The 60,948-nt window shown below is 33.8% G+C and overlaps 7 protein-coding genes across 9 annotated transcripts in view; 5 read left to right on the top strand and 2 right to left on the bottom strand.

Annotated features, from left to right (window-relative positions):
- Window positions 1-541: 541 nt before the first annotated feature.
- LOC130647360 (zinc finger protein 836-like) lies at window positions 542-9,505 on the top strand. Of its 3 annotated transcripts, none has more exons than XM_057453194.1 (11): window positions 542-634; window positions 974-1,008; window positions 1,617-1,703; window positions 3,373-3,438; window positions 3,980-4,093; window positions 5,974-6,039; window positions 6,343-6,480; window positions 6,845-7,057; window positions 7,464-7,637; window positions 8,453-8,664; window positions 8,746-9,505. In XM_057453194.1, the coding sequence occupies exons 1-11, from the start codon at window positions 579-581 to the stop codon at window positions 9,073-9,075; spliced, it is 1,491 nt and encodes a 496-aa protein (XP_057309177.1). In that variant the 5' UTR covers window positions 542-578; the 3' UTR covers window positions 9,076-9,505. The 3 variants fall into 3 exon arrangements, with proteins under 3 accessions (XP_057309177.1, XP_057309185.1, XP_057309194.1); XM_057453202.1 differs by lacking the exon at window positions 542-634 and adding an exon at window positions 641-786 and having other exon boundaries at window positions 8,746-9,502; XM_057453211.1 differs by lacking the exon at window positions 542-634 and adding an exon at window positions 641-786 and having other exon boundaries at window positions 1,614-1,703; window positions 8,746-9,502.
- A 1,156-nt stretch (window positions 9,506-10,661) lies between these two features.
- Window positions 10,662-24,141, bottom strand: LOC130647353 (sodium/calcium exchanger 3-like). The gene is made up of 18 exons (XM_057453180.1): window positions 22,991-24,141; window positions 22,493-22,593; window positions 22,073-22,117; window positions 21,471-21,590; window positions 20,512-20,642; window positions 20,240-20,351; window positions 19,706-19,760; window positions 18,566-19,081; window positions 18,039-18,207; window positions 16,491-16,623; window positions 16,096-16,237; window positions 15,750-15,840; window positions 15,102-15,195; window positions 14,754-14,849; window positions 14,100-14,175; window positions 12,512-12,665; window positions 11,511-11,686; window positions 10,662-11,370 (listed from the first exon to the last, which is right to left on the bottom strand). Exons 1-18 carry the CDS (start codon window positions 23,738-23,740, stop codon window positions 11,242-11,244), a joined length of 3,090 nt encoding a protein of 1,029 aa, XP_057309163.1. The 5' UTR covers window positions 23,741-24,141; the 3' UTR covers window positions 10,662-11,241.
- A 9,474-nt stretch (window positions 24,142-33,615) lies between these two features.
- Window positions 33,616-34,257, top strand: LOC130636657 (uncharacterized). The gene is made up of 2 exons (XM_057446490.1): window positions 33,616-33,855; window positions 33,927-34,257. The coding sequence occupies exons 1-2, from the start codon at window positions 33,649-33,651 to the stop codon at window positions 34,197-34,199; spliced, it is 480 nt and encodes a 159-aa protein (XP_057302473.1). The 5' UTR covers window positions 33,616-33,648; the 3' UTR covers window positions 34,200-34,257.
- Window positions 34,258-35,632: 1,375 nt separating this feature from the next.
- On the top strand, window positions 35,633-41,538 carry LOC130647344 (zinc metalloproteinase nas-4-like). The gene is made up of 6 exons (XM_057453170.1): window positions 35,633-36,253; window positions 37,699-37,770; window positions 38,934-39,071; window positions 39,623-39,740; window positions 40,850-41,025; window positions 41,447-41,538. The coding sequence occupies exons 1-6, from the start codon at window positions 36,220-36,222 to the stop codon at window positions 41,536-41,538; spliced, it is 630 nt and encodes a 209-aa protein (XP_057309153.1). The 5' UTR covers window positions 35,633-36,219.
- On the top strand, window positions 41,088-43,929 carry LOC130647339 (mucin-2-like). Its single transcript, XM_057453156.1, has one exon. It carries the CDS (start codon window positions 41,741-41,743, stop codon window positions 43,745-43,747), a length of 2,007 nt encoding a protein of 668 aa, XP_057309139.1. The 5' UTR covers window positions 41,088-41,740; the 3' UTR covers window positions 43,748-43,929.
- A 7,566-nt stretch (window positions 43,930-51,495) lies between these two features.
- LOC130647330 (E3 ubiquitin-protein ligase MARCHF8-like) lies at window positions 51,496-53,904 on the bottom strand. The gene is made up of 2 exons (XM_057453144.1): window positions 53,574-53,904; window positions 51,496-53,102 (listed from the first exon to the last, which is right to left on the bottom strand). The coding sequence occupies exons 1-2, from the start codon at window positions 53,802-53,804 to the stop codon at window positions 52,695-52,697; spliced, it is 639 nt and encodes a 212-aa protein (XP_057309127.1). The 5' UTR covers window positions 53,805-53,904; the 3' UTR covers window positions 51,496-52,694.
- Window positions 53,905-59,036: 5,132 nt separating this feature from the next.
- LOC130647323 (tRNA-uridine aminocarboxypropyltransferase 2-like) overlaps window positions 59,037-60,948 on the top strand; it is a 5,929-nt gene continuing 4,017 nt past the window's right edge. The window contains exons 1-2 of the mRNA XM_057453131.1: window positions 59,037-59,235; window positions 60,678-60,768. Of these exons, the coding sequence (XP_057309114.1) occupies window positions 59,150-59,235; window positions 60,678-60,768 (177 nt within the window). The 5' untranslated portion in view covers window positions 59,037-59,149. The remainder of the gene's footprint in view (window positions 59,236-60,677; window positions 60,769-60,948) is intronic.

Here is a 60,948-nt window from a genome sequence, read left to right as displayed (position 1 = left end):
TCGTCCCCAGGGTTTATTGTCTGGTGTCAGAGCCGCTCACTTGAATGTCGAAAATGCAAAAAACCCTGGGCTAGGGATGCAGTTGTTTTTGAGTGTTTTTAAGTGTTTTAATTGACTTGTCTTATCGTCACAGTTACATTGCAAGCAAAAAAAGAAGAATCATGCTTTATCAACTTGAACATTGTCACATTGCACCGACCTAATAAGAAATGCTAAGGAAGCCTAGGTTGCTAAAACAATTCAACCTTGTTTCCAGGGTTTTACGTTTTTCCGGACAGGGACGGCTTGGCAATGCGCGGGTATGTTTGTCGCCGGTTCAATTTACGGGTTCTGAGGTATCAGGGGGTAAATATGACACCCTGTTTCTTTATCGCAGTAAATTGATGCGTTTTAGGAATAGTTAAGGCATGCACATGCATAGAGTTAAAAAAAAAGAAGTGAAGTAGGAGATTATTCTTATTTATGTCCCTCACATTATGCTAAGATTTAACAAAGGTTTTTTCTAACGACCGTTCTATCTACCTATTTACGCCCTATTTGCTTGAAAATACGATACAGTTTCGATATGTCGAAGTTTGATGAAGGTTAAAATGGCCGATGTTTCGTCGCCTTCGAACTTTGTTGTTTCGGAAAGGTAGGAACGGCGTGTTTTCTTGGAAGTGCAAAACGAACCCACAAATCGAATATTTATAAAAGGATGCTTCTTCTATCAACCATCCATCCACTGCTTGCATTTGCCACGGTTTAGATACCAAAGTCAATCAAAAACATTTCACCATATGAGCTGTATGTGGCTGTCAAGTTGGCCAGCAGCTAGTCAAAGCTAGCTTCAGTACTGGCTAAATGCTTGACTTTTATTGCTAAGTTTCACTTTCATTTTACTAGATTATCAAAACATTTTTATTTATGCATAGTAATGAAGTTTACAATCTTCTAATTGTGTAACTGACTTCTGTCTTTCATGTATATTTAGAATATCAAGAAGAAGTATTTCAGGTATTCAAAAAGGTATATAGAGCTAGCTACTACCTATTTGCTTGATTTCTACTCATATATCTATATAGCATATACACATATATAGCCAGCTTTTCCATGTCACGTACACAAGCCACAGTTTTCGGAAGCAGGATTTAGCTAGCTAATCTACAGCTAGCTATATATCTTATGTCTAAAAGTTGTGGGTTTCATCCCTGCACAAGGCCTTGTCTAGTTAAGCAGAATTTTAAAGGTTTCTGTACCTCAAATCAAGCTTCAAGACTCTAGAAATGCCTTTTTGGTGCCTTCTGGGATAAGCTGACAGGGTAACACTCTAAATTAGTGATATATAAATCACTACACTTGTTTACATTCTAAAACTAATGAGTCTTGGACTCTATACATATTTTGCATAATATATATAGCTATACTAGCCGGTTTCACCGGCTAGTATAGCTATATATATTATGTAACACAAGTAAATGCCACAAGTAAATGTTTGAACCGGTGTTAAACACTGCGTTGAGTGCTTTATAAAAACCATGAACTGTGCCACACATCTAGGTGGAGCCCTTAAGTATATATATATTTATATATAGAATACTTTAAGCCTGATTTTACTCTTATTTTTTTTATAACAGATGGATTAATGCTTGAACCAGAAGTAATTAACTTGCCAATCAACGTACAACAAGATTTAGAAAATCTTGAAGCTGAATTTAAAGAAGGTATGTGTTCATAGAACAGAGTTCGTTTCATGCAGATATTTTATTGCATTTTTTGTCAATTTTAGCATTTTTTAGCATTCCAAGTCTTACTTTTTGGATGCTCTTTAATGTGCATAATCACCTTGATAGCATATTTTTTAAGGTTGAGGTTGTGATGCTGTTGTACGAAAAAGCCTTATTCTCACAATCATCTATAAACCCAGACCAAAGTTGACCACGTGGTTGCTGATGCCATAACAGAAAAATTATTGAAAAGGGAAAGCATTTGTAGCTGTGTTTCCATCTTAATGCTTTTTGTGCACTCTTTCCTATTGGAGTGATGACCCTGATTATGCATTCTAATAATGTGGTTAACATTATATAATTATCATAATTAGTGGCCATAATTGTTGTTGTTTTGTTTTGCCCCTGATTTATTGGTTAATTTTGGCAAACTCTGCCTCAGTGCTCATGAAAGGCAGGGCTGTCTTTTTACTTACTACTGAACACAATTATTTTGAAATAGCCTGGTTTTTAGTTCTCTGGGGATTAACAATCAAGGCGACAGATAGCCAAAAAAAAAGAAACTAAAGAAATTAAAATATATTTATTTCTAGTACTTTATTTGGAGAAACTTTCGTGAGTCCAAAAACTCGCAAATTTTTTTGGATAAATTTTCGCGAATCTACAAATTCAAAAATTTTTGCGAGATAAACTTTTGTGACATCTAAAATTGGAAAGTTTTGGCGATCTGGATTTGAACTTATCTTTTCTGTTCTTATAAAAAAATGTTGCCTATATTTCTTATGATAGAAGAAGGAAGAAGTGTTTTTTAACAATGTATTTTTTTTCTAATGGTATGTAAAAATTTCTGTTTACAAATTGGGTTCATAGTCAAAATAACAAAACAGATGAAACACATTTCTAAGCTTGTCTTCTTCCGGCTTTCATGCATCGTCATCATCATCTGCTTCGCCAGTAACTCGGTTATAAGCATAAATACATTTGAACATCACGCTTTTGTTTATTTCTAAGTTTATTCCAACCTTGTTACGGGAAGTGCAAGTGAAAAAATAACTTTTAAAACCAGCAAATTTTTTAAAAATTTTAGTGGATAAACTTTCGCCATTGGCCATTTTTGAAAGTTTCGCGAGACAAAGTTTCGCGAAAGAGGCCAAAAAACGAAAAAAAAATTTGCGGAAGTTTCTCTCGCGAAAGTTTCTCCGAATAAAGTATATAACTTCTACAGGTCTTCAAATTTTTAGAAAAGTCATAACTCGTTCTGCACTTCAAAATAATACAAAAAAATTAACTATATAATGTTGCAATTTATTTTTAAGGGTGTGCCTATAATGTATTTTTGTAATTCCAATGTTAAAACATTTTTTTTTTGATGTTTCTGGTGTGTGGGGTGGAGAAAAAAATCACACCTGAAGGCTAATAAAAAAACTTTGTGGTGATAAAATATGAATGTAAATCAAACTGCTTTATTCTTTTCTAATGGTTTGACTAGTAGTTTTCCAATAATTTTAGTACTTAATTATAAAATTGAAAAAAATGTATCAGTATCATAGCAGGGATTTCAACCAAAAAAAGTCACGCAATGTCACTCAAGGTTTTTGCTTCATTAGATTGGGTAGCAACCCTATGTATTTAATTTAAATCACTATCATCATTTCATTCTGTTTAGGTGATTTAACAGACAAAGGCTATCAGAAAAGACGCTCCTCTTTGATTGCTCCTTACCTGATTCCAGGCAAGTTTTAAATTTTTGTTACTTCGTATTGGATTGTCTATGTCTATTATTGTATACCGTAAGGGATGAAATTTTGGCAGGAAGTTTTTGTGGAATTTATTTTTGTAATTTTCGACCTCTTTGCAAAATTAACTTGTGCAAAATTGCATTTTAAAGTTCTACAGTTCAGAGAAAAACTCTATTAATCGCAATTTATTTTTTGACCCCAGGAATGTAAAAAGAGTTTCGGCAAAAATTTCCTGTTTTCAAGATAACCATTAATAATAATGTAACACAGATGCAAACTCTTTTCAAAATGTCAGAAAAAAAGGAGTTCCACGCACTATATTTTTTCAAAATAATGGATTTTTATGCTTGGATAATAATGTGACATAAGGTATGGTCATGTCATGAACGGATAATTTAACATGGCGTATACAATGCATCATTATCCATGTTGGTTATTGGTTGGTCTAAATATAATTGGCCAGAAATAAAAAAAAATAAAAAATCTGCGTTAAATGTACAGCGATTTTTCTCTGATAAAAATTTGCTATTTTAGGTGGTGGTGCGTCATCGGCAGACGAGCGAGGAAATTTGATTGAGCCTGAACTAGAAGTTTTGCCACAGCATGTCGTTGAACAATTAGAAATATTGAAAGAGGAACTTGAAAATGGTAAGAGTTTGGGTTGTAGTTGCAGTGTTGTCAATATCAAAACACAAAAATAAATAATATTTCCGAACAAGAAAATTTCTCTGGAAAGTTTATCATTTCTTGAACATCATAGTTTAGTAGGCGGCGTTTCAGGAGATCCTTCTCCCATCAAACTTAACATTTTCTGACCTAGATGTAGGTAACTACTTTTTCTGTTGGGCTGGTAACCAAATCTTAGGAAGTTGATACGAGATGCTGTTTATGTGTTTATTACGTGCTACACTGTTGATGGTTTCTTTAATCTTTCTGGCCGTTGTTCTGGATTCTCTGTCAATGATTTTCTTCTCATCCCAATTAATTACCGTAATTAACTGTAATTATCAGCTCGTTTCTGATTGGTTAATTTTTATGAATTTCAATCCTCTGCAATTATATAAATACATGCTCAACATCATTTTACTTTGCCCGATAATGGAAGAAGGATCTTCCGAAACTTCGCCTACTAAACTATATCATGTTAAAGAAATGATAAACTTTCCACAGTAATATGAATACTAAACAAGGACTAGAAGAGAAAGGGCTAAAGGTAAACACAGCAAAGTCTAAAGTCATGATTAGTAGCATTGCAGCCAAGTGTGACCTTGTAGTTGGAAAGTGGCCTTGTGGAGTTTGCAGGAAAGGGGTTGGTAGTAACTCAATTTTTTGTCAGACTTGCAAGCATTGGGTACATAAGAAGTGTAGTAGTATTAGTGGAAGGTTAAGAGCTGACATACAGTTTGTATGCAAGCGTTGCAAAGGTGGGATTATAGAGAATGAAGTATTTCCAGCTTTAATGATGTACAACAGTGGCTCATTAGAGATAGTTGAGAACTTCTGTTACTTAGGTGATATGTTGGGCAGTGAAGGGGGTGTTGGAAGAAGTGTTACTTGCAGGATAGGTTCTGCTTGGAAAAAGTTCAGAGAGTCACTTCCTTTGTTGACTAGCAGAGTCCTGTCAATTGAGGTAAAAGGTAGGTTGTATGAGGCCTGTGTAAGAAGTGTTATGTTGTACGGTAGTGAGACATGGGCAGTGAAGCAGGAAGATCTTGACCGTTTAGAAAGGAATGATATGAGAATGGTTAGGTGGATGTGTAACGCCAGTCTGATAGACAGAAAGAGTTCAGATGAGCTAAGAAGCAGGCTAAGTCTCCGTAGAATTAAAGATGTTATCCAGATAAGAAGATTGAACTGGCTGGGGCACTTGGAAAGAATGGAGGAGGATAATTGGGTAAGAAAGTGTAGAGACTTGATAGTTCCTGGGGCAAAGCCCAGAGGCAGACCGAGAAAGACTTGGCAGGAGATTATAAGGACAGACTTGATACAGAGGAAGTTGAGTTTAGATCTAACACAGTCTAGATCAGATTGGAAGAGGGTCATTAATATACCCCGTCCAACCCATGCTAGCATGGAAAACGGACGTTAAGCCGAGAATGATGATGATGATGATGAAACAGACAAACCGAAATAAATATCTACAATAAAAGAAATTTTCATTGTGCAACAATCGTGTAATTAATGAAGTGTGACAGTTTAAATATATTTTAATGCACAACAGTCTTTTTTTCATGATACTGTGCAATTTGCTACAAACATTTTGCAAGAAAAATAAAAAAATTTGAATTTTGAAATTGCACATTATATTAAAAAAGGGGAAAAAAGGTTACAGAACAGTTGAGCGACAAAAAAAAGGAAATGCTGTGGACATTGCATTGTGTGATACAGAGACTGTAGTAGATGAATGTATAGCAGTAACGTGACAAAGACCTTTGATGGAAACCAAGCTTTAAAGAAATTTCGAAGCATTCAATAGTTAGCGCCATATTTTGATTGTGTGTTGTACTGTTTTCCTTTATCTATTATAGAGGAAATTACAGAGAAAGGTTATACCAAAAGGCGACTGAAGATATTAGGACCATTTATGCTAAAAGGTATGCGTGTGGAATGTTGCTATACATATATATGAACAGTGCAAAAAAAAAACTTCATCCAAGGACTTCTCTTTCTAGAACATATGCTTTAACAAAAATGCAACTTGCTACTGTTTGTTAGTCCCACAATTAAATTGTACCTTTGTTATGGAATGGAGGTTGCTCTTCATAAGACAAAGTTTAAAAGTCTTTGACCATAACAATGGTATGAAATAAGAATTTCTTGACAACAAATATAAATTTTCCTAATTATGTAAGGTAACATGTGAGTAATTCCTTCCTTACTTTCTTTGCACACTTTAGAACCATCGGTTCACGAGTTACCGCCATATATTCAGAGGTCTTACAAAGAGCTTGACGAAGAATATGAAGATGGAGATCTTACTGAAAAAGGATATAACAAGAAAATTAAACAGCTCATTAAACCTTTTTTAATCCCTGGTATGCCCATGTTAATTATGATTTATTTCGGGAAGAGGATGAAAAATGTATTTGAAATTACCAGCCATAGAAAAAAAATGAGTTAAATAATAAGGATTATTCTTGCTGCTCATCTTCATAAATTAATGAGGGAGCAGATTAAAAAAAGTGTGAACCAAGTAAGACTGTTGGTCATGTAACATGAAAATCTCACCTTTATACCATTTAAATTGACAGAGATTTCTATAAATCCCTTCACTAACTTGACCCTGTGAACATTTTTAACAAGCAACTCCATGCTTTCTTCCGTACTGCCAGCCTGCTTTGGATTCACAGGTGTGCATTGCTTTTTACTTCTTTTGTTACTATATATTAAAAGACGTAGAATTTACATTTATTACAGTCCACCCATCGTCTTACAGTACTTCACGCAAGAAGTCTCTGATTGTATATGATGGAGATGAAGAAAGGTTAGATAGAAAAGTTGTGGGTATTCAGACTGTCATGAAGGATGGACAAAAACTCTTCAAATGTGAAGTGTGTGGGGAAGTCTTTAAACAAGCGCAAAGCTTCAGTGGTCACTGCAGATTGCACAGAGGTATGGTAACTAAACAAAGAGGATAGTACAATGTAAAATAAACAGTTGCAAAAATCTATTTATGTCAGCGAGTGACTTATTCAAGAATTTTTGCGAATACTATACTTGCGGCTGGTCAATGAGATTTTTCACGCGAGTCGACCATATTTATTCCACGAGTGCTTGTTCGGGTTAAGGTTGAGTGTCAAATGCGTTCAATGAATATATATTGTTCCATTTCATTTCATTTTTTAACTTAAAAGAAAGAATAAAGGAATATTAACACAAGAGAATATATTTTTTATTGACCTCTCAATACTAAGGCCAGTTACTGTTTTCGAATCAGTGTCTGGATAAAATTGCAAAGATGACTACATAAAAACCATAAGTTGTGCTTATTTTATTTCCTCATTTGTTTATTTTTCAGGAGAGAGAATAAAACGATTTAAATGTTCCATCTGTGGTTCAACATACACTACAAAAAGTCACTTGAAGTTTCATATGTACAAACACAGCGGAAATTACCCGTTCACATGTTCGTTCTGTGGAAAGGGATTTGCTGGAAGAAGTCAGCATAAATATCACGTGCTAAGACATACAGGTAATTCGTGTAAATGCATAAGGAAGTAATGCGTGACGTTTAGATAAATTAATCAAATTATTTGCGGAACTATTTTTTTTTAGATTTGGGCTAAATTTTTTTAATTCCGGGCATTTCGGGACAATGTATTCATTTAACAAAAATATATTTCGCAGAATAGTTAATTTTGGGACCACTTACCTGTGAATTCTTCTTTGCAAATAATTTGTACCCTTCATGTAATGGGTGAGGGTGTCTGTCGAACTTTAAAAACCTTTGATATCTGTTTCTCTCGACAGAAAAACCTTGAAAACGTTAAAAAGTGAAAATTTCTAAAAGATTTTGAGTGAATGCGTCTGGGGAGTTTTGTCTGAAATAGTATTAGCAAAAAACCTTGAAGAAATAATTTGATAGCCATTCTGTGGGCTTGTGCAGGGCTAGAAGCATGCTGTTACCATAGTAACAAACTGATAATTGTTATCTCGCACATTTTCATGGGTCCGCTGCGGTTAAAAACAAAACTATTATTAACTATAGGATAAGAACTGAACAAGATTTCTTCACAAAAATAAATTAAGTTTTAAACTTTAAGCAGTAATAAAAAACCCTTGGATTGCTTTATCCTTCAAAGCGATTATCCTTCAAAGCGATTATCTTTTAAAGCGATTATCTTTTAAAGCGATTATTTTTGTCTTTAGTAGCCTGGCTTTTTTTCTTAGCTGGATTTTTTATTGTTTGAGTTGAAATATCGCTGATTCAAGTCAAAACGTTAAGTTTATTTCACAAGATCAAACAGATTGATATGAATATTGATATAAATATTTGTCTTTCTGTAGGCGAAACACCGTTTAATTGCAAAGATTGCGGAGCCAGATTTTGGAAGCAAGAAAACCTCGACGCCCATCAAAGAAAGCAATGTATATCTAGATCGGATGACATGCCGTTAACCGCAACAGATGGTGCTACTACACCAGGAGATGTTATGGACGTTGAAGTGGAGGGTGTTCAAGAAGAACAGGATGTGCCATACGTATGCACCATCACGGAGGTAAGTTCTACTTATCTTATAAGCTGGCGAGAATAAGTTACAATTTATATTCACAGAAAGTTCTTTCTGTTCTTTTTTTAGCATTGTAATGAAGTGTTCGAGACTCAAAAAGAACTGGACAAACATATGCATGTGGTTCATGTATTGCAACCAATCGAAATACAGTTGGAGGACGAATCTCCAACGATGACGTCATCTGGAAACCGTAATGCGTTGACAGAGAATCCCTCGATAGAAGGCAGTGCAGAAGGTCGGATAGACGACTGTTCGAGCGGAAATATGCCGAAAAGAGACCGTAACAGTCCCAATCCAAGCAAATCTAGTGGTGACAAACATCGAAATGTCGTGACTCTGTCTGATTGTGGCATAGTGTCGAAGTCCGAAATGGAAATAAATGGGTTATCGGAATAAAGTATCCACGAAAATTGACGATAGGCACACTTTGCTTATATTACAATCGGGAGATCTTTTTCCACAAAACATGCGTTCAGATTAATTAAAGCTCTTACAAAATAAACATTAAGTAAATAGTTAGGGATAAACGAGACAACAATTTCCTTCGATTTTATGAGTTTATACCAGTGATGTAATTTGTCTGATGGACATATTCCTGAAAAAAAAGCAAATTCTTTATGGCTAAGAAGAAGAATATCTGATGAACCGACTCTCGCCATCATGCTCAGCATATACTTATTTTTTTCAGTAAATTTGCAAAGAATGACAAGTTGTATGTGTGGCGATATATTTCTACCATATATATTTTATGTCAACAAACACGACACAAAATTTACAAGTATAATCATCTTATAAATAAATAAGTTAGTTCTTTTTCTTACAAAAGTAATCAGTATGCGCGGTATTCAAAATACGGACGGTGGAGTGGGAGTGTGGTTGGAGTTTTTTTTCAAAACCATAGTAATGTGATGGCGTATTAGTTATTTTTTTTTCGCATGGTTTTATTCTCTTCAAATGTCAACGAAAATTTGATTTGAAATTTTAGTCTCGTTTGTAATACGTTAAAGAGAAAGTTTTACCAAAACTAGAAACCCGTGACCCTGCTCTGACAAAAACCCCGGACTCCGTTAATCAAGCATGAGACAGAGTAGAATCGGCACAAAATTTGAACATTAAGGATATTTTATACTTAAACCAAAATTTATTAGTCTCTTTAGACTTCGTGCGAACCTTGAGACAACGAAGACTTTTAGAGTCATCACAAAAAATTTAAATGTCTATTCGAGTTCAAACAAGTGCAACACTTCATATCGAATTCGTTTTGTTGTTTATAAATAACAACATTTACTGTTTCAAAATGTTAAAATCTATGTGCGCGCCTTTATGAATTAAAAATACAATCGAGCGCACTTTTGTTAATAAAACTTGGCGTAGTTGTTTCACGTAACCAATAATATGCACACTTAAAATTAGTTAACTTCCTGACATTTCAAAACTTTTTACTAATCAAGGAATTTGCGGTTTATTAGGGAACTAAACAACAACAAAAATTATGTGTGAAATATGCTTTCTTAATTAGTGCGATAGAAAAAAATATGCCGAATTCTTTTGTTGATATTCCAAGTGTGTTTTTCAGGGCCCTCGACAACTTAATTTGCCACAAAAGAACAAGTTGCCACGCGTTGAAAGATTAAGTTTCACACGACCATAATAATTGTCCCAAACGTTAAACTATCAAGGGACTTTTCTTAATAACACTCCTGAAACCGGTTTAATGTTGCGTGCGAAAAGTCCTTTAGTCCAACATTTACATCGATTCGTTAGCGTTTGGTCTATATTATCGAAAACCTTGTGCACGTTGTCTCCCGATTGAAAGATTGTTTATCGCTTTTGACGTGTTTTTATCGCGGACTACCCAAATCAATCTTTCACTTTTACTGAAATTTTAAAAACGCAAATTACTTGATCAACAAGTAAACACCCATGCTCGTGTCGTACAAAGATCGAAACACATTCCCACACTGAATATAACAAAAGTCTCATAATAGAGTCAGTTAATTTCTTGATGAGACATTTTCCAGCAAACTTTACAAGTAAATAATTTATTCAGTTTTTGGCTTCCCTTTCTTCAGCCTATCTTTTCTTCAGCGTAATAGTTGGAAGCCTGATAACCATTTTTATTATTCTTGTAGTGCTGTAGTATAATTTGTGTCTGCACATCACTTGCAATCAATGCAAGGTGAAAATTCTGCAGCCAAACAACCTCGTTTCCAAGCTGTAAAATTATAAATACCCGACAAATTGATTTTGCTTTTACGATATTAAAAAACAAGAGAAATATTTTTCTTATTGTTAAAGCTATCAATCCTCAATTCCGGTCGCACTTGAGAAAAATGGGGTCAAATTGAAAAAGAATGCAGCTTGTGAAATCATGAAATTGTTCAGTTTTAACACGTTAAGCAGCCTTAAAACACGTGCACAGATTACGTGTTCAGATTCGATTTGTAGCGACATGCTCTAACTTTTTCGCAGATAAGTAATTCCGACTTCGCGGTAGCAAGGCGGACATAATGATTCTTCAACAACAATCCAGATGAGTGTTTTTATAAACTCACATGGCAATCAAAAAGCCGATATCGTACCAGTTGCTTTCAGGCTACACAAAGTGACGAAGAGGAGCCATAGCGAAACCATGACACATCCGCTGGTGTACTTCGAACAAGTGCCACCACCCAGTTCTCCTTTAAACAACTAAAAAAATATAAATGCCCTTCTAATAGCAACTAAAACACTCGATTGATGGAATTTTAGACTTGGATAAAGTTGAGAACTGACTAATTCCTTTTGTAATTAGTAACTATGTAGCAAGACGCTCAAACAAAAATTCTTACCATCCGTCTAACGACTAAAATAACCAGCGTGATTGACCCGCACGACAAGAATACCACGGCAGAAAACATGAGATTGTCATCGTTTAAAATTAACTTCGAACCTTTTGTTCGTAAATAGATCGACTTTAACACCCACGGCAAACCAAGCCCAAGAAAGACATTGACGCTGTTACTCCCTAAAATATCAATTTAATAGTTACGAAGTCAAGTATGAAGATCCTGAACTCTAGGTCAATCCAACGATCAGGTTATTGGAAGTTTTTTTTACCGATTTACGCTATTCACTACCGTATCTAACGATCAAGGGACCGAAAATGGTTTCACAGCTTACCCAAACAAGTCCAACTCAAAAGTTTATCACATATTAGTATCAAACAACAAAAAGACATCCGTTTCGTGAAAAAAAACTAGAATTTTAACTTCACGATCAGTTATCCCTGACTCTTTTTTAAAAACTTATTTGAGATTTAATCCGATTCTGACGTCATTACGTTGCTCAGGGGCGCGCTGCTTATATGAAAGGACCGAACTATTATAATTTTACAGCTGCTTTTACTGTTCTGGTAATTTAAGTTTGGATGAAGCAAAAAATGGAACGCCGAAATCCACAATATTACCGACGTTGTTGATACACACAAAAAAACTTACTTACGACTTCGTTCTCTATAACTAGCAGAGGACCTAAATTGTGGAATACATTTCTTGATACACACAAAAAAACTTATTTACGACTTCGTTTTAATATTAGTACTCTCTTATAAATGTAAATCAGGCGAAAACATACATTTATTTAAATACACGTTTTTTTTAAAATTTATTTCTTCAGCAAGTAACATCTTATATGCAACATGGGGTCTGAATTCTTCAAAAAAAAGAATTAACTTGTATACAGAAGCTATCCGGAAGTGACAGAAAATGACAAAACGTTACGTTATTCCTCTGTTTGACATATCAGCACAATTTTACGTGACGAACAATCGAGCATGAGTTATAGCACATACCTGTTATATTACCAATCGCTGCATCAGCTGAATCATCTTGTAAAGCAGCTGTCTTGCTGGCAAATGTGTCGGGCATACTCGTTCCCAAGGCAACAAGCGTAATGCCAGTGATGCTGACATCTAAGCCGATGACGCATCCAAGTAGCTTTGCAAACTAAATTTTAAAAAAAAATTGTATTTTCGCAGACTACCATCGTTGAGCTCAAAAGTATTGAAACAAAGGCATTTTTTGTCATTTTTCACAATGACCAAAAGAGTCCAATACAAAATTACTACTTTAGTGCAAGCGTATGCAAGGTTGATAGCGAATAAAATTTGCTACTATCATTCTCTAGCACACCAGCACAACGAAATAATCTACGTCGAAATCCACGAAGGTCCTAAAATTCAGGACAACGGTCGTGCTGACGTCAGCAACAATTAGCGCATTCCAAGAATATGGTTTTAACTACATAACTTAAGAGTATAAGTCAAAAGACCACTGTGAACATTGACAATTGAACATTGACAAGTGGACATTGACAAGTGGACATTGACAAGTGGACATTGACAAGTGGACATTGACAAGTGAACATTGACAAGTGAACAGTGACAAGTGAACAGTGACAAGTGGACATTGACAAGTGAACATAGACAAGTGAACATAGACAAGTGAACAATGACAAGTGAACATTGACAAGTGAACATTGACAAGTGAACAGTGACAAGTGAACATTGACAAGTGAACATTGACAAGTGAACAGTGACAAGTGAACAGTGACAAGTGAACATTGACAATTGAACATTGACAAGCAAAAATTAACATGTGGACATTGACAAGTGGACATTGACAAGTGGACATTGACAAGTGAACATTGACAAGTGAACAGTGACAAGTGAACAGTGACAAGTGGACATTGACAAGTGAACAGTGACAAGTGAACAGTGACAAGTGAACAGTGACAAGTGAAAATTGACAAGTGAACAGTGACAAGTGAACAGTGACAAGTGAAAATTGACAAGTGAACATTGACAAGTGAACATTGACAAGTGAACATTGACAAGTGAACATTGACAAGTGAACATTGACAAGTGAACAGTGACAAGTGAACAGTGACAAGTGAATATTGACAAGTGAACAGTGACAAGTGGACCTTGACAAGTAAACATTGACAAGTGAACAGTGACAAGTGAACATTGACAAGTAAACAGTGACAAGTGAATATTGACAAGTGAACAGTAACAAGTGGACCTTGACAAGTGAACATTGACAAGTGAACAGTGACAAGTGAACATAGACAAGTGAACAGTGACAAGTGAACATTGACAAGCAAAAATTAACATGTGGACATTGACAAGTAAACATTGACAAGTGAACATTGACAAGCTTAAAATGTGTGAACCTAATATAGAAACAGCCTATGCAATCACTTGGGGCGACAAACTTTAAGATTAGCTGTTTTGTTTCCATATTTTTTCTCATGGCTGTAGAAGGAACAACTAAAAATTTTTAGTTGTGTGTTTCCATATGTCCTTTTGAAGCAAGGCGTAACTTACACGTGATTATAATACGAAAAAAAATATGAAATCTGAACAAACTACAATTTACCTGTTCGACGAAAGCAGCCAGAAGACCAAGCATGAGTAAAGAAACGATAAACGCCGCCCAGCCGCCCCAGACAGTACTAAAAAGAAAGATTGCACAGGTCCTCGTTACATCTTGCGATAAAGGACTTGATAAGAATATTTTATTACAGGTTATGCATTACAAACACAAAAAAATTTTTTAACTATTAAATTACAGTGGATTTTTTTAGTTTGGTGCTACTGCCAGATATTATGATTTTAATACAATCTTTAAATTTTTTAGGTAACTTTAGAATGCAGGAGACGTAATGCAGCCCTTGGCTATACTATAGCTACACAGCTAAACATAATAATATAGAAAAAAAAAGGTTCCAGTAGGATGTGACTTGTTAAATATTTTGTTTGTTTGTGTGTTTTCGTGGAAATGATAAATACTAGTACTGCGCGAAATTACATAACGACGAAGCTAACACCATTAAAGTGTATTAAACTTTTTTAATTGTGATAAATTTGATTCTCGAAAAATTCGCTAGGTAGTGTCATGCCATGGTTAAGCGGATAAACCATTAGCTTACATTCCTAGACTTCGGAGTTTAAATTTATTGTTAAAATGTTTGTTTCCATGATCCCTCGGGAATGAAGAAATAATTCACTGGTGAAAATGAAATAATCTTACCGTGGAGGGATAAAAGAGAACAAAACTTTCCATAGAAAACACAAGAAATGTAAAAACATCGTACCACCAGAAGGAGAGCCATCAAGGGACATAGCACTAGACGAAGTAAAAGAAGACACATAACATACTCCTTTTTTACAATAAAATTCGCACAGAAGGCTCCAGGCTAGTTTTTATATTTGCACTCACTGATAAAATAAAAATTTCCTTCACTTCAAGTCAAAAAAATTGTATTTTTTGTAAACAAATGTACTGAGAGCTCGAAAGATGTGAAAACGTGACATTTCGTCGATTAAAGGAGTGGCGGGAGTTTTGGGGACACTTTAGCAGAACCACACAAACACTCACTCAAGAATTTGTTGTCTCCATTCTTGCTTAACCGATGTACTCTCCGTCTCCTTGCTCACTAGTGAAGTGACTTGATCAACAATTTCGTCCACTTCTAGAAAGTCAATTACCTTCAATTAACGAAAAAACATAACTAGCATAGAAATGCTGAAGATTTTGTTTTTATGATTTTTCAAAATGCTAGAAGAATAATTCAATTGCTGTAGTGGGGGTCCTAGATACAAAACTCTAACGTATTGTCACATTCTTTAATATTGAGGAGGTGTTTTTGAACAAGTATCACATACATACCATTGGAAGTTATGAAAAAAAATTATTTAACCTATTGGCTTGTCTTCAGGAAATTTTACATAACAACAAATCCAAACTTAATTGTCAAATGAAAAACTCGATTATGACTGACTTTCCATTAAACACCCAATGCTTATCTGGCAGCAAACAGCAAATACACACGCAACTAGGCTATGAAAATGCAACATAAACTTGCTAATAAAGGTAAAAACAACTCCATGAAACAAACAAACAAACAAACAAACAAACAAACAAACAAACAAACAAACAAACAAACAAACAAACAAACAAACAAACAAACAAACAACGCAAACAACGCAAACAACACAACAAACAGCAACAAACAAACAAACAAACCTGATGTCAACGAAATGATAGCTGCACATCTATGTCCAATTTTACCAGATCCTGTCACGTGATACAACGCAATTATAAAAGTCTTTCCCATCTATGAAGAGAGGTGTTAATTATGGTATGTTTCCAAAAGAAAGTCTCTCGGGCGACAGTGTAAATGTGTTTGATGTTCAAGCGCAGAAAGAAAAGGGTCTGGATTGATTTGACTTAGTCAATTAGGGATTCAACAATTTTCTAAAAAGGGCGTTAAAAAGAGATGTGAACTCAAATTTTAGAAACGGCGCTTAATCACAGGGCATTAAAACATCACAGCATCGTTACATAAACAACAACGAACATGGTCACTTACTTCAGCATTAGACTGGACATTGATGACAATTTTTTTTGAAGTTTCACCAGATGCAAAATTCAAAACACCTTGATCGACATGTTCAAAGTCACATTTCTTCAATACCACATCGGCATTGTCGCCACCCATCGCAGTACCATTTCTAAAGTAACATATTTTTATCAAAATACATCTTTCAATCACGTTTAAATATTTTGAATTGATCATTTTGAGCAATTCGATATTTGTTCTTTCGTGTTTTAACTCAGAAACTACAATTTTTTTCGTAACAATTTTTTTCATACGAAAAGTGCGTGACAGTAAAAACTTATGTCAAATTACCAAATAATTAAAAAAAGTAATATATACCAAATAAATAACACACGTAAAATACTAAGAAAAGCAAAAAAACATACATCGTTCTATAGTAGACAGTGATATTTCCGTCAGAGCCATGCAGACGTACGACTTTTGCAGTGGCTGTCGCAGTGTTGGTTGACGTATATTCCACATGATACGTAGCTTCTTGAAATATGAACTCACCAGGATCTGAAGCACGAGTAAAGCATAGGCAAAGCCGATATATATATATTGTTAAATTACAGCTGACATGAGCATATTTTGTGTTCTTTGAGCTAATAGCTTTAAGAGTGCTTGTTTCCGAATAAATATCGCTGCTAATATTTTGTTTACCGGGGTTGCTATATTTTACAGGCGGGAAAATTCAAAATATTGTTTAAGTGAAATAGACAACATTGTATGAAATCAACATCACGAATCTAATTTTTATTCAAGAAGTTTTAAGACGAGTTTTGTTGTTATGTAGTCGATCTTTTAATCAATTTCAACGGAAATAATATATAATAACAATAATTTGAAAGAAATTGATAAGGAAAAGTAGGTATCCAAAGAAGGAACATTTCAGGTACGTCAGGTATGTAACGACTAGCTATTTATACCTTGCATGTTAATTATGATTTTTACAAAGCGAATTGTGAAGGGCGAAATCGGCGGCCAATTAGCTGCGAAATATCTTTTTGATTTAGTTATTTTGAATTCTTTTTAGTAAGGAGATTGGGTTCTGATTGATTTATATGTTTACAGCGAAATATTTCGCCGCTAAATAAATAAATCACTGTACAATAGAAACACTATTGTACAGTGAAGCGAATTTTTCAAAAGGAAAATCGAAACAAACAAAACTGCGCAGGCTCAAATACATTTTGCCTGCAAATTCGCTCTAAATTATCATCAGCATTAAAGATATAGCTGAGAACCTTATTATAGTTGAAATCTTAGGTGAAAAGGTTCAAAAATTTAAAACACAAATTTTTTTTTTATGATTCATTTACTTTTTGTTTTAAAAAACGAAACAATTTGATTTAAATTTTTCAAGCACTGACTTCAGATTTACTAAAAGCTTTCAAAAATCACATAGTATGAGATTTGCATGGAAACCAAGTAACTTTCGCGAGTCGAAATAACTAATCGATGAGAATAATTTTCGCAAATTTAAAATCTTTCGCGAATAATAATTACGATTATCGCCAGAATTAATTTTTGAGATAGATGTAGGAGTGAACTATCATTTGTTCACAGTGACTTTTCATAGAGTGTGAAGGTGCCACGGAACATCGATACAAATTATTTTGGATTGTTTTAAATAGTTGTGAGTACCAATATAACACAAAACAGAATAAATAAAAAATCGCAATAATTAAGTCACGAAAACTTATGGAGAAATATTTTGAGGGAAAAAAACTTTTATTTTTAGAATTTTTTCGAGCTGTTACGATTTGAACCCAAAAAGTGCGAAATGATGAGAGTATTTTTTCGCTAAAGATTCCAGTAAAGATTGAAGAACAAGTTTTCGCTGAAAGGGGACTGGTGCCCGCTGTGAATTAAACAATGGGTATTTCAACATTGCAATGTTGTATTAAAACGTTATTTGATAAAAAAGTTACCGTTATCTTTCATAAAGGAGACATGCGCAACAGTAGGATCACCAAGTGCTGTATCAGGACACGGATCTTTTAAAACAACGTAAAAATCTTTAGTAGCGTCTTCATCATCATTACTGTTGTTGATGATCGGTATGTGAATCCTTTTACAGTACTCATCTTCGGAAAAAACCTTTCAAAGATAAGTTACGCTTCTATCAATGGAGAGTAATATACTTTACCTCATTCACCCGGGTTTTATTCATAATTTATAACAGGATTCCAGCAGAAACATTTTTACGAATACTTTTTGAGTACAAATATTAATAAATCGCAAAACAAGAGTTTGCAAAACAAGAGTTTGCATTGTTCCATTAAATGATGTTTCAAAGTTTAAACAAAGTAAAAGGATGAGTCTTAATATAAGAGGCATAGATCAAACAATTTTTGAACAATAAAGAACTAAGTATTAGTTGAATTGAAGGTAGTTTTTGTATCTATCTGCTCCCACCACCGGAACCAAACTAACAAAAGAGAACAAAGCAACTTACTAACGTTCCAGCTGCATGTGCAAAATCTTTCTGCGCTTTCGCATGCCCTTCTCTTGTCTCGTATCGAACAATAGCGACGCTTGCCAAACCCAACAAACCGTTGTCTCGATGATCTGATATATCGCCTCTTTTTTCTAAGCTTAAGTGTCTAGATATCTGTGACATCTTTATATGGCGAGGAGTGACATGTTCGTTTTCTTGTTGGCTTAAAATACGTTTCTTCTGTGGACTATCAAGAGAATTACTATTGTTTATATTATCCTTGTTACTATTTTTACTATGTTGATTAGAGAATATAACGTTATTTTCAATGTCATTGTACGTATTTCCAGACAGTTCGCCAGATTCCGACACCTCTGGCAAGCCTGATTGATCTGCTGTTGTGTGCGATACAGAATGCAAATTGCTAAATGTCCGTTCACGTGCCGTGTTAGAGGTCAGTGAAGGCGTGACGCAACTATCTTCGTGATAAGAAACCGAATTTTTTTTACGTGGACTTAGACATCGGGTGGAAAGCTAGAAAGAAGAGAAAAAAAAATTGACAGGAAGACAAAAAGTGCAATCAGAAAACAAATGAATTAAAGACCTAAGATCGGAAATTTCTGCGTTTATGCTTCCTTGTGCGTCCGACAATTATCCAACGTCGACAACAGCAAAAACGTTACAGGCATTCCCGGTAGGTATTCCCCTTTCTTAAGTTGTTTCCCAAGATGTAAACGACATCAACTTATATTCAAAACTATTTTTATTTTAAATTTTAAGGCGGTGAAACACGATTCGAATTTAAGATAAACAATCTGTGTATCTTAAACAGTTCGTCACAGGACGTCCTGAAACATGTCATCAAAATAAGAAAAAATAGAATTTAACAAATCTATAAGCAAATGGATGCAGGAAGAATTTCTATGGAATGTCAAAGTCACAAAATATAAGGACAGGGGTGAGATTACTGAGTCTTTTTCGAAATATCTCCTTCGATAAGTCATGTTGACAACGCAGGAATGGGGTAGAAAAATGTACTTGGACAGATTTCTTCGAAATAACAACAAGCGCCGGTAACGAAGGTAATAAATTTTTATTCAGAATTTATTCTTGTTTTATTGAAAGAGAAATGTTTAGAAATTAAATGAAAATAATTACCATACTAATCTTCTGTGCAGCTTCCACAATATGGCTGAATCCAATTTTTTGACTTCTAAAAACACCAATTAGAATAACTCAAAAATTCGAATGGAGGAAATAAGATGACCTAGGATTTTGTCTCCACATTATTACATTGTGATTCTCAGTGTGAATATACGACTGCGCTATCACTAACTTGCCAACAGAACTTTAAATATATCCATAGATCAAAATCATAAGAACCAACATCAACCTCAGGTTACATAGCTAGATCTCAAGTGTGGTTACATAGTTAGATCTCATCTATGGTTACATAGCTAGACCTCGGGTGTCGTTACGTAGCTAGATCTCAGGTGTGGTTACATAGTTAGATCTCATCTATGGTTACATAGTTAGACCTCGGGTGTCGTTACATAGCTAGATCTCAGGTGTGGTTACATAGTTAGATCTCATCTATGGTTACATAACTAGACCTCGGGTGTCGTTACATAGCTAGATCTCAGGTGTGGTTACATAGCTAGCAGTCTGAGTATCCAAGGATGAAGCATTCACCTTGTTCTACGGTTAAATAATACATCGATTTGAAGCGTAGTAGATTTTCGTGAAACTGAATATGTTGCTGATGAGAAACAAAACGATCCCGAAAATGAACCAGTCTTCGTGTCTAGAAAATGTAAAACCAATTTAGAATCCAATAACATGCCTTATATCTAAACGAATTTCATAAATATGTTGGTCCCTTCATGAACCATGAAAAAATACTAGTTTTCCGGTACTATTAAATTTCGAGATACAGAGAATCTACTGTATTGATGAATATTTACCATTTAAATCAGAGAGGTGCAAGGAGTTGTTGTTTTTCCCGATCATTGCTTTAGAGATGATTTCATTGTGTTTTGGAAATTCATCAATTCTTCTCTGGCCAGTGATGCTAACAACAACAGCATGACGGAATCTGCAAAAAAAAAAAGAAATTTAAAAAAAGTCAAAATATCTATATAATTAGCTGTGTCTTCATCTCTATCAGCTGCAGTTTAATTAGATTATCAACAAGAGTTTAATTAGATTATCAACAAGCTTGGGACATTATTAACAAGAACACCTCAATACCTCTCCTGACATAAAGACAGTGTTGCACCAATCAAAAAATTGTATTATTAATAAGTGCAAAAATATCTTCCTGTATTGTTGAGTACGGTTACAGTTTATTATAACAATTAACAAAAGGTTTTCAACAAACTACTTAAAAATAAGGATGTGTCTTCCCTGTCCCCTCTGTGACACCCAACCCCCTTCCCCATCCCCAAAACATTTAGTAACACTTCCCCAACCCCAAAACATTCAGTAACACTTGATCTTTGGCTTTGGGTAGGTTTTTGTTGGGATAATCAATTTTGTGGATCTAAAGTTCCGGACAAATAATTTGCGTGAATCAGTTTATTTTTTCAAATAAGAATTTAATTTTGTGAATAGTTCGCGACAGTTTTCTGATCTCAAGAATATCTCACATACAGCAGCTATATTAGAAAGTCGTGGCGTATTTACAGCTTATAATATTTTATTTACAGGAATTTTTTCACAAACAACATCAACAAGAAACTTTGTATGATGAACAAACAGTTTTTAAAACTTGCATTTAAACAATTAATAAAGAATTTATTTCAACGACAATACAATCAATGGCAGTATTTTTCGATAAAAACATTTATAGTAGCTATTATCATTTAGAAGGTGACCCTTATACTTAATTTCTATTACATTGAAAAAATGATCTCAAAATCACCTTGCTCTTGCAAATGCCCTTGACATTGTCGAATCAAAATGTTGTTTCAAACCTTGCACGACATCATGAGCTGTAACGTTTTTCTCTGGACTACTTTGACGTACATACGACACGATATCTCTATGAAAAAAAGGATGTTCTCATGAAAACGCATGCAGAAAACATTTTCTTTAATGGAAACTGGATTGTATTAGCAGAAAGATAAACTTAATTTAGTAGACTTTTTTCACAGGGATTTAATTACGTGGTCTGCCCATTTGGATCTTATGTGGATGTTTAATTATTTTTTATTCCGTTTTTAAAGTATATTTTAACTAAAAAAACACACAAAGTAGAATATATTGGAATTATTTCCCTCTGTAGTTTGTCTTTCACATGGATTTATTTTCCTGGTTAGGGCACAAAAACTTTTTTTTACAGGACATATATGGGGGAATTTTCATTAAAGCCCTGACACATTATGAACATTCCTCCTTCAACAGTACCTGTGTATATATACTTTTCCGGACAACAAGTTTCAGGCTAGCTATTCATCAAAGTAAAAATCCAACGCAAATTTTTTACCTCAAGAAAGATTCAAAAAGTGTTAGATAAAACCAAACCTTATTTTTGATCGACTGTCAGTAAATTGTTTCATCTTGATTTCACTGTAAAAAAACAAGAAAGAAAACAGTTTATTTTAGCTGTAGATTTTTCACCATAATGGCATAACACTAGTAAGAGATTAAAAAATAATTATTTTACTTGTAGATATAATCTATACTGCATATAATCAAAATTTTAATGGAAGGTCAGGTTTAAATGTGACATTTCCTGAACAATCATAGTGAACCTGTTTTTCATAATAAGGTATAATAAGTGACAGAAAGTTTTCACGCTAGAAATACGAATAGCATTGCTTTAAATTATTTTTCTGCCAAATAAGCCAACTCTTTATTCATTTGGAAAACTGAATACAAAACTTGATCCTGTGATATAAACAATCCACGTTAATTCGTTTATTAGTTTCTTTAGATACCAACCTAACTTTTCTATTTGGACTAACAGGACATGTTTCACCGACTGGTCTAATAACTGGTTTCTTTTCCATTTGATCGACAGGATGTACATCAACTATATGTTTCTGAAATGAAGAAATAGCTAGAATCAACCATAACCATCTGAACCATTTCTTTGTTTTTACTCAGTTAACACAAATATTTTGCGTATGAAAAGTATCAACTATGAGCTATGGTTGTTAAATTGTTGTAAGTACTTCATTTGTAGAATTTCATAAAATAAATTCTAAAGAATATTACAAATAAAAACAACAAAACAATTTAATAAGCACAGCTAAGATCAATGAACGAAACAATAAAGTCCTATGTTCCCCAGCTGCATAACTTTTTTCTCAGATATCTTGCAATAATTAAACTAGCTAATATCGAAATAAATCTCATTTAATATCAAAAGTCCTTAAAGGTGTGTGGGTCAAAAGGAAAGCATTTGAAGTAAAAGCAAATGATTGACATTACACTTACAAGTGGGCTGTGGTGGATACCATCCTGAGAATTAGAAGCATGATGGTTATGTCCCAGCATATGCTTTTTATTCTTCAGTCTGTGGCACCACCAACCTTTGTCTTGTGCCCAAGCAGTTAGCACAAGTAAAGGAAAAAAGAAAAGAGTCAAGACGGCTTCCCAAATTTCTACTTCATTTGGAGAGGACCATTTTAAAACAATTAATAACCACACATATGCGAACATTGACCATAAAGAAGTGATGACAAACACACCAAATTCCATGACACGTTTTGTTGTGTTCGATGGCACAGTTATGATGCAAACAGCAGTTATGACTAACAAATTATACGAAGCTGATCCAATAATAGTAAAAATGCCTAAACCATTAGATGACTTAGGACTGTCTAATGTGGACACAGTCTCAATCACTGCTATTAAAATTTCTGGTGCTGAAGATCCTAAAGCCATTAGAGTTAAATTTGCAACAGTCTCATTCCATATGAAAACCTCTTGCTCAATACGTTGTTTCTTTTCGTAATCAAATGTAAAAATGATACGTTTTTTGCTGGTAATCATCTCAATACTCAGCATAAAGACATCAGCAGCAATGGCAATACCAAGAAATATATAAAGCATAGCCAGTGTATACAACACACCTCGTAGCCATTTCGGCCACAAGTTTTCTGCAGGTAATAATAACCAACTGTCAAAGCATACGTCGTTATATTCCACAATATAACCAGATGAATAATTTGTTCTGATGACCATAATTTTGTTAACCTACACCATTATTAAATCTCAATGTTGTGCATATATATGTTTCTTTGTATTCACTTAGCATTTCTTCTCTTTTCTTGCACTAAATTCATAGAATTAGACAGTTTATTTCACTGTAAAGTAAAAGGATGCAAATTTGGAATCACTTTTGTTGTACTGCACGTAACTAATGTAAACATCATAAAGCATAGTGACATTAGGAACTTAAACTTACGGATACGCATTAAGGATATTGAATGGCTCAAACACATATTCAGTATATTCAGTAATCTTTGAAGGTTCTTAGACGTAAAAGATAACATAATTATGAAATTAAAATTGTTTGCCAGGTAGCAAAAATCTACGTTTTTGTTTTTTACTAAAACGTCTGAGGTGGAGAATCTTGAGCAAACTCTAAAACAACTAAATGAATATTATTAAATCCTTGTTACAGTGCTCATACACACCCTAAGATAATCTGAGACAAATACAAATGCATTCCAAATCCCACTGGAAAAGTAATTACGATATCTGTTGAAAAGATCAAAATGTGAACTTGAGTTACTTATTATTAGTATTATAACCATTATTAGCCTCCTTAGCTCCTATTGGTACTGTTATCAATGAAGTTCCTGCAAAGTTGCTCCAAGTGCATTTAAAGCTCCTGTTCGACCTACAGAAACTGTGCAATCACAAAACTGTTCTTGTGTTGAATGCTAAGCAGAAAGGATGAATTCACACTTTTATAAACTCTGGCCTGACTCAGCCAGGAATTGAACCATGATCTTCCACACTAGGAGTGAACCATCCACCACAAGGTCACCAGTCGGTAAAGTAACAAGTATGTAAAGAAAATAAAAAAGTAAAAAATATAGTAAAGAAATTGCATACGGAAGTTACTAAGTGAATCAATTGACTGCTGGATTCTGCAGCAGTCCCTAATTACTATGTTTTGCTAGTGGTTAAGCAAACTTACCCTGGTTACTTTACCATTTCCCTTTAACTATGAAGATAAATTCAAAAAAAAAAGCTAAATAAAGCAGCAAATTCAATATTATATATATTATTATTTTGGCTAAAAAAAAATTGGTCTAATGAAATAAAATTTATAAGAAAAACAAACAACAACACTAAATAATTTATTCCTAGTGAACGTAATAAATGTATAGTTGTTCACAAGCTCCCTCCTAACGTTTTGAAAAAGATATAGAACAGTTAAGCAATATAGTCTGTACAGAACATAATCATAAAATAATCACCTATAGAGCCTTCTAGACTTATTTTGTGCAATGTAATAAAAGAAGTCTTTTCTTTGCCTGCTCAGACTTCACAAACCAAAATATATACACCACCAAAAATAAGAAATGATACACAGTATAAATAAAAACAAATTACTGTAATTTTTGTGAGAACTAAATTTCCAAAGATGCATATCCTATTTATCTTATGACAAATAACTGTCATGCATTTTGTAAAAAAGGAATTTGACATTATTTTTACCAATTGATATTGCTTTCGTGGATATTTTCTGTTAAAGACATAAAATAAAGAGTGCTGAAGTTGAAATTTGAATGTGCTGGAATAATCAGATGTAAATTATTGTAAATTATTTTTGAGAGAAGTGGAAAAATGTTTTTACCAAAAAATTTTCAAAAAAAAATTAATAATTCATTTTTTATCATGAATCATCTTTATTAATATCTCAAGATTTCTATATTCGAAAGTATCGGTGTCTAAAAATAAGTATGGATAGTAAAATATGAAATTTGATATTGATTATAATATTTCATGAAAGCTTGGAAAAGAAGAACAAAAATACTAGACATGGTCAGAACAAAAAGCACAACAGTGAATGATTTTAAAAATAAAATATTATGAGACTTGATATCATGTTGAATCTTCTGAACTCAGTATATTGCAAAACTACCTTTCTTTTATTTTCTGTGTAGAAAAGCCACAGGAAAAACCTTATGTCATCCATGCTATGATAAGGAGAAATGAAGATTTTATTGTTTCATGGATGAAGCATATTAACAAACTTCATGTAAAATCCAATATCCAATCTCCAAAATATAGAAGAATCTTTATTGCATTGGATAATAGCCAAAATCTTTTTTTCTGCTATCAGGTGTAAACAGACATTCATGAAAACCTTTTTGTTGGCTATAAAAAGATATTTTAAAAGCTTCTATTTTATCATATCACATAATCAATCCCTTCATACTTATAGCCTCATTAATATCAAAGCTATATATATATACTATATATAATGTTTTGAAACACTTTTCCATAGGGAATGATGGCATTAATGCCACCCATAATATTCAACAAATAAAAGTTATAAGCTAAAGTTGTTATATATATATATATATATAGATATATATATAGTTAAGATGGTTAAGATGGCACAGTGAAATTATTACTAAAATTTTGTTAAAACAAAATCAAATACTTGCCAGATTCTGGGAAAATGAGCTAACCATAAAAACAGCATTTCCTTCTCAACTTAATGTTATCTCTAGAAGTTGTGTATTTGAAATGGTTGCAGTGTTTTTGTTTGTATGTAAGTTTTAAAAAACAACAGTACTTCCATTTAAATGAAAACACAGAATCTATCACACTTTCACATAAAACTGCTGGTCACCATCAAAATATATACAGATACACACTACAAAAACCAAAACTCATACAATTGAATATATATTAATCATGGAAAAAAGGTCCAATAATATTTTGGTATTGCATCACTTTGTAACATCTGTCGCTTTGAATTTTCAATCAAAAGTGAAAATACTACAAAAAGGGTTATTAATAATTAAAACAAGGGTTTGCATAACCAATGAAATACTAAATATACATAGATGTATAACATGAAAGAGAGGAATAGACATAATATAAAACACTGTAACCAACTGCCAATACTATGCTTTCCAATAAAGTTTGTGTGTAAGGTTTGACTCGAAACTGTCACAAATAAATATTACACAAAGCCACCAAGTAAAAAAATGTTGTTAAAAAGACCCAAATTCAACTTGGTTAATTATCATTTTTCCACATGGTCAAAACTTAATTTAAATGTCCAGTTATTTTTATTATTTTTATGGTTCTTTATTGTTTTAAAGGAAAAATAACTGCAACTGCAATTATGGAACAAAAAGCCAAGCTGGTTTTTATCAAATAGTGCAGATTTGTGATGTCAAACAGCTTTCAATGTCATCTTCTGAAAGTGATTAATCACAATCTTTTTAGTCAAGCATAGAGTCATTATTAAATGAAGATACTCCAGATTCTTATGCTCACAAAACAAAATATATACCATTTTCGAACTTTAATATTCAAAAATTAATTTCCTAATTAAAAACCTAAAGATATACAAAACCTGAAGATATTTATTATACTACCACAGCTTGTATGGCAGGGCGATTTCACTTTCTGACTACCATAAAATTTGTATGGCATGGTGATTTAACTTTATGACTACCATAAAATTCGTATGGCAGGGCGATTTCACTTTCTGACTACCATAAAATTCGTATGGCAGGGTGATTTCACTTTATGAAATCATGAAAGAAACAAAATGGCACACTTAATTATTATTATGTTAGCACTTTTGTCAGCCCTTATTTCACCACTTTTGTGATGTCATCAGAAGCTTGAAATTTCACTAACATACCACTATCTGCTTAAAATTCAATTACTTTAATTCTAGAGCGAATTATCACATTCTGTTTGAAGTTTCTTCAAGAGAGAAGAAAAAGATATCTAAAACATCTGATTTTTTTCAATTTTTGGGTGAAATAAGAAATAAAAAAACTGGAATCTAAAAAAATCGGGAAATTGGATTAATCATGTGAAATAAAGTTGTGTTGTAAGTTTTAACTTCTAAATACACATGTCCAAAATTTAGAAAATTATTTTCCTTCAAAAATTAATTTCTTAATTAAAAACCTAAAGATACACAAAACCTGTCCATCTCCGAAATTTAGAAAATTATTTTCCTTAATAAAATAAAGTTGTGTTGTAAGATAACTTCTAAATATAATCCTAACAAAAATTTCCCAATTATAAGAACTTCATAGAGATTTGCAGGGGTAGATAGCCAATATAATACCATGGCTTTGAGAGGTTTGGGACCTAAAAATTTATAGATAGATATTAAACTTCAGAGATTTTATAATCATGCTACTGAGCAAAAAAGAGTGGAATCCCCCCACCCCTGAATCGAATAGGGTCAAATTTCTGACTACCACACAGCTTGTATGGCAGGGTGGCTTAGGTTTTGCCCAAGGATGCATCCTTTTTCTTAATTTTCTTTTCTTTTTCATTCTGTGAATATATTAATATTTTTTCCTACTTTGTAATTATAAGAGAGCAGGTACATGGGTTGTTCAGTTTCACTGGAATTAAAATATATAACATGTTAGTAGCTTACTGGACGAGATATCCTTGGCCACACACTCATAATAGTGATACAATTTTGATCTTACAAACTTAAGAATCAATGTTAACAAAGATAAAAGAAAATTATTATATGAAATCTATATTCAAATAATGACTAATATGGGCCCAAATTAGTTCTCCTTGAAACTGGACTAAATATGATAAAACACAGAGTTATCTTTTTTATTTTCTGAGGTGTATCCAAAAACTGCACAACACTGATGTACAAAATGAATCAGCTTTCCACTCATCAAGGCAAACAGCTGAAGGTGTGATAAAGATGTGTGGTAATGACAATTATTTTTATATATTTTTATTTTCTATTATGTTGTTAAACATAAAAATTATAAAAGAATGAATTAATATAATGAATCATAGTTTTCATGTTTTTTTTCTATTCATGACATAATCAAAGCTATTAGTCATAATAATTTTTACTTTTTGCACAACCTTACAAAGGAGAAATCTAAATGTTTTTTAAAACTCCTAAAAATTCTGTCTATGTAATATAAATTTTATGGTAACTAAGCCTTGATCATATGGTTTTTTGTCACGATTTTTCCTTTTGTTAAAAACAAAAGGAAAAGAAACATATATATAATTGCTGTGTTTTTAGTAACACAGATTTGTTAATTAACATTTCTTTATGAAACATCTGCAGACATGATAAGTGATGTTATTAACATAAAAAACAATGTTTTTAAAAAAAGACTACAAATAACAAAAGCACACAAATCCGATTTCACAGTGTGAACAACATATGTTTCAAAAGAATAACAACAGTAATATGTGAGAAAAAGCAACATTGTGTCTCTGCTGCTACATGTGCAAGGCACAAATGTCTTATGGTATTTTTTCCAAATTATATGTTCAATTGTAAATATATTAAAACGTTCTTAGAGCATGGTTATAAAACTTTGACTCTAACTTATAAGTCAAGGAACATGGAAAAAACCATGGACAAAATTATTGAAACAAATGCAGCTTTTTCATTATTTTTTTAAGCACAGACAGATGCGTGAAATCGTCACTACTCTGCACCCTCCGCATATGTAGGTCAGATAGAGAAAATGTCCAAAAAAAGTCAGCCGGTATTAATTACAAAGGTAATATCTTCTGTGGATCACTGACTGACCTATTTAGGTTATAAACAACCCATGGCATAATTAAAAAAAATAGAAAAAAAATTATTGGTGCTTAAGTTGTTGTTCCTGAATTTACTTTTGAGGTTCTGAAAATCCTGGGCAAAAAAAAAAGCTGTCTGACTGATGGACACATTTTTGCAAGAAATTCATGAGGAGAACATGACATATTTTCAATGTTGACTTTGCATTGCACAGATAGACATTCCTTACTTGTCCTTGAGTTGTTTTAAAAATCTCTAACATATAATTTTTTCCATGTTGGCTCTATCTTGTCGTGTTACAGTCTAATTAGGCGGGTGTCATAAATATGTGGTGGTAAATTCATTTGAGTCCTAAAAATTGGGTCAGTCAGTGAATAAAAACTCCAAAATTTGAAAAAAAAATGGTGTCCAGCTATCCAACCATAAATGCGCCATTACGCTGGTCTTTAATGAGAACTTGTGCACCTTGTTCATTTGGAGCTTCTGCGTTACATTTTAAACTAGTTCTCAGGATCATTGGCATTCACGGTCAGAATTTTAAAACGAAGCACAATGGGGGATACTAACTGTGGGGAGCCAACAAGAATAGAATATTTTTCGTCACTCCAGTTCTTTTAACTCAGAATGTCCAAAACTGCGACCTGAAAATAGGGTCGATCGGATGATTCTATGACACTAAATATGTGGCGCCGTAGATTAGTGGTTAAAGCTTTCGTACTCTGTGCGGGAGACCGGGGTTCGATTCCTCTTGACGGCGATTCAACATGGGCAAGTGAATGTTACCATAGCCCCGGGTTAACCCAAGCCATGTGAGGGAAATTGGGGAGATGGCACACTGTGTGAGCCGTTGGATGTTGCCGGGAGTTGTCTAGTAGAGCGTGGGCCCTACTAATTGGGTCTGCATAGCTCAAAATGAGCATTAATTACTTTAGGACTCTCCATGTAAGCCATGGCTTCTCCTGGAAATAATAGACAGGCTATATCCCTTATATTTGTGAGGCTAGCCATGTAAAATATGCACATCTATCTAGCTAGCTAGTTAGCTAAAGATTTATTTTTTCATTCAAGAACTGATAATGATCCTCTATATAAGACGGACTTCACAAATATAGATAGATAGATAGATAGATGTGCATATTTTACATGGCTAGCCTCACAAATATCGAGGGATATACCCTGTCTATTATTTCCAGGAGGGGCCATGGCTTAGTTGGGGCCCACACTTTACTAGGCAACTCCTGGCAACATCCAACAGCCAGACAGTTATGGTAACATTCACTTGCTCATGTTGAATCTCTGCCCAAGAGGAATCGAACCCCGGGCTTCCGCACAGAGTACTTTTATTTATAAAAAACATGCAAGTTTAAAAATACAATTAACCCTATTAAAAACCAGACTTTTAATGTTCTATGAAGAAATGACCACGGAAATTAACTGCAGTGAAACTTTTATAAAATTTAAGAACCTTAAACCAGAAACCATACCATTTAAAACCAGACTTTTAATGTTCTATGAAGAAATGACCACGGAAATAAACTGCAGTGAAACTTTTATAAAATTTAAGAACCTTAAATTATAATAAATTCTGTTCTAAATAAAATAATCACATGGTTTCCAATTTTTCTATCTTATATAATTTTTTGCTAGAATTCATGCCACTTAAAATTTGATGTTGTTAGCCCGGATCTTAGAATTATAAATCTAATAAAATAAATCTAACAAAACTACCTTCATCGCGGTGAAGCTGGCATATTGCTCTGATTTGTTTTTTAATTTGTAAACAAATGATGAATAATTGACAGAACAGAATTGAAAACAAGCAAGAACGAGAAAATTGCCTAGATACTATGTAAACAAAATTTTTCGTTTATGTTTTTTCACTTCCTTTTAAATATTATGGACAGCAAACAAACAATATAGTCTAGAATAAGATATAAAAACTTTACGGCAGGAATACTCGATTCTGGTTGAATTTTGACCAATTTTTCGACCTCTCAATCTCTGTGGTGTTCAACCTCCTCCCCAGTGCACATTGTACATCATTTTTTCTGGCATCGCGTGTAACTGCGTGACATGGCGGTAAGGCTTTGGCGTTTAGGTATCTGGCACTGGTAACGAGGTTGCGTCACATCAGCCTGATTTCATGATTTCTCTACATTCTAATGACGCATTGGAATACTAGTCGGTAGCCCGTGGAAAAATCCACGCGTTCGCATGTTTCTTTTTATATCGCATGACGTGCGTCTTGCCACTTGTGGTACCATTTTGCGTAACAGACAGACGACGGCTATTATTATAGAGACTAGTCGTTAACCCGTGGAAAAATTCACAGGGTCGCCCGTCTTTTATATATCGCATTTCCGTAACAGGACGCGTCTTTCGCGGCGGATAGGCAGACGGAATAGGACGAGCATTTCGCGGACACACGGACAGACAACGGCTTTTATTAAAGAAACATTCTAATGACGCATTGTTCTGTATTTTCTTGTTTTGTTTTTTTTAGAATTAGGTGTTACTAGTAATTTTGCAAAAGATTTATTTTCGCTAATTAAGATCTGCGTGAAAATTAACTCGACGGTAATTTAAATGTATTCCTTATAATTTTGTTTAGAATCGATCATATCGTTATTAAATTTTGTTTCTTTTTCCTAGACCAAGACGACTGGGACAAAGACGACGATGTTGATGACGAGAAAATGTTGATGGCGATGAAAATGTTGATGATCATAATTACGAGTTTAAAGATGATTGTGACGACGATAACATTGTCCACAAACTTAATAGTACCACCATTTAAAAAATGTGAGACTCCAGAATTCTTCGCCAACATGCTGGGATTATCCTTAATAGCAAGCAGCAACAAAAGTTGTATAGACAACGTAATCGAACAAAATGAGACAAATGAAGAAGAATTGCACGATGTATCATTCAACGATTCGTGGTTGAAAAAGTCAGAAGAGCGGTAAGAATCAAAATTTCGCACAAAACATGAATCTGTTGCGTTATAAATACTCTATGCTTGATATTGATTTTCACTTAACATAGCTGTGAGAAGACTGATCCTACGAGCCAGACATTGAGGAAGATTACGAGAAGATTAATCTAGTAATTCCCGTGCAAAAAAAAAGAGAGCGAACTTTCTTGGTGTTTGAATCCTGCCTAAAGTCACTTTTTGAGTACTGTCCAAAATGCAGCGTAGGACTGGATTCAACTATGACTACGGAAGTCCCAAATACTGGTAAGAGTGTAAGGTACATATTATTGTGGCAGTCCAAGAAATATATTTTAACTGTTTGTGACATTATTCCCACCTAGGTACGCAGTTAAAACTCAAATTTAATTGCATGAATGGCTGTAATCGATATTGGGTGTCACAACCTGAAATGCAAAGTGCACAAGGATTAGGAAATTTTTCCAAAACGATAACATTGGATTACAATTTAACAAAATGAACGGGAGGTTACGAAAGTTGAAATCATCCCTCAGCCTCACTGTTTGATATGTTATTAACAGTAAAACTTCGTCCATCCTAGATTCGCAAAAGTATTAAACTTAAAATTTCTGGACAGCAGCACTTATTACCGTCTACGAGGTGACTATGTTTTTCCAGAGATAGATAAAGCATGGAGAAAACAGTAGTCTAAACATTTTGAAGATATAAAGCAAGAGGATAGGCAGTTAGAACTCGCACTTGATGGGCAGTGTGACACTCCTGGACACAACGCAACATATTCAACAGTATCTGCAACAGATGTTAACACAAACAAAATTATTGAATTCAACATTGTCCATGTTCGCGAGGTCAGTCATTGTATTCCTTTGTAAGGTCGTAATTTTTGTATTTCGTCATAATAAAATAAACACCACTCTTGCCGTAGGTAAAACGCTCAAAATATATTGAAATGGAAGGATTTATTCGTTGCCTTGAAAAAATTCAGAAACTTCAAATAGCAGTGGTTGCTACTGATAGACACGGTAAAATTCGAAAATTTATAGGGACCGATCCTCGCTTTAAACACATCTTTCACCAATTCGATCCATTTAGCACATTGCTAAAGGATTTGTGAAAAAACTGACTGAAGCTTCAAAGAAAAAGGGTGAGTCATTGTTATATAAGTTGCTTATTGCCATCTATTTAGATATACTTATAGCACGTCTGTGTGTTTTCTTTAGGGTTCCATCTGCTGGTAGAATGGGCCCCTGCAACAGTAAATCATTTATACTGGTCTGTTTTAGTGTTTTTGTTCCATTATGCATCATGTTGTAAGCCGTCATTCCAATTTTGTTGTAAATAAAATTACCTAAACTGTGAACATGGCGAACTCAACGACACTAGAAGTGGTTAAAGAAAGGAATGCAAGTTTATGAGAAGCTCAAATTTATTGTTCTTCAAAGACAAGTTGTCGCTGATCTTTCCCACATTTATACCACATTGTTAGAAGTATTTCATAGTGTCAAAATCCGCTGTTTCCCCAAATTCATTTTTTTTAATATGGAAAAGATGATTGCGGGTACTCAGTTAGCTATTTTGGATCATAACTTAAATGTGGATAGAGAACAGGTACGAATACGTCTTACTTTTTTGTTTTAATTACGTACAGCGAATATATAATCTAAAAACTAATCGTTTAGGAGACATCTAAAAAAGCTGAAAAAGAGGGCAATGTGAAACCAATTTTTTGCATTGCCTATGGCAAACCAACAAAACGTTTTGTCGCCAAAAAGGAGAAAGTCGCAAAAGATGATAATTACCTTGTTGACATACTTAGTAATATAATCACACGAGTTGAAGAAAAGAGAAAGATAACCACGGAAAAGCGCAGCAAATGTAGGCTCAGTTTGACTGTAGCACCATCAGAGAGAGAAGACCGTGAAGTTATCATTGAACTAAGTATAGCAGATTAAAACTGTAGTGACTTTTTATTTTTTAGCTTATATCATTATTTACATACTATTTTCATACATATATTATTTACATGGATATTTTACACGTATACTAAAGCACGATTTAGTCGATTTCGTCTTCGTGAACAGCAAATTGCCACACCATTTCAATCTCGGGAACTTTCGTTCCTCCCTCTCTAAACCCAGTGTAATTACCACTTTCAGAAGGGAAAGGCTGTTCTTGTATTAGGAACGACACAAGCAGGAATGACTCTACGCACACCTCGTCCCAACCTAGTATGGATGAACCAAGTAAACTGTCTGTACAATGCGTAGCGATATGATCTAAAATAGGTTATATATTTCATTTATGGACAATATCATATATTACATGTTCTTATATAACTCTACTTACTGGTTAGGTACGTTATCCCTATCACGTGGTAACGATGCATTCTCCCTGTCATATAACGATACCAAAACAGTCCCCAGAACACCCCTGTCTAGCATCACGTTTGTAAAGCTATCGTGTTCAGTGATACATCTGCAATCTAAAAAAGGTTTGGGTACTAGATTGTATGTGTAATTGTTTCACTGTTTATTTTGTAAATAAAAATGAACTGAAGCAAACCGTTTAATTTGAAATATTTTATTTCGTGTATCTCGTGGCAGCATATGCACTCCCTTTCCGTATCCATTACGACGCAGTGCCCACAAGTACACCAACCATCGACCCCAGCTTTCCTATCTCCCTCCGCTGTAATAGCTCGCAAGTTCGCATCCTCCAAAGAAATATCAGAATATTCTTCAGGTTCAAAACGTTCTTTATCATCCTGAAATTCTGGTTCAACCTGAAAACCAAGTACCATTGGTTGATTCATGATAAAATTTAATATGAATGTTTGTTATTTACTTTCTCAAAACATTACATTTTTCTTCTAAACAGAACCTCCTGTTTTTACGGGGCGCACTTTTTTTCTATACAATTGCTTACGAAAGTCGCATAATTACGCATACTAATGTATTGCCCAGATCTTTGACCGCGTTAAAACGACCTCGTTGAAGAAGGCGACTGTAATGTAAACATGTGAAACTTTTTTATGTTTTTTTGTTTGTTTTTGTTTATCTTTAAAACATAAGAACTAGATATTCTTTTATGACTTTGGAAAGTGGTTAATATATGAAAAAATAGTTCTTCACGTCATATTTCCTTTAACTCGCCAAAAATATACCCTAGGACCGTTTTGTTATTTTTACGATGTCCAGGATACTTCGTCAATATAGAGGTACAAACCTTCGTAACTACATAAAATAATTTCGTAATGAGAGCTTGCGTGACTCGCTTTTTTCAAAAATAATATTAATTAGCCTCTCACCAACACGTGGAGTTTTAATAAAGACGGGTGGGAGGTGAAGACACAAGGAAGAGATTATTTGTACTATAGGATATTAGCTAAAGAATTTACACATTCTTTAATGAAAATGAAGTTATGAACGGATGTGACAATTAATTAATAAACTAATATTAATTATAATTATATTCGCGACAGTTTGAAAAACAACTTTTCACGTTTTCTTTGCGCATCCTACGTTACATAACTTCAGTAAATTGTGTTAGCGCTGAATTTTATGGATGATTCTGGACGATTTTTCTTTATATATCAAAAAGTAGTCCAGAAATTGAGTTGGAAATTGGGAGCATCCTCAAAAATCTGATCATATTTTTGAGGTTAATTTACATTTTTCGTGTTTTTAAACATTTTTTGTGGAGCCTGCCTGATCTTTGCAGTGTTTGTTCCTTGACATCAGCTTGACCAAGAATTTATTTTTACAAAAACAATACACATCAACAGTCCCTATGATGTTCTATGAGTGGAGTTCAAAGGAGTTTACACCTTTTTTTGTAATTACTCATTAATTTAATAAAATTTATTTTTAAGTGTGTGTTATGAATCATTAACCAATAATTAAGAGAAGAGCTTTCTTTTTTCTTATAAAAGAAATAAAATTTAAAAAGTTTTTATAAATCCAAAATGAGAAGATGGTGTGTTGGACGTTGGTGTGCGTGTTGACATGTAAGTGAAATAATCTGATTTGTTCATCCTTGTCTGTTTATCTGTCGGTGGTTTTTGTTTGATTTATATTTATATTTATGTTTCTTTTTTAATACCAGGCAATGCACGAAACTCTCCAGCCATTTCCTTAAAAAAATTCGCCATTATTTGCATTCCTTTTTACGTCAATTTGATAGCTATGTGGGATATCTGAAAATTTTACCCTAGAGATGAAGAAACTCGTGCAGGAAATAATTTAGAATCTTGGTCCTTTAAGTTTGAACTAACCACAGTCTAAAAAAATAAATAGGCATAGTCTATAAAAATTCTATAGGCTATGAAATAAGTAAGCTAGTCTACCAGTACAATTAAATTCCGTGTGAGTCGCGATAAAAGTTCAAAAACGCGACAGACAGCTGTAAATTGCTGACAGACTTAAAAAATTAATTTCTAAACGTTTTTACTGAGTTAAAAACAGACACAAGGAAAGAAAATAACCGGTGAAGAAGAACTAGTCAGAAAACTATGGCGCTTTATTAACCCTTAAACAAGGAGACACGTTAATATTGACCACTACATCACAAACTATTTAGGATTTTTCCTTATGGCAATTTAAGTTTTCGAAAGTTAATTAATTTTCATCAAAAAAAAGGGTCTTTTTAAAAATCTGGCGAGCATTCTAAGGATTAACAAGACAAAATATGGAGTATTCTTTATCCAAAAGTTTCTTCGATATTTCTTAAATTTTGCCGACTGCAACCTATTAAAAATATAATTATCCAAACACATTCATTTGATATTTTCCCGTTTCCAACGGCCCAAACCAGCGTTGTTGAATCGGTTCTAAAACACAGAAGTACAATGTATAAAATATTTCATCCTTATGTTATAAAGTCTTATTTTTATTGAATTACACAGCATAATTATTGTGAACAGTTCCTTGGGTTAATCCTACAAATATGCGCTAACTATCTCTTTGAAGATTGACAAATACGTGAGACGTCATCTTAATTGGATCTTGATGAATGAAAATATATAATTAGCAGCTACAGTTATTTTTATTACTCTTTTTATAACTGGAACACGTTGTAAACAAAGCATTATCAAGGCAAATACAATACCTTTTTGTGGAAACCATCTATCAGAATGTGGTTTGATGTGTTCCTTTGCATTGGCGTGAGACCTCAATAGAAAACCCTTTAACTAGGCATCTTTAAAGTTCTGCAGTAGCTGTCGTGAAACCATCCGCTTGAAAGAGGCTGTATAAAAGAGGTCAAACATTTTATTCATTTCCACAAAACAAAGCGATATTCAAGGTAGAAAGTAAACTTACTTTAATTCTTAAATAAAAAATATAAAGTTTAGATCGCACCAGTGAAATACAGTTGATAATGATATCCTGCCTTTTTGTTCTTTTTCTCGTCAATTTCGATTCCGTTGTTAAGATTATTCTATTTATCTTGCAGGCATTCTCGCCGGTGTGACTGGAAATTTGGATGAAATTATCCGGATCAATCAAAACGCGCATGTTATTGGAGGTGAGTACTTTACATGGCTGGGATGCACAGTTGACTGGACGGGAGAAAAGGACCCCGGTTAGGGAGATTTTTACTCGTCCAAAATTACCGTTGTTGTTCTAGTTAAAAGTGAGATCAAATATAATTATTTTCCCTTACTCATGAAAATAATTAGAGCCAGAAAAAATTTTAAGCAAAGTAGGTACGTGTTAATAATTACAGATTAATAATTTCAAATAAAACGTGACAGGAGTGAAAGCTAAGACATTGGAAAATTGATCTGGTATTCTGCCAATACCAGTTGGTTGTACTTGAAAATGCCAACCAATGGGAGTGTACCTCAATAAGTCATTTAAAACTTGAAAAGATGTTGGGTAAATTGCATTACAAGGTTTGGTTAAAAGTCTCCCCGAAGCAAATAATGATTCTAGTTCTTGTGCCAACACGCATGGCATGATCGACTGGGTAAAGAAAGGTTCAGGAGATGGTCAAAAAATCTTTCGAAGTTTGTTGAATAAGCTCTAGGCACACAGGTAAAGTGATGAATGGTGACTTTCAAGCAGTGCATGGAAAAGGCACTTCAAAATCTTTAAGCGGATGATGGCGATGACATTGATGAAGATCTATTTAAATTCACGATCAGTAGGTCATTATAAAACTCGAATAAAATCTTTATGACAATATTCATTGTGTGTCAATTTTTCACATTTTATTTGTCCAAAATATTTGATTCGCCTTATAAAATAAACGAAAGTCCTACATATATAATTAGAGCGAATTAAATTCAACTTTTTAATTTGTCCAATCGCGTTGAATTAGAACGGTAACGGTAGATCTGAAAATGGACCTCTGGAAAGTTAAAAGTTTCCAAACGTAGTTATAAAAATGGGATTCTTTTAAAATGTGAGATCGTTTCACTAAGGAGATGTGTCAGACCAAATAAACAGAGGTCTCCTTAAGAAATCAAAGATTTCCACTTAGTCAGCGCTCATTTTAGTTTTATTGTTAATATTTACCAATATATTAAATATTTACAATAAAATGTTCTTTTTTTAATTATCAATTGTTGATAGATTTTCCTAACTGGATTAGCAAACCATACCAAAAAACTATTAACTAAATCTTGTTTTGATGAATCAAGAATAGGTATTAAAACATTTCACCAATCTTTTTTTTTCTTCTAGACTTACTGGACGGCGATGTCTTTATGCCAACAAAGAATACATCAGAAGGAGAGCATTCACGACACAAAAGGGATGTGCATATATTTGGAAGATGGTTCAATGCTATTGTTCCCTTTACAATGGAGGAGGACAAGTTCGGTAAAACACTTAAAAACTACCGTAACCTCTCTAAAGCAGACATTTGCAGGACATGAAAAGTTTGTCTGCTTTGCTTCTGCATCTTAATTAAAGCTGTGTGTTAATAAATACTGCCATTTTGTTGTGTATGACCCTTATGTAACGTATCTCGCTTCGTAATCACGAGGTTTGTGATGTTTGTCAATCCATTCCATGTAAAGGAAATTGGGTAGGCAAGACCGGTCCATGTCTAATGCATACATTCAGAACGCAGGATCCACATTAATAACTGTGTTTCCAACACTGAAGTAGCTAACCTTTATAAATATTCGGAATAATAATAATACCCTTCTTTGTTTAGGGTGTAAGCCTTTTTGCTAAACTAAATATGATGATACTTTAGGACGTTGCATGATTAGATGAATATTGTAATTGCATGGCATTCTTAACATCAATGACAGCTTCTCTTTGTAGAACTTTATTGATAGTCCAAAGAAAGCAGAAATACAAAGAACTTTTTCTTCAAGGCTGCTTCTACCCTTTCAACTAAACTAGTCTTTAATATTTCATAGACGATCGCGAGAAGAAGGTAATATTTGACTCAATGGCCATCATAGAAGCTGTCTCGTGTGTTAGATTTGTGACCAGGCATGATGAAAGGGACTATATATTTATCACAAGACTAGGAGGGTAAGTGAGGCCACTATAAAATCTTAAGTGAAAGAGTGACAGATGGCTCGAGTGTGTTCACTGATAATCTGGTTACTACTACTTTAATGGAATGAACTTTTCAAGACGTTTACTTCGCGATTTCATTTTTTCAAAAAATATTTTTCAGCAAAATTTGGAGACAATAAGTTGCATATTCACCAATTTTTAACCCGTTCGCGTTTCGCTTATATATTTTAAGAACAGAGATATTTTCTGTCGCTAACATTGTGCCGCTTGTAGAAGTGAAGACTCATTAGCCAATGATTTTCTACCCCACGTTGATATTTGTTTTTTGTTGAAATGCATTCCAACTATTTGATTAATAGTCGCACACTGTGGTAAAAAAAACATGAAAATTTTTTTCTTTTTTTCTCAAACACTATTGGCCGTTAGTAAAATTAAATTCTCGCAAAATGCAAAAATAATCACATGCCCAATTTGCGAAATAGAGTAGTTAAATTCTCGCGAAAATTTATCCTTGCTAAAATTTATTCCAACTAGTCGTTAGCCCGTGGAAAATCCACGGGTTCGCCCGTCCTTTTTATACCGCATTGTATGCTTCTCGCTATTGCGCAGCTAAGCTACCATTTTGCGTGACAGACAGACAGACAGACGTATACGGGTATTATAATATAGGCTAGTTGTTAGCCCGTGGAAAATTCCACGGGTTCGCGCAGCTAAGACACCATTTTGCATGACAGACAGACAGACAGACGTATACGGGTATTTTAATATAGATAGTCGTTATCCCGTTGAAAAATCGACGGGTTCGCTCGTCCTTTAAATTTACCCGTCGCAACAAAGTGGACAAAAATATAGCGCATTTGGTATTGGTGCGCATTTTAAAAATTTCGTGATTCCGGTACGGGAAGCAGCTCTCGCGGACAGACAGACAAAATTATTAAAGAGATAAAATAACAAACACAATATAAAGAAAGGTTATGTGATTTCATATGTGGAGTTAATGAACTTTAAAGACAAAAATAATGATTTTTAAAATTCTTTCACAAAACTCATTAGTGAGGCCAAAACATATTCTTTTATTTCGTATCGATTTTAAATTTTTCTTTACTTAATCAATTTTTTAGATGTTGGAGTCCTATTGGTCGACAAATTGGCAAACAAGCTTTATCTATTGGTTACGGCTGTGTTTCAGAAAGTGTCATTGTGCACGAGATGTTGCACGCACTTGGATTTTTCCATGAACATCAAAGACCTGATAGAAATGATTATATTGAAATACTTTGGGACAATTTGCAGACCTGTAAGTTTCTGCTGGATTCTTTTAAACACACATTTCCGTCATTTGTGTAAAATCAGTACCAAGTTCCCCAAAACACGCTGCACCTCTTCCCCTAAGTTGGCAAAATCAACGAGATATTTTCCACCAATTCAAAACAAACTAGTCGTTAGCCCGTGGAAAATCCACGGGTTCGCCCGACCTTTTTATACCGCATTGCGTGGTTCTCGCTACTGCGCAGCTAAGCTACCATTTTGCGTGACAGACAGACGGACAGACGTATACGGATATTATAATATAGATATAGAAATTTACTTGCTATGTATTTTTACCATTTCGACGTGCAAATTATACAATAAGAGTTTTAACCCTAAGCTAGTAGTGCGTCTTTTACCAGGATTACAGTATTACTTATGTCCCAATAAGTTTAATTTATATGTTTTAGCTGTTTGGAAACAATTTATCATACATTCCAACGTGGCAACTACACTAGACTTACCCTATGACTATTACAGTATTATGCACTACGGAAAGTAAGTACTATAATATTCATGAAAAAAAGGAAATGGAATTACCTGACTTAAGAGTTTAGTTACCAATTTTGTTCCCCTAATCGTGTTTTAATAACATAAAGTTTCGTTTACAATATCTTACTTACAGCACTGCTTGGGCTAAAGAAGAAGGCCGTATAACAGTACGCGCAAAGAGCAGATCAGATATTTCACTCGGAGGTGACTATATGTCTGATACTGACATTCTACAACTTAACATTTACTACAGTTGTCCTATCACAGTAAAACCAGAGCAAAAATCTAAAACAAACAATTCTACAATAATTTCCAAAATCTTAAGCACGTCTACCACAACAAAACATTCTACAACCACAACTACAACAAAACCCACTATAACCACAACCACAAAAAAACCTAATACAACCACAACAAAAAGGCTTACTACTACTACAACCACAACAAAACCTACTACTACCACAACCGCAACAAAACCTACTACAACCACAACTACAACAAAACCTACTACCACCACAGCCACAACAAGACCTACTACTACTACAACCACAACAAAACTGACTACAACTACAACCACAACAAAAACCACTACAACCACAACTACAACAAAACCTACTATAACCACAACCACAAAAAAACCTACTACAACCACAACAAAAAGTCTTACTACTACTACAACTACAACAAAACCTACTACTACCACAACCACAACAAAACCTACTACTACAACCACAACTACAACAAAACCTACTACCACCACAGCCACAACAAGACCTACTACTACTACAACCACAACAAAACTGACTACAACTACAACAACAACAAAACCTCCTACAACAACAACCACAACAATACCTACTACTACTACAACTACAACAAAACCTACTACTACCACAACCACAACAAAACCTACTACAACCACAACTACAACAAAACCTACTACAACAACAACCACAACAAAACCTACTACTACTACAACCACAACAAAACCTACTACAACCACAACTACAACAAAACCTACTATAACCACAACTACAACAAAACCTACTATATCAACAACCACAACAAAACCTACTACTACTACAACCACAACAAAACCTACTACAACCACAACTACAACAAAACCTACTATAACCACAACTGCAAGAAGATCTACTACAACCACAACAAAAAGGCCTACTACTACTACAACTACAACAAAACCTACTACTACCACAACCACAACAAAACCCACTATAACCACAACCACAAAAAAACCTACTACAACCACAACAAAAAGGCCTACTACTACTACAACCACAACAAAACCTACTACAACCACAACCACAACTACAACAAAACCTACTACTACAACAACCACAACAAAACGTACTACAACCACACCTACAACAAAACCTACTACAACCACAACCACAACAAAACCTACTACTAATACAACCACAACAAAACCTACTACAACCACAACTACAACAAAACCTACTATAACCACAACTGCAAGAAGATCTACTACTACTACAACCACAACAAAACCTACTTCAACCACAACTACAACAAAACCTACTATAACCACAACTGCAAGAAGATCTACTACTACTACAACCACAACAAAACTTACTACAACTACAACAACAACAAAACCTCCTACAACCACAGTCACCACAAAACCCACTATAACCACAACCACAAAAAAACCTACTACAACCACAACAAAAAGGCCTACTACTACTACAACCACAACAAAACCTACTTCAACCACAACTACAACAAAACCTACTACAACAACAACTACAACAAAATCCACTACAACCACAACCACAACAAAACTTTCTACTACAACCACAACAACAACAGCAGGATCTACTATCACGATGCAGAAAACAAGAAAACCCATTACAACTACATCTATAACTACAGGAATAACGAGAACATCGAGTACCTTATCCTTTTGCAAAGACGAGAGTGAAGACTGTGAAAGCCTAACTTCTTTGTGTGCTACCACAAACTTACGCTGGTATACATACATACAAAGAAACTGTCGAAGAACGTGCTCAAAGACTAGAGATTACCTCTCAAAATACGCTTGTCTGTTCTATTACGCAAATGGCCTGTGTGTTTTGAATGGTGAAAAAAGCATAGAGCAGTATGTCGAAAAAAATTGTCCCGAAACTTGCGGCTTTAAGTCGAAATATAATTTTTGTAAAAGTGACGAAGACGATTAGCATAGTTGCATAATCCTTTTTTCTTATTTTCTTTATTTTGAATGCATTATTTATTCATATCCGTTGTGATACATGTATTTGTTATTAAGAAACTCTGTTGATTTTGCAAGCACCCAGTGCCTCACTATTTTTATTCATATTATTTTCGTGTTTCTTATGTTCTGTATTATAGCTGTACGTACTTTACTTAACTTAAATGTAAAAAAACAGAAATATGACACATTACAACAGCTGCATCTAAAAAACATGTCAATATTGTGTTTTGAACTACGGAACTCACGTGTTCTTTTGATAAGAAAATAATAACTGAAACCTTGAAATATTAGGAATTTATCTTATTGACAAACTGTAAAAAATATAAGTACTAGTAAATACCCTCATGACTTCTCAGGACTAACTTCTCAATGCTTCCATGTTTTAGAAAGGAAATAAATTGGGCAACCTATCTGTACCAAACATGGATTGTCTGAGTCTTGTCGTTACCGATCGCAGCTTAAGTTTCGACAAGCTTGTTTTTTTGTTGACCGAATAAAAGAAGGGGATTTTAAAAAAAAAATGAAATTTGTGCCGTAATGTAAAATTTAGGGTATCTGTTACTACTACCCTAAATTTTACATTACGGCACAAATTTCATTTTTTTTTTAAAATCCCCTTCTTTTATTCGGTCAACAAAAAAACAAGCTTGTCGAAACTTAAGCTGCGATCGGTAACGACAAGACTCAGACAATCCATGTTTGGTACAGATACTGCTAATAATATTCTTTTCCTGGCTTTTGATATGCAAGAGAATATCCAACCTCGTCCTCAGGGTCTTGTGGCCCCTGAGCCGTCATTACGGACAAAATACCCTCGGAACGAGGTTGGAGAATATCAACAACATAGAAATCTTGGCACAGTAGCAAAACCCGAAGTGGACATTGTCCAGTTTTTGTTAATTTTTACCCCGGAAACAGTAATGATTTGTGTTCAGTATTTTCTGTGTGACACATTTTTCGTAAAGTTGATTTTTCTTTTCTCTTTTTTTTCACTTCGTTGAAAAAATATTATTATTGGAGAACCCGCCAGATAAGAAACTTTTCAAAACTTTTTACCTTCCGGACCTGGGTGTGACAATTCCGGTAAAGTTTTGTCGCTTTCTCGTACTTAGTTCTAGGTTCTAGCAAATCTAGCAAAATGTCAAAAGAAATTTCTATTCTACTGATGTTTTAGAAACATATGCTCTTGATTGTAATGCAAAACTAGCAGACGGACACGATGAATTTTCAATCTATCATTCTTAGAATATAATTGATAAGTGTAGTTAAGATTGTAAAAGGTACCTGCGCAAAAAATGAACAATAATATAAATTACCAAAACGAAATTATAACAGATGTCAGATGCAGAGCCTCTACGACATAAACACATTTTCCCCTGAAATAATTTTCCATTGTTTTTTCTCTTTTTGCACCAAAAAGTATTTTTTATAAAAATCCTTGCTCCGCAATGTAGGATAGTAACTTCTTGTGAAAATTTGAATTCATGTACACCAAATTCAAGTTTTTAAGTTCAAAGACCTTGAAATTTACGTCTAATCAGTAAGGGAGGTTTTTAAAAGCGATGTTGATGTGTTCCAACTGGTCTAAGAACTAAAGATAAAGTCCTGTTTCATCTGAGGGAGAACGGTTTCAAATGAGAGAGAGAGCGGATTCAAATGAGAGAGCGGATTCAAATAAGACAGAGAGAGAGAGAGATCGGATACAAATGTTCAATTATTTTAATAGGCTGGTCTTTTACAAAATACTTTGTTGTGTTATCGTGTTTCAAATGTACACACATATACCAGGAAAGTTTAAAAAATTTCCACTTTTAAACCGTTTTTGTAAGTTGAAAAGCTTTTGTGATTAGTTGTTTTGTGAAACATATAATTCTTACACATATAAATTTTTAGAAAGTTTCGTTACTGCTAGATATATATGACAAAAATTTTAATAAAGCGTCTTTGTCATAAGGTGTGTGTTTACCTACCACCATTTGAGAAAGAAAAACATTTTCGAACCTTTAAAACGATCTTGACGTATAGCCTTCAAACGAGCGACTGCAAAAATCAGAAGAGATATGCTTCTCTGCTCTTAATAATTTCAAGAAACTAATTTTTGCGATGAGGAAAAATCTGATATAGCAAAATGTGGAAGCTTCAGTCATGATGCAGAAAGCTTCTTCAAATGTTTTTTTTTTTGTGGGAAAGAAAAAAAACACCCATGGATCAACGAAGTTCATTGTTAATATTCATTCCATTTTCTTTTGACACAGTTTATAATGATAGTGTGGAGGCTCGGCTATATCTTCAGCAATGATTATTTAACAGAGAAGAGGGCATTTAGGAAACATACAGCCAAATAAAGATTTTTAAAGATCTTCTGCATTTTTACTATTCATCGCCTACAAGCTGTCTCTTCTCAACTTACTGGCCTTGTTTCTAATTAACATTTTGTGCATGCTTCGATGTACGTGCTTATGAAAAGAAAAATCGATTATATATGAAGTCGAACATTATAAAATAACTTTAAAAATAAAATAAAACATCTTGAAATGCATTCATTCATGGCGAGTGTGTCCAGTCACAGTGTTCTTTTTCCTATTTTCGAGACAGTACAATTCCATTCAAGTATTTCTCTTACATAATGTATCCACCACTTATTGTGATTAAATTGTTCCATGCACGTGGTTCATGACAACCATATTGTCTTTCTTTTTCTAATTTTGTAAATCGGATATTTCTTTTTACACTGCTTCTCGATTGCAGTTTTTGCCTCTACACGATTCAGTCAATACAGTGTACGATTTTCTTACTTTGTACAACGCAGGCTCGACCAAGACAGGTTTTCCCTCGTTGAAGAGGTAAGCTATAAATGTTAACAATATGAACACACCTACTGTTGCCAGTAGTAACAGGTCGGCATTTTTACCGGCATCCATGGTGCAGATCTTAAATCTAGACGTAGGAATATATAAAATTGGCATTATTCATTGCAGAAAGGGAATGGAAGATTAAACACCGCTAACAACAAAGATGGTAACGAATAAGAAAGAAAAAACTAACAACAACGGCAACAACGACGACAACAACGGCAACAACGACAACGACAACAACAACAACGGTAGCTATACAGTTATGAGGAAAGCCAGCGCAGCATCTTTAGAAACAATAAATTATATGACTGGCATAAATTGCACTTTAAGAAAAATTCCTTGAACTTTATTTCTAAAGATTCAAAAATTAATATGCATAGCTTTTGTAGCTAATAGAAATCGGAAATGACATATAATCGCAATGTGGTCAGGTATAAACACATAAGGTTAAAAGTGTTGTTATTCTTATATAGTAGAGAATCAAGTGCTTCAAAAATTTTGTTATTCTAACAGATAGAAAAATATTATGATTTTAAATTCTAAGTAACCTCGTCATTAGGCCATAAATATTGTCGCTACACACTTTCAGGATTGGTACACCGGGAACTAAATGAGGTTTTTTGTGTTATCTGGAGAGATAATCTCACTTCTAGCTTTAGATAATGCGGATTCAAATCCTACTTGAAAGAATCAAAGCTGTAAAGAGATGAGAAAATAAAATTACATTTTGTAGAATAGTGCCCATTTCTTTTATAATATCCAGAAATTTTTTTTTCTGGTTAGTTTGAAACACATTACCACAAAGCACCTTGGAAATGTCATAAAAGGTAATTTAAAAATACCCATTGTTTTTGGTAATTTTCGGTCAGAATGCGGCATTGTCACTTGTGAAGATATAGCGATCAAACACGTACAGCAAAAGCAATCGTTACGTTTTCATTATACAATAGAGTAAAAACAACCTAACGTAAAAACCTAAACACACTTCGGCCCCAGTTTTCTTATTTTTTTGTATTTTCTCATCCTTTAATGTTTTAATAAGAACAGAGACATTCATTCATTGATTTTATTGTCAATAATACAGGCCCAATCATACAGCATTTTGAAACAGACAAACCAGACTTATTCTCCTTTCAATAAAACAAGATGCTGAATAGAAATATTTAGGATGGAAATGAACCCCACATCAAATTGCCATCAGGTCATAAAGTCTGGTACCAAAATTCATTGAGATAATGCAGCGTTTGATTTTCTGTCAATGATGAACGATACTGATTGCTAAACAATGCAGGCCCTTTTGTTGGTTATACTTTCTTACACTGTCAGAATGTTTTAGGAAAAAAATATCGAGAGAACAAAAGTTTTTAAGGAGCTTATAAGAGCAGAGATTTTAGGCCCAAATCGCGAAGTTATGCCTCCTGAAAAAATTTTGAAAATTTTTCTTTTAAATTGCTTTCATTCTTATTGTTTCAGGTTTTGTGTAATATTCATGGCATTTTTGGTAACTTTGCAGGTTATTTTAACATGTAAAAACATCTGCAATTAATAAATTAATAAGCATATCGCAAAAATTAATTAGCTAATTCAAAAAAATATATCCATTGATTTGGCGAATTTTTTTTGACTTGCAAAAGCGTGCTAAAGATTAAGTTGTTTAAACGTATGACTCATTTTTTAAAAAAAGGACTGGAAATGTCAATGCAATTAAAGCATGTTGCTGGTATTACAACATGGACGCCGTTATGGTCTCGATTAGCATACTGCTCACCATTCTCTGGCTGTAAAACCCTAATACAAGAGAAGGTGCAGCAAGATTTATGTCTCGCCTTTTTTCTGAATTTTAACACGATGCTGCGGAGAAGTGACGTGAAATTAAAATTTACACAGAAAATGCATTCTTAAAAAATACGAACGTCAATAAACAAAAAAAAATCTCACAATATAAACAAATAATCCACGTTCACAATACACAAGTAAACAAACAAAGAAAAAATAAACAAACGAACGAACAAAACAATGTTTTTTCTAAAAACTCACATCTAACGTAACGGGTGGTAGGATACACTTCTCTCATCAAATTCGTTGTAGAAGAATGATTCCTTTCGCCTTCTAGAATTATTTTGTATACATATTCAAGATATTCTTTGTTTGATAATCCAATACATAAAAGTTAAACGCTTCGCATTTTTCTTATAATGTCAATATACTTAGAACTAATTAACCGGCTAAGATGTCCATTGATAATTTCCATTGCGTATTCTTTTCAAAGATTAAAATTATGTTATTAATAAACAAAGTTGTTAGGTAGATTACACTGTTCGGCAAAATACATTATTGCGCGTGTAATTGACTTAACAATTTTCAGTAAGTTTTTTTTTGTCAATATTTAATGCGATATGAATTTGTTTGAATTTCTTTTAAAGGGATCCTGAAACTGAAATTAAAATATGTTTGAAATATTTTCTGATATTCTGTAGAAAAAGAAAATAATATTTTTTTTTACATAAATTTTAAATATTTAAGACTTGCATTTCAGTCCTTGTTTTTTTACATTTTTTACCTTCGCGCTTCTTAGCCACTGTCACCATGCTGTTTTGACGCAAACTAGGGACTGGACAACTTGCAAAATTACGAAAAACGGCATTAACGTCACAAAATGTACCGTATGGTTTTTCTTTTCGAAATTAGCTTTTGAAGGCTGAGAAAGAAAAGCTTCTTTTGACTACTTTCATGCTTATATTTCTAAATAGTATAAATATTTTAGTACAAAAAACAAGAAAAAAACAGAAAGAGACATCAGACCACAGATGAGGTGTGTAGAGCTTCAACGAAAACGTGCTTACACCACTCCTCACGTACGAAACGTTGACGTTGTGGAGATAGGGGTAATTTGTAATTTGTAAAAGTATTATACGATTTCACATATACTCTACTTAGGAACTCCACAACTCTTATTTCAAGTTTTGTTACCTGATTGTTTTTGTCATAAGACAAACCATCCTAACCAACCAATCGCTTCTTTGTATGGAATCCAAAGTTCAGTGATTGTGGTGTTGTGCGGGTATAATTACCATTCAGCCGGAATACATTTCAAACTTTTTTTACATTCACAAAGTCTCTGTTACAACTGTGATATCGTTTTACAACCTTTTATACTGCCAACACCCGTTTCAATTTTATTGTCAAAAAATTTACAGCGATGAACTAAACGTAATTTCGCAGAAACTAATTTTTTGCTGATGATCAAAAAAGCTAACTGGCGTTTAACAAAAGTTGTTGGTTACGGTAAGCAAATAATTCTGTGGACGAGGTTGTCCAATTAAAAACTCAATAATAACCTTTTTGTGGAAAACTAAAAATTTTCGAGCTGCGTCAGGATTGCAGACGCTCTTCTCATGAGCCCACCCTCTCAACCTCGTCTCCAGGACTTCTTAGGTTTGCTGTCCAGATATAAAAGGCCTAAGAAGTCCTGGCGACGAGGTTGTCACTCTCTAACTAACAAACAATCCGAAAAGTAAAATCCTCTAATTAATGCACAAAAGCCAAGATCGTAGCTTGGGGCTGGGGCGTCTAGACCTATTTCCTGTCGAACTGAAACGGGAAAATGAGACTGTCAAAATAGCGGACTACTTCTAGTAGCAGACAAAGGTACTCACTAATTAGAGAGTCTACTGTGCTAGAGACGTGTTTACCTTGTATCGTGTCGTCAAAGTTGTTTTGTGTCTCAAGTTCTCAACAACTGCGCAAGTTATATCAATCTTTCTTCTCGTGAGCCATTAGAAATGACGAGGTTGTTATTGCGAAAATTTTGCGTTTCTTCTTTACGGAAAAGTGATCTCAATCCATCCCATTTTCACGCTTTTTGTTGATATTTTCTTTTTGTTAATTTTTCTTCTTCTTCTTTTTCTATTTATTTACTTTATGTATGAACAAAAGGTCTTTTTGATCTTTTAGGCTGTTATTATATTATGCATTTTTTTATAAGAAGGCAGTTTGTAAGAAAGTAGTTCCCAGTCCTCCAAAATGTTTACTGAATTCTATGGACCTAAGAGATAAGTTTCTTATAAAAAAGCCAACGAGTTTTAACCATGATAGAATTAGTTCTCAACAAACTCGTGAGTTGGAAACATCGCCTTTGAAACTAACTGATTTTTATGTAAAAAGCACTCCTTCTCGAGTTTAGGGAATACGCACCAGATCTATTTTTTCACTTTTGAGCCTTATTCCCTAATCAGTTCATATCTCTGGAAGCCACATCCTATGCCATATTCTGGTTTCCAGAGTGTGTTGCTTAGCGAGATTAAATTAAACACAATTGAATTCTTCATCCAGTGTGTCCCAAAATTTGGCGAATCAGGATGAACATAGAGTCTACTGTTAGTGATTGGTTCGGGTTTCCCTCCCCTTGGACATTCACCATTTACAATTTTCGATCATAATTGAATACATCGAATTCGGGTCCAATCGTTCCACTGAGATTTTTAAAACAGGAAACATTAAATTTATCACAAAAAACAAGATGCACTTGAAAGTTTGTTTTCAATAACAAATTTACTTTTCTGATTTTAACAAAATTTTAGGAGAAAATACACAGCTGATAATTTTTTTCAAGGTCTTCGTGGGTAAGCACGGGTTAAATCGCGGAAATAGGAAGGAAAAACAAGTAAAGAATTGAAAATTTTTAAAACTACTACCATCATATTCACCACAACGATCGATTTGTCAATCGAATTCCAATCGATATTAAAACGCGCTACTCGATAAAAAATCGAATTGCGATCCATGTTGAAACCCGCTATTCGATAAATATTCCCTTAATATTTTGCGACAAATAAAAAGATGGAGTAGAAATTCAGTATGATACTTAACCACCAATATATTTTAGTAACTTTTTATACAGTAAATTCTCTAAAAATATTTACAAATTCAAAATTTTAGTTATAAACCTTAAATAACTTACCAAAATATAGAACCTGAAACCAACTATTAAAACTGACATAAAAAAACAACTGTCAATTTTTAATAACCGATTAAATACAAAAAACAGACGCTATTGAACATTTCTGAGTTTTTCGCGCCATCTGTTTAATGTTATACAAGAAAGGTCCGGAAAGTAGACAAGTTTACATTTTTAATCTTTGTTAATTTAAGCGTGACGTTTGTGCGGGAGGAAAAGAATGTGGAGTGATGGCTACTAATTCACCTCGAATTCGCAAACTTAAATTCCGCATTTTTTGAACAAGGACGGACATTCGTAATACTATATTTCGCATATTTTCTCATTTGAGATTTTAACGTAAGTTTAATATGTAAAACACATTAGCAAAACAATTGGTAGTTTAACGAACTCTAATTTTGCAATTTTAATCGAAATGTAGCAATATTCCATTCGGCATTTTGTACAATTCTCAAAAAACTACCCGCAAATTGAAATTCTGCAATCTTTTCATCAGAAACGATTCCTCCTCTTAATCACACACGTATTGTGAACTGTTCAGAATTTTTCCGTCCGAATTTTTTTTTTCAGAGTAAAACTTAAAACACCTGAAAAGAAATTAATAAGTTGTAAAAAACATTCACATCGAAAATATATATAATATATATTTAACCTGATTTTATAACCGAAAAAAAGTAGTGTATTTCTATTTGAAGTTTAATCACAACATTCTGATGCACGTGTTTTATTTGATGAGAAACCTGTCGACGAGACACTATAGTCCGAAAATTTTTCTTTGACTCTGTTGAATTACTTTTTCACATTCTAAAATCTTTATTTATCAACTAATAATCACTACAGCTTCTTATACCAAAATTATTATTTATTTCCCAGTTTTAAAAGTTTCTTAGTTTAGTACTACTTACAAACAGGTCTCATATATATAAAATCACGCGTTGTCTTCGAGCGCCCGCTTTTAAAAATTTACCATTACTTTAAGATATAGCAAAATCAACCGGTTCAGAAGTTATTAGAATGTTGGGCCTTCCACTTTCCGTCGTTGCAAACATGGTTAGCCCGCACATTCTCTTTTTTTCACCCTTTCAGAATTATCAACCTCCTCACCAAGCCTCTCCATCAGCTTCATCAATCTGCTCTACAACTTGTTCCAATCGCTTATTTCTTCGCAACAGTGCTGCATATCTATTAAAACACGCCAACAGAATGCCGATCTTACCGTTTTCCACCACATCATCGTTGTAATTCAGAATCAAAACTTCGATATTTAGTCTCGCCCACCTTTCGTAGTACAACAAATAAAAACAACTGAATATGTTAAGGGTATAGTAAACAAGTTCGACAACGCCTATCAAGGCGAATTGATAAACAAGATCAAACGATGACAGCCGGTTGATGACTGTCAAACTGATGCATATAAACACAGTCTCTAAGAAGTGAAACCAATCCAAAACCACAAGTTCTTTGACAATCCATGCAAAATGCCAAGACGTGATGTTAGGAGCAACTCTCTAAAGAACATAGAAACATAAAGTAGAACTGTACCTAAAAAAAGTAACTAAATTTTCTTAAGAAAAAATAAAATAATAATTTCCTAGGAAAAATAATAGTTTCTTAAAAGAAGAAAAATAATTTGCAAGATAGCCTCTCCGTGTAAACATAAACATAAAGTCAACTTTGTTTAAACGGTAATGATGCTGTACTCTACGTAACTTCTTTATTTATCATTGCCAAAAGTACTAAAATATTGTGTAAAATATTTTATTCCTTTCATTCATTCTCCATAACACTCGTCATTTTGAGCTCCTTAACTACATATTATACCAAAACTGATGCATTTAAGTAATTTCATAAACATCAACAAACAATAACAAATCATTTATTGTAAACAGTTTAATTGAGAACTCTGGAAAGTAAATGCTAAAACTTGTTTAGTGGGTATTAAAAGTTTTGAATATATATAGATAAACGTTTCAACCAACCTTTCGATATGGTTTGATGTGCCGCTGAAACTTATATGTAGATTTACAAATTTCACACTGGTCCATTCCAGTTCTTAACCATTTCATCAGACATGATCTGTGTATGTATTGCACACTTCCCAAACATTTGCATGGCGTGATCAATTCTTCCTCCTCTGACGAGCAATAGCATATACGACACACACTGGGAATGGCTTCGTCCCTCGTAAACATTTTTTTATCCTCATCCATATTGTCTAAAGGTTTTCATTCAAATAGAATGATAAATAACCATTCCATACCAATATTCTGACTATATATTACATTTCTAAAATTAAAGCAATGTATATAGCATTTTAGTCACACATGCAGCCCTGTGAATTCATGAAGGCATTTGGCATTGCCGACCTACATTTATAGCAGTCTATGTATCTGTGTCACGATCGACATGCCAAAAAAAAATTTTTATAACGTCTGCACGACCAACCTTGTTTTAAAGGATTAACGTTAAGTTTTTATTACATCGCTTGTTGTAGACAAAGAAAACCAATTTTACTCCATTTTAATCTTATACATAAGATCCGATCTAAGGGAAACAAAGTCAAAGTTGTCAATAAATAGGAAGAATAACAATGTCTGTAAAAAGATATTATTTGAGGTAAAATTTGTAGTTTAAATCCCCAGAGTAAGGGAGAATATGATGTGCTCACCTGTGAAGTGCCCTTAAATTGGTTTTGCCAACCTCATTTTCGTTGTAAGTCTGCAAAATTTAGTTAGGGTTAGGGTGAGACTTTCAGTACTTGGAATCGCATGGCTGTACATGTGAAGACAAGGCAGAATATTCTGTGTGAACCAGAACAATCTAAGATCCTGATTGGTACACCTCTTACATACTGACAACAAACTGGATCGGACACTCAAAATCTCATTAAACTGGTACTTTAACTCTCGTTGTTTTATCCAATTTTATAAAATATAATTGTTTTGCACACAAGACACATTACAAACACATCAAATGCTTGCACAGTCAAATGCACAATTTGAATGTCTTTTCAAAAGGCTTATTAATTATAAACAATTATGTGATGCTTTGTTCAGCAGTGGTTACTGTGTAAAAAGCAGATGTTTCAAAACTTCATGAATTAATATACACGAGTTTCATTACATCAATATACATCACAAATGTGCCAAACAGGGTATACAACCATGGTACTGCTCAGGGTTCGAATTAGCAGTTCGCCTGGACAGTATCGAAAACAGCATTTTACTACACGTCTTATGTTTGAAACAAACATTTTTTTGTGAAAGCAAATTTATTCAGTATACTGTATTTAACTTGCGTTGTAATGTTCACGAAAACTGGTTAAAAACCTCTGAAACATTAATTACATTTTGAATATTTTCTTACAGCATGCTATAAAAATAAACTTATTTCATTTTTGCAACATTATTTCGTCTATCGGAGACAAAAAAGTTAAAACTGAGAGAGTCGCTAGTTCGGACGCTCAGTTCTTGTGTTTGGGGTTCACGAGTTCAAAGGTCATCCACTTGTCTCCAACAAAAGTATAATAACGCGGAAAAAGTAAAGCTCGAAGGTCACAAAAAATACAAATGGAGCTAAACACAGTTTAGCTCATGTTAATTGCAGTTTCCGGTTGGGTTGCTAGCTGGTTGGGTGAACTAAAATACAAAAACACTTTATTGAGCTTCAAAATTGGTGCATGATGTTTTGCTTACCCACATTGGGTATTGTCTCAATTAACCAGGCCAATGAGCCTAGCCTCTATTACCAATGGCCTATAAATTTAGAATTTCACATCACATTTGCCTCTGACCTAAGCTGACAAGATTGTCTTCAAAAAACAAAGAAAGATTTCCCCACCCACCCACCCAATGCATTTTTAACACTATTTTCTTTTTCTTTTATGTTCAACCTTATCACTACTGGATCTTGGTCACTTCATTGAGTGGGTCTGCATGGACATGAATCTTCACCGGACGTCCTGTCCAATTGCTTTAGCTACATGGTTTCCTTGCATTGATTCGATTTGGCTTTATGAATCACCAAGGTTTTTGTCCAGTGGTGGAAACAATTGGCCTACCTCAAGCTCTCATGTTTTTTTTTGTTTTTTTGGTGTTCGTGTTGGTGAGTCTACTGCTTATGGTGTGTCATCATGCGTGTACTCCAACAAGGATACAGTGTGTTAAGCTCAGGTGTATGTTATATATAGCGTAATAAAGATGAGACGGTCAAAGGAAAGGAAGGTACAACAAGTAGTTGTTACCTAGGAGAGTGAATACTTCGTCAGCCTTCGTTTTGTGGTGTGTGCGTACTCATTAGATAAGGGCAATTTTACACGAATAGTTTTAAAAAAGAGAGAAATGAAACAATGAGAAGTTGTAAAAAAGAGAGATAAAGGAAAATACAAAAGTTGCAAAAAAGAGAGATTAAGGAAGCAACTAAAGTTGTAATAAAAAAGGGAGAAAGGAAACAAGGAGAGAGAAAAGAAAACAACGAAGGACTGTTGTAAAAAAGAGAGACAAAAGAAAACAACGAAGGACCGTTGTAAAAAAGAGAGAAAAAACAACGAAGGACTGTTGTAAAAAAGAGAGAGAAAAGAAAACAACGAAGGACACTTGTAAAAAATTGTGAGAAGGGAACAACAGGTAGTTGTTGAAAACAAATACGCTTTATGAGATTAGGATAGGTGTCACGGAGAGTGTTATTAAATTGGGTACACACGCAGGAGAGTTTTGTGTCATTTTGCTTGCCCAGCATCCTCACCCCTTTTCGCCAAATATCGCTTTATATTAACATCACAAAGTCGTTAAATGAAATACATTTGCCTTTCTAATATTGTGTTTTTTTCTGGAAACATTAGTAATTAAATTCTGGTTAAAAACAAGCAGCTACCAATGAACAAGCCAATGGTAATTGATCTACGGTGTTCCCAGGCCACATCTAGATAGTGAGTTACTTCGTTACAAAGTGCCGAACTTTTTGGGAACTGACTTTACTTTTCTAATTCGAAGCCTGCTGCTTTGATTTTAAAAATTTTGAGAATCAATGATTACAAATAAAAGAAAAATTCACAATAGTAGTAGTAGTAGTAATTATTTATTTATATATTAGTATAGATCACTTTACAGTGGGACAATAAATGTCAGGAGACCATCAAATAGTGAAAACCATCTTGATGTGATGGACACCTAAATAATATTGTTTTACAAATTATACATAATTTGTAAAAGCATAATTTGTAAAAGCAAGCATGCTGTCCTGTTCGCAAATGGGACATCACTATTTTAAACACTCCATTCATTTTTTAATACCCTATCCCAGTTAAAATGCTGCTAAGTCTGTCAGTTTACAAAACAGGACAACCTAATTACACGTGGTAAAAAAAGGATAAACATAAAAATAACGCCTATTGTTTGTATCAATCTCCTTTTTAAACTGATTTAAAGGAAGCAGGTATTTGAAAGTCGCAATGAAAAATATCGGTAATTTCAGGTTTATTTTACAAACATTTGTTTTAATCAAGATGGGTACCTTTGTCCCGTTTAAACATGATGTATAGATGACTTGCTAGAATCTTTGTTTACATTTTATTTAGGCAGGCAAATAGTTTTTTAACCAATCAGATCTTCTAAAAAGAATTATTAGCCAATTAAATTGCTTTATTTTGCCTGCCAAAAAATAAAAACAAAAAAATTATCAAGATAGCAAGTCATCTATAGCTTACCTGAGTCATAAGTCAGGATAGCATTTGCATACATCTAAGTCTAAACTTACCGTTTTGGCATGCTATAGATTACTGTGGGCTGTCATTTATATTTTCTAGCTGCCTACCGAAATGCAGCATGTATGTTGTTTGTTCTTAAATATATAGCTTTATAATGTTAGCTATGTCACACAGAAATTTGTTCCTAAGCAAATTGAATAAGCAAAGCTCTGAGGAAGACTGAGAAGGACTAGCAAATCGAGTTTCTTCTTCCGTGAGCAAAAGCATGAAGTAAAATTTTCAAATTACAACATTCTAGCTAGCTACCTAAACCAATTAGTGTATTTTTAAATACATAAACTTCTTTACATATAAACCGTGCTAGCCTTGTGCGATGATGCCCTTCACTTTATCGAGGGGACGTCAGCCAGATAGCCCAGGTTTTCACACCGGGTTGCCTAAAATACCTAAAGATTGTAGTATGAATACAACTTTGGAACAGACAGAAAAGTAATTAGTTGGCTTACTTTGCTCGAGAGTGTGGTGTGTCTTATCTGTGTGTTTTGGACAGAGAGATCCTCTACTTTTACAATTATAGAATATGTTGGTGATTCATCTGTTTTACCTCAGTATAATAACTTATAATTTTTTTTCTTAATTTTGTAATGTTACTATAAACCTTTAGATTCAACCACGTGTAAAGGTATAGCTAGGGGATATAGCTAGCACACTTTCACTTTCATTTTTGCTGTTTTGCAGGCCTAAAACTAAAGTCAATGTATATGAAAGTATATGATATATAATGTAACTTTTTAATTATATATAAGTCGTATCTTTTTTATATAAAATACAGCAGTCATAAAGGCTGGGCCGTGATGAGAACAGAGTATTTTCTGCTTGTATATTTTTCACCTCAATTGCATTGCACATATTTTGATACAGAAAGTATATATACGCACTTAGTATAATTCTCATGAAATAAAATAACCTGATTAATTAATTAAACCATGTAAAAGGATTATGATCATATTGCTTTTTTATTTACACTAATATGCATATGTAGGAACGTGTGTGTGTGATCACACGCCTCTCATGAAATGGTCTTTATATATATTTATCTATAAGACACCTGCATGTCAAGTTTTAGGTTCCACAACTCTCAAAGTCTTGATATTGGCCATTAATCATCTTAGTTCCTCAGTAAAACACACATATATTGTATATATACTATATATAAATAAAACTTGTGTATTAAGATATTTGGAACTCTGTGCGGGAGAGGGATCACTATCTTTTAAATATTTCTTCTTTCCATTCATTTTAACGTGACAAGACAGGAAGACTCTCTCTTGATGTATCAAAGTATACATCATAGTAACAAGGTGTTATTCTTTTAGATAATTTTTATGAACTTGAAAAGATTTGTTTATAAGTAACATATTTTTCGATTAGTTAGTGATCCACATTCATAGCAAATGTCCCACAGTTGCTGATCTCCAACTCGTCGTCAGAATTGCCAACATCAATATACTTAACCAACATTCTTAAAATTTAATTTGCATTTGAATATTGTTTGACCCAGAAGTAGTTACAAAGTTTAATTGTCTAAGTCTATTGATTTGCCTGGAAAAGTGACTTGTTTCTTAAAGCTGGGTTAACCCACCTGTTTCAGGACAGACAACGCAATGGTTAAATAAAGTTGTGTCTTTTTTACATTCAAATGGGTGATCTTTGTCATTGTTTTCTTGCTTCATTTTTTAACTATATACATTATACCTTAGCCAATCAATGTCTTTACATGCTTCCATTGTGGTATTTTTTTATTTGGACTAGTTTGGTCAATAGAAGACGAACAAAAATAGTTAAAAAAAGATGGATGATGATATTTCGTTTCCATTTGAAGAACTTGAAGAAGTTGAAAGTAATGTCACAAAAAGATTCTCCTGTCAAAAGTGTGGGTATGTTGATGAAAGTTTTTTAAATTCTTTTTTAAAAAAAACAACTTGACAAACTGTTTTGCGTTATTTCTACTTCCAAGTACTGTGACATTTACAGTCACTTGAATGTAGTTTTGCGTTTGTATGCATTGTCTGACACAAGAAAGCTTTTATTGTCTTGTGTAATATTTGCATGTCCCATTGTTGTATGTATACCCGTGTGAATATATTTTGTTTGCACAAAAAAAAACTTAATGTATATTTGTGTCTTAACAGGCCATTTCTTAAATAAAACTATGCCAGAGCTACAAAAAGCACCAGCTAAAAAATTACGAGTGCTATGGTGTGCAAAAAATCGCACTTGTAAGCAAAATTTAAAAGTTCGATGTGAATATTTGCAAGTGTGTTTCACACTTAACTATTTTTTTGTTTTCCATAACATTATATGTTATTTAAACTGTATAGAAATGATGTTTGAATACTAAGAAATCGCCTCCGCGATTGCTTCAAATCGTATAATATTTTTTGAATTGATCTCTTTACAAATTTATAAAGTGAAAATACCGATGTGGATTGTTTAAAAATTATAAAAACAACATCGTAGAAAGCGAAAATATCGCCATAGATCGTTTAAAAATCAGGAAAACGGGATCGTAGACAGCGAAAAGATCGCCATAGATCTTTTAAAAATCATAAACACAGCATCGTAAAAACGCAGAGATCGATGTAGATCATTTAAACATTATTTATTATTATTACTATTATTTACCCAGGATAGCCTCTTCAGTTCCTATTGGTACTGCTATCAACGAGGGTCCTGCGAAGGGGGTCCTAGCGCATTTAAAGCTCCCATTTGAGCTACGAAAGTCGTGGAAGCACAGCAATCGCTCAACTAGACAACCGCCTAAGATATCAATCCTATTCTCATGCTGAGCGCTAGGCAGAAAGGATAGATTCACACTTTTATAGTCTCTGGCATGACTCGGCCGGGGTTTGAACCCAAGACCTCCCGCACTGAAAGCGAACGCTCTACCACAAGGCTATCAGTCGGTAATCAGTCAATACGGGATAGCGAAAAGATCGCCATACATTGTGTAAAAATCGTAAAAACAGCATCCTAGAAAGCGAAAATATTGTTGTAGATCGTTTAAATATCACAAAAGCTTTTTTCATCACTCTATAGCTAATATTTTAGAAAAAGAAAAAATTCACGAGTGCGATAAAAAGCACTCATAAATTTTTTTACGAGTGTGCGGGCGAGTGCGCGTGCGATCGCACTCGTCTCAAGGAATGGCCTGTCTTAAAAGAGGATATAAATGTTATTGTTTTAACAAATTACATGTATTTTTTTGTGTAAATTTATCTATAAGTTTCATAAACCAACATGCATTCATATAATATTGTTTATGAAGGCTAGAAGTGGATTTATTAAAAGCATATTTGTTCAAAAATTCTAATTATAGCCGTCCAGAAAAAGTTTGCGTTTGTTATACCTTTCCAGATGCTCCAATTGAGATTTCAACCACAGTTCACATTCTGCAACATCCTCGAGAAGTAAGTTTTTCTGTGTGTAGAGTTCTTCTTGCCAATTAAGGGTTTTGGTCACTAATCTGTCCTGGTAAATTATTTAGCTGTATGTAACACCTTATTCCTTCTTTCCATTATGTACAGCACTGGCTGCAAAAGGTTTTTTAAAAGCGACGAAATTTGTGTCGCAATTAAATTTAAATGCAA

Source organism: Hydractinia symbiolongicarpus, chromosome 1 (assembly GCF_029227915.1).
Source record: "Hydractinia symbiolongicarpus strain clone_291-10 chromosome 1, HSymV2.1, whole genome shotgun sequence".
Lineage (NCBI taxonomy): Eukaryota > Metazoa > Cnidaria > Hydrozoa > Anthoathecata > Hydractiniidae > Hydractinia > Hydractinia symbiolongicarpus.
The sequence above is the reverse complement of the archived record's forward strand: the minus strand, read 5'-3'. Positions and strand labels throughout refer to the sequence as shown.

Bases quoted from the DNA above. Each gene is read 5' to 3' on its own strand.
- LOC130647360 (XM_057453194.1), top strand. From the start codon at position 579: ATGAAGGTTAAAATGGCCGATGTTTCGTCGCCTTCGAACTTTGTTGTT. The intron at 3,439-3,979 runs GCAAGTTTTAAA...TTGCTATTTTAG, and splicing joins TGCTCCTTACCTGATTCCAG to GTGGTGGTGCGTCATCGGCA. The intron at 6,040-6,342 runs GTATGCGTGTGG...TGCACACTTTAG, and splicing joins AGGACCATTTATGCTAAAAG to AACCATCGGTTCACGAGTTA.
- LOC130647353 (XM_057453180.1), bottom strand. From the start codon at position 23,740: ATGGTCATCAGAACAAATTATTCATCTGGTTATATTGTGGAATATAAC. The intron at 14,176-14,753 runs GTAAGATTATTT...CTTTCTTTTTAG, and splicing joins TTCTCTTTTATCCCTCCACG to TACTGTCTGGGGCGGCTGGG. The intron at 12,666-14,099 runs GTAAATTGTAGT...TTTAAAATTTAG, and splicing joins TGGCTGCTTTCGTCGAACAG to TTTGCAAAGCTACTTGGATG.
- LOC130636657 (XM_057446490.1), top strand. From the start codon at position 33,649: ATGCAAGTTTATGAGAAGCTCAAATTTATTGTTCTTCAAAGACAAGTT. The intron at 33,856-33,926 runs GTACGAATACGT...CTAATCGTTTAG, and splicing joins TAAATGTGGATAGAGAACAG to GAGACATCTAAAAAAGCTGA.
- LOC130647344 (XM_057453170.1), top strand. From the start codon at position 36,220: ATGGTGTGTTGGACGTTGGTGTGCGTGTTGACAT. The intron at 39,741-40,849 runs GTAAGTGAGGCC...TCAATTTTTTAG, and splicing joins TTTATCACAAGACTAGGAGG to ATGTTGGAGTCCTATTGGTC. The intron at 41,026-41,446 runs GTAAGTTTCTGC...TATATGTTTTAG, and splicing joins TTGGGACAATTTGCAGACCT to CTGTTTGGAAACAATTTATC.
- LOC130647339 (XM_057453156.1), top strand. From the start codon at position 41,741: ATGTCTGATACTGACATTCTACAACTTAACATTTACTACAGTTGTCCT.
- LOC130647330 (XM_057453144.1), bottom strand. From the start codon at position 53,804: ATGGATGAGGATAAAAAAATGTTTACGAGGGACGAAGCCATTCCCAGT. The intron at 53,103-53,573 runs GTTGGTTGAAAC...TATGTTCTTTAG, and splicing joins ACATCAAACCATATCGAAAG to AGAGTTGCTCCTAACATCAC.